The sequence below is a fragment of the Gossypium arboreum genome, chromosome 11 (genome assembly GCF_025698485.1).
Source record: "Gossypium arboreum isolate Shixiya-1 chromosome 11, ASM2569848v2, whole genome shotgun sequence".
Lineage (NCBI taxonomy): Eukaryota > Viridiplantae > Streptophyta > Magnoliopsida > Malvales > Malvaceae > Gossypium > Gossypium arboreum.
This window is the reverse complement of record NC_069080.1, coordinates 24362924-24435012: the sequence shown is the minus strand read 5'-3', so window position 1 is coordinate 24435012 and position 72089 is coordinate 24362924. Positions and strand designations below refer to the sequence as shown.

General features: G+C 31.9%; 3 protein-coding genes across 7 annotated transcripts; 2 read left to right on the top strand and 1 right to left on the bottom strand.

The window, feature by feature from the left end:
• The first annotated feature begins 35681 nt into the window (after positions 1-35681).
• LOC108472501 (bifunctional nuclease 2-like) lies at positions 35682-38525 on the top strand. Of its 2 annotated transcripts, none has more exons than XM_017774040.2 (9): positions 35682-36062; positions 36154-36333; positions 36454-36506; positions 36598-36654; positions 36970-37035; positions 37115-37186; positions 37525-37634; positions 37718-37809; positions 38010-38525. In XM_017774040.2, exons 1-9 carry the CDS (start codon positions 35795-35797, stop codon positions 38054-38056), a joined length of 945 nt encoding a protein of 314 aa, XP_017629529.1. In that variant the 5' UTR covers positions 35682-35794; the 3' UTR covers positions 38057-38525. The 2 variants fall into 2 exon arrangements, with proteins under 2 accessions (XP_017629529.1, XP_052877882.1); XM_053021922.1 differs by having other exon boundaries at positions 36148-36333.
• A 16624-nt stretch (positions 38526-55149) lies between these two features.
• Positions 55150-61599, top strand: LOC108470980 (serine/threonine-protein kinase STY17-like). Of its 4 annotated transcripts, none has more exons than XM_053021043.1 (16): positions 55150-55629; positions 55959-56073; positions 56206-56303; positions 56429-56548; positions 56775-56829; positions 57121-57231; positions 57314-57364; positions 57871-58046; positions 58138-58245; positions 59465-59538; positions 59922-60097; positions 60252-60308; positions 60675-60755; positions 60879-60932; positions 61011-61151; positions 61231-61599. In XM_053021043.1, the coding sequence occupies exons 1-16, from the start codon at positions 55430-55432 to the stop codon at positions 61309-61311; spliced, it is 1698 nt and encodes a 565-aa protein (XP_052877003.1). In that variant the 5' UTR covers positions 55150-55429; the 3' UTR covers positions 61312-61599. The 4 variants fall into 4 exon arrangements, with proteins under 4 accessions (XP_052877003.1, XP_017628016.1, XP_052877002.1 ...); XM_017772527.2 differs by having other exon boundaries at positions 60213-60308; positions 61011-61145; XM_053021042.1 differs by having other exon boundaries at positions 60213-60308.
• Positions 61600-63143: 1544 nt separating this feature from the next.
• Positions 63144-69124, bottom strand: LOC108470465 (ATP-dependent DNA helicase Q-like 3). The gene is made up of 19 exons (XM_053021044.1): positions 68695-69124; positions 68504-68611; positions 68352-68359; positions 68176-68259; positions 67839-67979; positions 67680-67714; positions 67264-67347; positions 67039-67127; positions 66695-66847; positions 66517-66613; positions 65961-65964; positions 65683-65832; positions 65499-65591; positions 65358-65423; positions 65125-65255; positions 64558-64652; positions 64300-64427; positions 63932-64038; positions 63144-63839 (listed from the first exon to the last, which is right to left on the bottom strand). The coding sequence occupies exons 1-19, from the start codon at positions 68846-68848 to the stop codon at positions 63365-63367; spliced, it is 2202 nt and encodes a 733-aa protein (XP_052877004.1). The 5' UTR covers positions 68849-69124; the 3' UTR covers positions 63144-63364.
• Between the last annotated feature and the right edge of the window lie 2965 nt (positions 69125-72089).

Sequence of the window (72089 nt, the reverse complement as noted above, 5' to 3'; positions counted from 1 at the left end):
CGGGTCTGCATTGGCTCATTCTGGTCAACAACTTCTTTTGACATCCCAACAGTGCCTTCGAACCAATAGCTATGATACCACTTGCCACGGGGCTAGACCTTCGTCTCGCAATTCGTGTGGCCTTAGGTAATTTGCTCGTCCAAACTCGCCCAAGTCAGCCTTTACACCCAAAAATGAGGATTCCTTAAGAACTCCTCCAAGGCACCAATTTGTATTGCGGAAGCGGTTATGCCAATAGAAGCTATAAGTAAGCAAAAGAAAGCCAAAGAAAGAATGCACACAAGGTGTTTAAGTAAATGCCCAAGAATTCTATTACTCTTAAGAATTCAACATACAATTGATGGTTTACAAATGAGGGGGAGGCTCTCTATTAATAGTTGAGCTCCCCCAGAACCGACGGTCAAGATACATTTACATCGACGGATGAGATTAACGATATCTCATGATTTAAGGGATTTATAAGATATGCCTTATCAAATCTAATCTAATCTTTACAAGATATGATTCTCTCTATCTTTTAAGATTAGTTGCCCAAAATTGCCTAAGTTGCCATATCTTCGCTATTGGGCCACCCAAGCTTCAATCTGACAGGCTTCTCCAACAATTCTTTGAATCGGGCCAGTTCTTGTGGGCTGAATGATCCCCATCTAATCGATCGACCTCTATGGGGTGCATCTTGTGCCATGGTCACGGGCTTGGAACTTTGGCCCGTGACACTAGAACATAGTACATGAATTATCGTTTTGTTTTTTATGATAACAATGTATTAATTCTTCTAGAGTCTTGAATTAATTTTGTACTATGAAAGGTTAACATGTTCCATTATTGCATTGAACATAGGCTAATAATATATTAACTCTTTTGGAGCCTTAAATCAATTTTGTATCTCCAAAAATTAATTAATTCTTATCTCTAAGGATAGTATACATTGTTGTATTTTCTACAAGACATATGTTTCTTTCCTTTAAGAAATAGTAATTGAATAATTTTTTTTTTAGGTGTATGACAGGTACATAACCAACATTTTTCGTAAATTATGTCTCTTCTTTGAAGGGTTATATTAAAAACTCTTGTTGTTCTCTTACTTATCTCTATATCTCCTCATTACTAATAAGAAATAAAATAATTAAGTAATTAGTGGCACAATCCATAAAAAAGGATGCAATTCATACTTAATATTTTGGCATACGATAGGTACACAACCAATGATCTTTCATACCACATCAATAAGATAAGTTATCTTTACTCCTTAAAAGGTCATCTTCGGAATTCTTATTCTTTTATTTGTCTTCATTTTTCCATTTCTAGTGGTGAGAAAAATTATTATGACCATCCCTTTTACAATTATTATGTAGCCACTTACTACATACACGTCAAAGATTACGTATTTATATATTGCTATATTCACTTCAGGAAATAAAGCAAATCTAATACGACGAGCTTTAGGGTTTTTCATTTAATAAATCATTATTTAATAGTACATTTGAAGCATGAAAAGTTGAAAGAGTTTACTCCAATAAAATCTCATTAGTAATATTCTCCCATATATTCACAATTTCAAAATCTTGCAACTCTAGGTGCATTTGATCATAAAAAGCTTTAGATAGAAGATCTTGCAACTTCAGGTGAATCTAATCATAATAAGCTTGAGATAAAATTATTGTTTTTTATGACCATATAGTGAGGATGAGTAAAACTTTATTCGATTCAAAAAATTCAAAAAAGAATTCGAATTTCAATTTACTCGATTCAAGTTTCGAGTTTGAGTCGAGTTGAATTTTACAATTCGAATAATTCGAGTGACAGATTGGTTAAATACTGTTTTGGTCTCTGTTAATTTTGAAAATAAGCAAACTGGTCTCTTTCAACAAAAATTACAAAAAATTTCAAAATTTAAAATAAAATTTAAAATTCAAAATATTTATAAAAATCTCAAAATTTATATTTTTAAAAATTATAAAATTATGAAAAATTCTAAAAATAAATAAAAGTTAAAATTTTAAAATTTTCTAAAATAATAAATTTGGGACCTAAGTAATGATTCCAATTTATTATTATTATTATTATTATTATTCTTTGAACTTTTTTAAAAATATATATGGTTTCAAATTTAAGTGCTTTAATATAGAATTAGTTATACTTGTAACAATATTTTTATTTGGCATGTTTAATTTTATAAATTTAATTCGAACAATTTCACTCGACTCAATTCGAAAAAAATTCAAATTGAATTAGGATGGTAAAATAGGACTCATGAACTGGATTAAATCAAAATTTTTTCACTCAAATCGATCGAACGCTCACCCCTACCATATAGTTCTTTTAAGTTATTCCACAATTCAAGTGGATACTACATGGTCAAATGTTCTGTTCTCAACCCTTCATGAGAATGATGATGAAAAAAGGTCATGGAGATGATCATAGCCAATTCAATTTTTCATATAAGACTTGACTTAATACAAATACCAAATAATCCACAAACTCATTGTAACATCCTAATTAATTTATTTTTGCTTCTATAAAATTTGACTTAAATAAGTATTTGTTTCAGTGGTTAAGTGTTTTGGGTGTGTGTGTGAGGTTTTGGGTTCAAGTCTCACCTTTGGCAATTTTGTGATTTTTGGAATCAAGCCTTATCTTTATTCAGTGAGCTTATATAAAATTTTCTGTTAAATTATATTAGAATAAACTTGTTGGTTTGAGTGGTAAAGGAGTAAATGTAGAGGGGGGTTTCATGTTCGAATCCCTATGAGAGTAAGGGTGTTTATTTATTTTTACTTGGTTGACTGTTAGTGTTTTAGTAAAGCTAAAATTCTGAAGTGGTTGAGATTGAGGTGTTAGTGGGAAGTTGGTTTTGAATTTATTTTCTTTTATTTTCCCTAAACTGACTTTTTTTTTCTCTGTTGCTCTCCCCCTTTGTGTTTTTCTTCTTTCCTTCGTCTTCCTTTCCATTCGTCGAATAGTATTTCCAATTAATTGGTGGGTTTTGTTGACTGATCGAAGTTGTGGTATTTGTGGCTCCTTTCTGTTCAATTCCGTTCACGATTTAATTCGGTGAGTTTGGGTAAGGTAGTTTTGTTTTTCTTTGTTAATTCGTTATTGATGGGTGTCGTTATGTCGTTTAGGGGAAAATTCAGGGCTCGGAATCGCTTGTCGGGGACTTAGTTCCATGGGAATTATCGTTGTTCGATTGAAGGTAAGGGTTGGTTACTCAATGGATGCATAACTCGTTTTTGGTTCGATTTTAAACGACTAGTGCAGTGCTTTCTTGGTCAATCTTAGGTGCTGTGAGGTTTGAAAGTGTTTCCGCATCGAAAACGTACTAAGTGTGTTTCCAAAACGTGAAAAATTGAGTTTCAATGAAAGTAAAAAATGGCCACTGTCGACGCCAAACGGGCGTGTGGCTGGCTGTGTGGATGGCTGTGTGTTCGTGTAACGCCCCAAACCCGAATCCATCACCGGAATAGAGTTACGGAGCATTATCGGAGTTACCGATTTATTTATCAGATATTTTATTTCATCTAACGTTCATATTTGGAACCAATTAAAATCAAACATATTGTCCCTTAAACGTACTTATTTTTCTCGACGTGTTTTACTTAAATTTATTACTCTTCTCAATATATTTAATTTCCTTGTATCAACGTACCAAAGATAATCACATATTTACATGTCATGATAAATATCATTCTCTTGCCATTTCTTCATAAACATAAATCAGATAATTCATTATATCGATATTTCATGCATTTAAAAATACAATTCAAGTTACACTAACTTACCTCGTTGCTTGTTCATTTTTATAATTTCATTAATCCTATATCTTTTCTTTTCCACGTTCAAGTCTCGTATTCAAGTCATCCGGATCTTTATAAATAAATTTGATCGTTGTTTTCATTTATTTCATGTTCTAATACATTCAATTAATGCTCTAAACAAAATTACCATTTTACCCCTAAACTTTTAATTAATAACGATTTCATCCTTAGGCTAAAAAAAATAAAATTCTTGCAATTTAATCCTTATTTTCAGCCATTATTCTCATACAAATTGATAAAAACCCATGAATTCTATAAAATATCAGAATTTTCCATAATTTCAACACTTTTCAATTAAATCCTTAAAACATGTTTTTCCCCGATCTTGAACTAAATTAATAATTTCATTCAATTTTGCAATTTTAAATAATAAAATAATCCATTTCATGCAAATTGGTCATTTCTAACATTTTTACAAAATTGCCCATAAAGTTTTGCTTTTATTCAATTTAGTCCCTGAGCCTAAAACATGCAAATTAGCCATGCTAGCTGAATATTCATACATATTTTCCTCCTCCTCCTCTCCATTCCACATCCTTAATTTATATGACATGCTACAAGTAACATTATCAATAATTTCACTATTTACTTATATGTATATTCAAAACTATCCATTTGCATTATAGTCACTAAATTATTTATATATTAGGCTAAAGAACTCCAAATTAAGATCTACTAATTTTCCATGAAACATGACTTACGTATATTCTTACCATAAAATTTTCAGAATTTTTGGTTTAGCCAATAAGTACATTTTATTCTTTAAAGTCACCCTTATTCTGCTGTCTGACAGTTCCGACCCTTCTTTACTAAAAATTAATTATCTCATTGTACAGGATTTGGATGATGTTATTGTTTATTTATATTTAAAATAGACTCATTCATTATTTTAAACATATAACTTTAAGAACTAATTATTTTTCTCCAATTTTTGATGATTTTCTAAAGTCAGAAGAGGGGAACCCGAAATCATTCTGACGTTGTCTCACTAAATTTATTATATCTCACAATTCAAAATTTCATTACTTACACTGTTTCTTCTATAAGAAACTGGACTCAATAAGTTTTAATTCCATATTTTTTTCATCCTCTAATTCGATTTTCACAATTTATGGTGATTTTTCAAATTTAGCCTACTGCTGCTGTCTAAAACTGTTTTAGTGCAAGATGTTTATTTACCATGTTTATAACACCCTTATTTTCTTCCTCTACACTATTTCTCATTACTTTCTCTTATTTTCTCTTCACTAACATATCAAGAACACAAGACCATATATAATAAAACTCTACATTAACATCAATTCCATGCTTTTTCAATAATATTAATCTTAAAAATATATTGAAATCTTGATATTCTTACCTCCTTCCATTGATTTCAATCTTTAACTTTATTTTCTCTCTCCTATAGCTTCTATTTCTTGAATCTAACTTAATATTGTAGCTCCCCATAGTCTCCTTGTGATCTTTCTCTCTTGATGGCTATGGAAATTCTTTTGATTTCTAGGTGAAAATGATGGATTTTTGGTGAAAGGACTAAATTGTAAAGAAAGGAAAGTTTCTTCTTCTCTTTTCTTTCTAACGTGGGATGCATGGAAATGGATGGTGTTGTTCCCTCTCTTTTTTTTTCTTTCCACACACACACACATATATACTAAATAAAATAATAAAATAATAATAAATATCTTATTAAATATTAATAAAAGAATATTTTTCTAATTAAATAATTATAAAATATCATCAATCATCATCATTACTTTCTAGATTTCTCTCTCTTCCAATTGACCATTTTTCCCTTTGTGATCTTTTAAAATTTCATTCTTGAGTCATCACTTAATTTGGTAAAATTACAATTTAGTCCCTCATAATTCTTCACTTATTCCATTTGGTCCTAATTCATCAATATTTCCTTGGTTTCTAGATCATTCCACCCTTAAAATATTTTCACTATTAGTCCTTTAAAATTTTCATATTTACACTTTAATCCTTCAAATTTTGGGTATTTACTCTTGGGCCACAAAACTTTTCTCACTTTTACAATTTAGTCCTTTCTTGAATCAATATGTCATAATATACTTCCCAGTGACATAACTCAATTTTCCTCTTCTTGTCACTTTATTTCCTTATTTTACTATATTAAGGATAATATCTTACTGTAAAAATTTTCAAGGTGTTACAGTTCGACAAAGGCATGACTGTGCGCAGCACATGGCCGTGTCGTGACGTGAGTGTGGCCATGTGGACCATAGGGGCTAGGCCAAGTTGGGCGTGTGGGTTTTGGGCCAACTCGTGTGGGCCACACGGGTAAGGCCAAATCTAGGCGTGTGGGCCCATTTTTATAAAATTTTCCCTAGGTCGCACGGGTAGCTCCGATTGACTATGGGCCTACCTTAGGGTTAGTAAGGGCTAACCAAACCCTAAAACTGTGGATCTGATAGTCTAATATTCTGTTCTGGGTATGATAATGCTATGCATGTTTGATTATTATGTTATCTGTATGTAAGCATGTTGAGCATGTTTAGTCTGTTATTCTGTATCTGATTTCTGTATCTGTTATTGGGGTGGGATTTATATGTATGGAGGAAGTATTATGTTCGGTGTTAATCGCCTAAATTCTGGCAAGTTGGCTGCATATATTCTGATATGTGTCTTAAGGGCACAATGTGGTGTGTAGGGATGAGTGTGTGTTTTAAACCCCACATGGTGTGATGGGATGGTCAGAGATGGTGTGTAAAGGATAGGAGTAGGATTTATACATATTTGAATCTGTAATTTGGATTTGGATCTGATTTTGAATTTGGAACTGCTTCTGTTTCTAATGTGTATATAATTCTATATGCTTGTATGCTTAATTCTGATGGGTTACACACTTAGTTTTCGTAAACTCACATCCGTTGTCTGTTTTGTCAGGTAATCCACAGGCTTAGGCGGATCGGTGCGGTACGGACTCAATGGTGACTACACAACCATAAATTATTTAAACTTAGCAACTTATGGATTTATTTATGTTTTTGGTATTCATTTTGAGAGTTTGTAATTTTTGAGATTTTCCGGACTTTATGGTGTTGGTTTTGGTTTTATATGTTTGATGGATTGCATGCTTCAACAAAACACTTTTCTTTAAAAATGACAATTTATACGCAAACAAAGGTTTTTCTAAAACACAACTGCATTTTCACAATATAACTGTTTTGAGGGTTGTTGAAGGTCCCTTCCCGTGGTTGTTTGGTTTTCTTTTCTTCTCTGATAAATATAAGATTTATAAATTTCTTAAAGCAAGATTTTAATAAAATATTCATAACTTTTTTTCTTTTTTATCTATACTACTATATATAAAAGGAAGGTTCTAATTGACACGTTCTCAACTTCTTTTTTTTTTTTACGAAAATTGGTCAAAATTAAAATTTAATATTTATACTTGAGTTTCAACAATAATTTTGGTCCTTTTTTTATAATGTTTAGTCAAAATAATTAATATTGATTACTCGATAAAATTTTTGACATGAATTTTTTAAACAAAATACTATTCTAACACAAAAATATATTTTGGCATGATATGTTGGAATAAGTCTTTTAAAAAATCCACATGAGCTACAAAAATTATTAATAAAGCTAATTATTTAGATTAACTAATAACATGATTTTTGCCCTTTTTAGTCATTATAAAATAATGATAAAATTACAGTTATGATTTCTTTACTATGCTCACATATGATATTCAATATTTATATTTTACATAATTTGGTCCTTTAATTTTACAATAGCATTAATTAGTCCAAATAATTTACATCAACATACTTATATGTGATAACTATCTTATTATTTTACCATCATATTCTTTGTATGTTGACAAGTGTCTTATAATAAAAAATTATTTGTAATTGAAAGAGTAAAGGTTTTTCAACTAATTATAAATGTCTTAGCAAAAAAAAAAAACTATTATTATCGTATGTGACATCACATTTTTCTATAAATTATATAATAATGGTCAAGTTTCAATCTTGGTCCCAACTCAAATTTAAGATTTAATTATTATACTTAAACTTCCTGATATCTCAACTTTTATAAGGTCATTGATTAGTTTGATATCTCAACTTTTATAAGGTCATTGATTAGTCCAAATGTTTTATTTTGATTAAAATGACATGAAATTTTTAAGAGTTGTTAACATCATTATATTTATCAATTAAATTTACATTCATCGCAAAGTTTTTTTACATTATTATCATGTGAGTAATTAAAAAAATTAAAATATCATTTTAATGAATTTAATAGAAAGAGTATATTAATGAAGTTGAATTTTTAAATTTAAGAAATAAATAGATTAAAATTTTAAAAATAAAATATGAAGAGTAGATTCTAAAACACCACAACAAAAACTTGAACTACAATTTAACTTGTATAATGTAATTTCATCATTTCATCTTTTAGCTCATTTTCATTAGCGCAACTTCGGTCAAACCTCCTGCTCTTCCTCTGCTAGAGCAACCCCACTTCCAAACCTTAATTCCACCTCGTTCCATCAGGCACAATCCCACCTTCGTTTCCATGGCCGAACCCTCCAAAATCCAAGCTTTTCTATCCAAATCCTTTGTAATCAATGCATCAAAAACAAAGAATGATGATTAAAAAGGAAATCTAAATAATTTTTGGATTTGTTAAAAAGGGTTTTAAAGCCATTAAGTTATTTTATTTATTTATTTTCTTTTATATAAGTGTAGCATTATGATTTTTGTTCTTTTAAGTTTTAATACAATACTTAGAACTATTTATAATTCCCTTTTCAACTCTTAAATAGGAGGATAATGAGCTTCAATGCACTTGAACCCACATCTTTCTACACTGATAACAATACCGATACTAATCAAGCTAAAATTCGATCAATAATTTCATTAAACTCTTACATTTACTTCAAATAGGAAGTTCACTGTTTTTGATTATTTGAGTTTTCCTCTCCATTTCACTAACTTGTGCAATTCAAAATAAAATTTTCTTAGACAATACAAACTTTTGTTATTTTCTAACACTTGTATCTAACATGTTTGTAGCTTCTTGTATTTGTGACAAATTATAATTCTAGTACATTTGTTGTTTAATTTGGAATCTTTAATGTTATTCTATAGTCCTCGATGAAAAACATTAATGATGTTGAAAGTAATTGATTTTGCCTCAAGCTTAATTTCACAATATTTCCTTGGACTAAAAATCGTGGTGGAGGATTTCTTCAGGCGAAAACATTAAAAATTAACCCCCAAGATTTGAGTGAAGTTTCATAGAAGATTTTAGAAGTTGAGAATGTGTGAGAGAGAGCATGGTGATGAAGTAATATGAGTATTGTATTCTATTTATTCTATTTTTACATCATTATTTTTACTACTTTTTTATTTTTGTTTTTTAATCTTTTCAACTTTTAAATTTTTATATACTTTTATGTACTTTTTAATATTTTTAACTTTTTTTAATCACCACCGAATTGAAAAAATATGTAAATATTAAAGGTTAAATTTATTATATGCAAATAAAAAAGATGAGTCAAGATCTTGTTAGGGAGTTAGCACGAGCAACTAAAATTTGAAAGGGTAAATTACATAGATAGTTAGTTAACTATATAAAAATTTCATCCTAAAATAAAAAATTTGAAATTTAACCACCAACGTTAGATGGTTCGATCATTTTGGTCATTCTTGTTAAAATTACAAACAACAAGTGACATGATAGTTATAAAAATTAGTAAAATAAAAATTTAGCTCTCAACTTTTACATTTTATATTGATTTACTCATAATTTTAAAAATTAGTCTTCAATATTTACAAATGTTCTTAATTTGATCCTAATTCTAAAAATTCAAAGAAATATATAAAATAAAAATTCAAAAAATTAAACAAAAATAAAAATTATATTAATATTAAATAAAATAAAATTCCTCCATCCCTCCCCTACCACCGTCCCTCTCCCTCTCTGTTCTGTTGCTGTTGCTGCAGGGACAAATCCATGATTTTACTCCAAAGGGGGTAGAACTTCAAAATCTGAATTTAATCAAAAATTTGTAGCACCCCAAACCCAAATTTCGAAGTTATGGCGGATCCGCATGCCACATCAAAAACGTTAAAAAAATTCCATTCTAAGTCCGAAAATCGTACTTAATGTTCAAAAATTAATTCATTAAGGGTTAAAGTGAATGGAAGTCATGCACCGTAGGAAATCGGAAAAGAGGTGGTGAGTCCATCGGATCGCTAATACCAAGCTCCTTCGGATCCAATCCTAGACATGCATACCGCCATTGCCACACCTTAACGTCATGGATATTTCTAGAAACCAATTCGATTAAGTCATTTTAGGAAAAGTGATTAATTTTGGAAAATACTTTCATTATGGAAGCTTTGCTTATTGCCGTGTTATTTTGAAATCAACTGTTGTTTTTGAAAACGCCCTAAAGCTATCCAATTTCAATAGTTAAAATAAGTATTACCTATCTTAGTAATACATATTAAAACCATCAAAATAAATAAGCGGCCTTATTACATTTAAAAGCCCAAAACCTCAAACGTAATTAAAAGGATGTCCAGTTCACCGAAGAAAATCAAACTTTCGAGCGGGTGGCCACTCCGAATTCCCTCACACTCCAAGCCCACTATGGTTGGGGATTTCTGCGTGGATGAAAATAAAAGGGATGAGTTTGGGGAAACTCAAGTGTGTAAGGAAAACCCATTCAAAGCCCAAGTCAACTCAAGCCTATTGGGCCTAAGCCCATTCAGGTAATAGTGATATCGGGCGAGCCCTTTTCAGATTACAATAAACCGGGCCTTAGCCCTTATTCAGATAACAAGATGGCCTATAGGCCCATTTCAAAATACATGCAACATCAAGAAACATATGCAAGTCCATTTGGGAGACTACTCAACCCACCAACCACTACACTCCACCCGTACCAGCCATACACTCCATGTGGGGAATAGCTCAACCCACCCAAATTTAACACTCCACAGCTTGCACTTTGCTGCTCGCTTATCAAAGAATTGAGGCAAAGCCTCCAAGACGTGGACAAGCCACTTTCAAGACTTCCTCCGTCAATATCCCATCCCATGCATCGATAATAACAACATGGCATGCAAGAAATAACAACAATCAAACATGCATTTAGGTCAATTTAACTCTGGGGTATTTCGGTAATTTATCTCCTAGGGTAAACGTAAATTTTCCACTTTTAAAGGTATTTCAGAATTTATCTATTTTAGGGTTTTTCATGCATATTCCTACCTTTCACGTACTAATGTAATCACTACCGAGGGTTCTTACCGAATTGGGCCCGCTGGTCCATCATTCCAATTTTGGCCCATTAAGCCCAAAATATCGAGGGCACGTAAATCATGCACTTTGCAGTCCAAATTTTGCAGCTTACCAAAAACATTAATCGATTTACCTCACGAGCATTCGCACACTCGCAAATCTACAAAATACCGGTTTTCGGCATTTCGCTTTTCGACTTTTGCCGATCCAGATTAAGAAAGAGGGTGTTAGTTACACACTGCTTTGCGACGATATCTTGTGAGATCCACACACGAACCGCCTACAATTGGATTACTAACACATTAATCTAACTATTCAAATACAAACTACGATTAACCCCTTACAATATTCGGTCAACCACACCTACAGATCATAGTAAGCTTATAAGAAATCAATAAGCAACTCATTAACAAATTTTTGTCAATGTTTACCACATAATCATAATTTCACTGCAATCTGTCTTCCTGAGCAACAGTCACTAAATTATTTATAACTGGAGCTATGAAACTCCAAATCAAGTTCCATTAATTTTCCCTAAAAATAGACTCATATATCTTCTATCCATAAAATTTTTAGAATTTTTGGTCTAGCCAATCAATACCAGATTTTTCTCAAAGTTTCCCATGTTTCACTGTTTGACTAATCTGACCACTCTTCATTACGAATCAAATTTCTCATTGTACAGAACTCAAAATATGTTGTCGTTTATTCCATTTGAAACTAGACTCATTAAGGTTTAATCACATAATTTATTCAGCTTCTAATTCATCTCCCACAATTTATGGTGATTTTCCAAAGTCACGTTACTGCTGCTGTCCCAAGCAGATTTATTACCAAATCACTCTTTCACACCTAACTTGCATGCTTGTTATTTAAACATGTATATCACCAATCAATCATCACATATCTATGATTTTACTTAAGTATAATCTCCATTTCATCATTTTAAAGCACAACATGTTAGCTGATTTTTCCCTTTAACATCTGAGGCACATGCATGCTCATTTGTTTGGCTCAACTTCACCTATCTTCCATTTTTTCATCAAAAGAACATGAAACAACAACCATTTCCTTCATTTTAATTCATGACTAAATGCTCACAACACAACTAAAACCAAAATATGCTTCAAGAGTTAAGGTAGAATCAAGAAGAACTCATGAACATCAAGATAGAAGCAAGGTACCAAGAACTTACCTTCAATTTTCCTCCTCCTAATGACCAAATACTCAAGAGCTTTCTCCTCTCCTTTCTCTTCTCTAACTTTCAGCTATGATGAACAAAGATAGACAAAACTTTGTTCTTTTCACCCCTTTTTCTTTTAATAAAACTTCATATTTCATCTATTTAATTCTTTAATACAAAAGACATGATATTCTTATCATGAAACATTTACCTAACCCATTATCATGAAACATTTACCTAACCCATTATCATGGAACATTTACCTAACCTATTATCATGAAACATTTACCTAACCCATTATCATTGAACATTTACCTAACCTATTATCAATTTGTATCAATTTGTACCATAAATTATGGATATCAAGTGTACATTTTGTCTACAACAACATGATGGTTGGCCACTTCATGTAAAATGGGAGGTTTGTCATGCAAATCCTCCTATTTTGCACTCCTATTTATTTGGCCACTTCAATTTAGCCTATAGCATTTTCAAACATTTTCACATAGGTCCTATTTCATAATTTCACTCACAAATGACAAAATCAAAGCATGAAATTTTGTCAACATTCACAGAATTCCCAAAAATTGGGGCGTTACAACTCTACCCTCCTTAAAGAAATTTCGTCCTCGAAATTTACCTAATCCAAACAGATGAGGGTATTGCTATTGCATCGTCTCTTCTGGCTCCCAAACTCAGAAGTTTCCCCTTCCTTAACTTGTTGAAAACGAGCGACCAAAGACTCATCGTTCAACTGTTTTTCCTTAATCTGATCCAACCAGGTTGGCCCCACTTGCAACTCAGCCAACAGACTTCTATCATCATACGGACTCAGACGAGCAAACATTGCTCTCAGATCAGATACAGCTCTACGACTTAGAGCATCGGCTACCATATTAGCCTTGCTTGGGTGGTACTCGATCGAACAGTCGTAATCCTTAAGCAACTCTACCCATCTTCGTTGCCTAAGGTTTAGCTCCTTCTGAGTTAACAAATACTTAAGACTCTTATGGTCAGTGTATATAATATACCTTTCTCCATACAAGTAATGTCTCCAAATCTTAAGTGCAAATATCATCGCGCCAACTCTAAATCATGAGTCAAATAGTTTCCTCATGAAGCTTAAGTCGTCGTGATGCATATGCAACCACCTTACCCTCTTGCATTAACACGTAGCCCAAACCCACGTGTGATGCGCCATCGACACAAGAAAATCATTCCCAAACTCCCATTGAATCAACACAGTGCTTTAGTCGAACTTTCTTCAACTTCTCAAAAGCTTCCTCGCCGCTTCTCGCCTATACAAACGGTACTCCTTTTCTTATGAGTTTTGTCGAGGTGCTGCCATCACGAAAAACCTTCCACAAACCTTCAGAGTATCCGCGCCAGTTCTAGGAAACTTCAGATTCGACACTAACCTAGGCGGCTTCCATTCCAAAATCGCTTCAATTTTTCGAGGGTTCACTTTAATCCCTCAAGAGAGACCACATGTCCTAAGAAAGTTACCTCCTCAACCAAAATTCACACTTGTTGAACTTCGCAAGGAGTTCCTTCTCCTTAATACTTACAAGACTATACGAGATGCTCATCATGTTTCGCTTCGCCGAATATATCGATATCGTCAATAAAGACGATCACTAACTGATCCAAAATGGTTGGAACACACGATTCATCGATCCATAAACATTGCAGAGCGCTCGTTAGTCCAAATGGCATAACCGAAACTCGTAATGACCATACCGAGTCCTCGAATGTCGCCTTTGGATATCTGCCTCCTTGACCCTTAACTGATGATATCCAGATTGAAGGTCGATCTTGGAAAATACAGAAGCTCCTCTAAGCTGGTCGAATAGATCGTCAATCCTTGGTAGTGGATACTTATTCTTAATCGTCAGTTTATTCAACTGGCGATAATCAATGCACATCCGCATTACCATCCTTCTTTTTCACGAATAGCACCGGTGCTCCCCATGGAGACACGCTTGGCCTAATGAAGCCCTTATCCAACAACTCTTGAATTTGAGCATTTAACTCTACTAATTCCTTCGGTGCCATCCTATACGGTGCGATAGACACAGACGCCATTCCAGGCAACAAGTCTATTCCAAACTCAACTTCTCGATTCGGAGGCAATCCTAGAAGCTCCTCCAGAAAAACATCTTGGAACTCCTTTACGGTCCTAACCTTATCCACTGTCAGTCCCTTCTCTTCCGACTGACTTACAAATACCAATTAGGCCTCACAACCTTTCCGAATCCATTTTTCGGCTCTTAATGCCGACATCACATTGGACAAATAATCCCTTCTCTCACCTAACACCATAACCTCCTCATCCTTTGTAGTTCTTAACACCATTCGCTTAGCAAAGACAATCCGAGTCACTTTATGCTTAACAAGCCACCCATTCCCAAAATGAGATCAAACTCTCCAAACATTAACTCCATCAGATCTCCAGGGAAAATCTTACCTTGAGTTTCTAAGGGTACATCCCTATACTGTTTGTCTACCTTAACCGAGTGACCCAAGGGACTTAGTACAGATACCCCACTCACAATCTCCTCAGAGCAGTCCAAGTCGTCCATAATCCGCTCAGAGCCTCCAACCAATATTCCGCCACATTCGGGCTATACCAGACACGCCTTAAAGTTCTCTCGTCTGTTAGTCCCAAGTCATTCGAAATAGATCCTGAATTTTGTTGCCCGAACTTGCTCCGGCAACCCTTTCTAGAACACGAAGCATTGCCTGTGACAGGGCATCATCCTCGGCGGCTCTATCTTACGGCCCATTCTCATCCACCGGTGGTGGTCGTGCTACTCCAGTGGGTATGTATTCAGAAGACGAAGATCCAGTTTGAGTACTACCTCGGCTTCATCCACGGCCTCTTGTACTCATATCGTATTATCTTGATTACTAATTTTTATGCATCAATTAATATTCTAGTGTTTATTACGTATGTTTTATGAATCGATAAAGAGTTCGAGTTTGTTTTCGCAGAATCAAGTCTAGCTACGCTTTCAATCTCTTATCGATTTTCCTATGGTTTCAGATCATCCTATCCGAGTATCCTAGCAGGATTTTAGTACGCATGATAATTCAGAAAATATTCGAAAAGTTCGAGTAATACTTACGTGCTTGGTAGGAGATTCGAATGTCACCTTCTAAACATCTAAATTTTGAAAACTGCGTTTTAAAATCTTTATAAAATTTTTGTTTTCAAGTTCTAAATTTTGTAAACCCATTCCACACCGAGTTGTTGTAATCGGCTCGATATTACTAAATGTAGCACCCCAAACCCAAATTTCGTTATGGCTTGGATCCGCATGCCACATCAAAACGTTAAAAAATTCCATTCTAAGTCCGTAAAATCGCATTTAATGTTCAAAAGATTAATTCATTAAGGGTTAAAGTGAATGGAAGCTATGCACCGTAGGAAATCGAAAAGAGGTGGTGAGTCCATCGGATCGCTAAGTACCAAGCTCCTTCGGATCCAATCCTAGACATGCATACCGCCATTGCCACACCTTAACGTCATGGATATTTCTAGGAAACCGATTCGATTAAGTCATTTTAGGAAAAGTGATTAATTTTGGAAAATACTTTCATTATGGAAGCTTTGCTTGTTGTCGTGTTATTTTGAAATCAATCTGTTGTTTTTGAAAACGCGCCTAAAGCTATCCAATTTCAATAGTTAAAATAAGTATTACCTATCTTAGTAATACATATTAAAAACCATCAAAATAAATAAGCGGCCTTATTACATTTAAAAGCCCAAAACCTCAAGCGTAATTAAAAGGATGTCCAGTTCACCGTAAGAAAATCAAACTTTCGAACGGGTGGCCACTCCAATTCCTCACACTCCAAGCCCACTATGGTTGGGGATTTCTGCGTGGATGAAAATAAAAGGGCCGAGTTTGGGGAAACTCAGTGTAAGGAAAACCCATTCAAAGCCCAAGTCAACTCAAGCCTATTGGGCCTAAGCCCATTCAGTAATAAAGTGATATCGGGCGAGCCCTTTTCAGATTATAATAAACGGGCCTTAGCCCTTATTCAGATAATGAGATGGCCTATAGGCCCATTTCAAAATACATGCAACATCAAGAACATATGCAAGTCCATTTGGGAGACTACTCAACCCACCAACCACTACACTCCACCCGCATTCAGCCATACACTCCATGTGGGGAATAGCTCAACCCACCCAAATTTAACACTCCACAGCTGCGGCCTTGCCGCTCGCTTATCAAAGAATTGAGGCAAAGCCTCCAAGACGTGGACAAGCCACTTTCAGATTTCCTCCGTCAATATCCCAATCCCATGCATCGATAATAACAACATGGCATGCAGAAATAACAACAATAAACATGCATTTAGGTCAATTTAACCCTGGGGTATTTTAATTTATCTCCTAGGGGTAAACCGTAAATTTTCCACTTTTAAAGGTATTTCAGAATTTATCTATTTTAGGGTTTTTCATGCATATTCCTACCTTTCACGTACTAATGAATCACTACTGAGGGTTCTTACGAATTGGGCTGCTGGCCTATCATTCCAATTTTGGCCCATTAAGCCCAAAAATATCGAGGGCACGTAAATCATGCACTTTGCAGTCCAAATTTTGCAGCTTACCAAAAACATTAATCGATTTACCTCACGAGCATTCGCACACACGCAAATCTACAAAATACCGGTTTTGGCATTTCGCTTTTCGACTTTTGCCGATCCGACTAAGAAAGAGGGTGTTAGTTACACACTGCTTATGATTTATATTTGAGATCCACACACGAACCGCCTACAATTGGATTACTAACACATTAATCTAACTATTCAAATACAAACTACGATTAACCCCTTACAATATTCGGTCAACCACACCTACAGATCATAGTAAGCTTATAAGAAATCAATAAGCAACTCATTAACAAATTTTTGTCAATGTTTACCACATAATCATAATTTCACTGCAATCTGTCGTCCTGAGCAACAGTCACTAAATTATTTATAACTGGAGCTACGAAACTCCAAATCAAGTTCCGTTAATTTTCCCTAAAAATAGACTCATATATCTTCTATCCATAAAATTTTTAGAATTTTTGGTCTAGCCAATCAATACCAGATTTTTCTCAAAGTTTCCCATGTTTCACTGTTTGACTAATCTGACCACTCTTCATTACAAATCAAATTTCTCATTGTACAGAACTCAAAATATGTTGTCGTTTATTCCATTTGAAACTAGACTCATTAAGGTTTAATTACATAATTTATTCAGCTTCTAATTCATCTCCCACAATTTATGGTGATTTTCCAAAGTCACGTTACTGCTGCTGTCCCAAGCAGATTTATTACCAAATCACTCTTTCACACCTAACTTGCATGCTTGTTATTTAAACATGTATATCACCAATCAATCATCACATATCTATGATTTTACTTAAGTATAATCTCCATTTCATCATTTTAAAGCACAACATGTTAGCTGATTTTTCCCTTTAACATCTGAGGCACATGCATGCTCATTTGTTTGGCTCAACTTCACCTATCTTCCATTTTTTCATCAAAAGAACATGAAACAACAACCATTTCCTTCATTTTAATTCATGACTAAATGCTCACAACACAACTAAAAACCAAAATATGCTTCAAGAGTTAAGGTAGAATCAAGAAGAACTCATGAACATCAAGATAGAAGCAAGGTACCAAGAACTTACCTTCAATTTTCCTCCTCCTAATGACCAAATACTCAAGAGCTTTCTCCTCTCCTTTCTCTTCTCTAACTTTCAGCTATGATGAACAAAGATAGACAAAACTTTGTTCTTTTCACCCCTTTTTCTTTTAATAAAACTTCATATTTCATCTATTTAATTCTTTAATACAAAAGACATGATATTCTTATCATGAAACATTTACCTAACCCATTATCATGAAACATTTACCTAACCCATTATCATGGAACATTTACCTAACCTATTATCATGAAACATTTACCTAACCCATTATCATTGAACATTTACCTAACCTATTATCAATTTGTATCAATTTGTACCATAAATTATGGATATCAAGTGTACATTTTGTCTACAACAACATGATGGTTGGCCACTTCATGTAAAATGGGAGGTTTGTCATGCAAATCCTCCTATTTTGCACTCCTATTTATTTGGCCACTTCAATTTAGCCTATAGCATTTTTAAACATTTTCACATAGGTCCTATTTCATAATTTCACTCACAAATGACAAAATTAAAGCATGAAATTTTGTCAACATTCACAGAATTCCCAAAAATTGGGGCGTTACAAAATTAAAAGAAAAAAAAACAAACTATATAAAATTAAATATTTCTTTCCAATATGCAAAAAAAAAAACTAATACTATACTAAAAATCTCATAAATATTATTATAATTCCAAAAATTTAATTAAAAAAAAACTTTATCTTAATCCTATTTCTCAATACTAGGCATCCTAACTTGCACCATCCACTTCATAAGATCGAACTCATCAATGATAGAATCTGTTGAAAATTCTCTAGCTATCTTTTTTTTTCCATGTATGCTACCAAGTAAGTTGAAAGAAAATCATCCTCCATTCTATTGCGAAGCCTTGTCTTCATAATTTTCATGGCTGAAAATATTTATTTTATTGTTGCAGTAGACATGGGAAGAGTTAGCACAAGACGAATAATTCTATCAAGAAAAGGATAAATACTTGACTTATTTGCGTTAGCTAGCACTTAACACAACTCGGCAACTGTAGAAGTTTTTCGTAACTTCGTGTTTTGATGAGCATCAAGATGAAAATGCTCCATTTGAATGTTCATCTGTAGCTTTTTTTGCTATTTAAAATTGTCCGGATAAAAATAATTCATAACCTTGCAGATATTTTCCACTCGAAAAGCTTTGTAATTGTCGCGTGGATCCAAAGCGAAGCTAAGAGCAAGTAACTTCACTACCTTATTAGTAAAGTGAGAATTTATTTCTGTTAGCAATGAATCGATGTTGAGGACTTCCATCTCATGATTTTTACAAAATAACTTCACTTTCTCAAACAAAGGATCCCACCCATGTTCTTTGAATTTCTGGAGAAGCATTTTGTAACGCCCCAAATTTTGAACATCTGTTTGATGAATTTCGTCAATAATTAAGTCTCTATATCTGTGGTTAAGTATTTTGTTTATGTGTTTGAGAGCAGAGGTTCGAGTCTCCCTTCTTGAATTTTTACTGTTTATTTTGGTTTAACATCTATCCTTGAACTCTCGACTTAAGTTTAATTCTGCGTTAACTTGTATTAAGAATGAACCTAGTGGTTTAATGGTTAAGCTTTTGTATATTATGTGGTCTTGTGTTTGAGTCTCTGCGTAAGTGGGAAGGGAACACATTGTCTTTACTAATTTATAAGAAAAATTAGTTATTTTAAATTATCGAATTGTTTCCCTTTTCCTCTATGGTTTTTCTTTTTGCTTAACTCTGTGGCTTGCAACGAGTATAACCGAAGAGTTTACGTTTGTCGTTATCGTTGTTTCCTCTGTTTTTACTAAATTTCTCCTACTTTCATTATTGTTGAATAATACTGCCAATTGTTCCGAGTTCTCCGTTAATCGTTCAATTGGTTTGTTATTTTAGGTGAGGATCTCGAGGGGAGCATTCCTCCAACGCATTAGTTTCGATTAGTTGCTGCTGTTTGTCGGTAAACAAATAATTTTCATTTTGAAATTTTTGCGTCAAAGTTTTCGACGTAATTTGAATTACTGGTTAATTTAGCATTTTGACTCGGTTAATTTCTTTGGATGGGACAATTGGTTGTCTTTTTTAGGTTTCGGGGTCTTCTCTGGTTCTTCTATGACAAAAACGTATCAGGTGTGTAACGAAAACCCGAAATCTTACGAACGAAAGAGGCTGAAAAGCATGGTTGTCGATGCCACACAGCCGTGTGGTAGGCCGTGTAACTCACTGTTTTGGAATTAGAGGCACACGAGATAGAGACATGGGCGTGTGTCCAGGCCGTGTAACTCACTGTTTTGGAACTAGGGACACATGGGCCAGAGACATGAGTGTGTGTCCAGACCGTGTAAATTTTGAAGCACACGAGCGTGTGCTAGGCAGTGTGAATCCACACGGACGTGTAAGCCAAAATTCAGGATTTTTTGTTAGGGCCGTAAACATCATTCTAGTCGAATGTAGGGCTACCGTAGGATTTGTATGATCTATTTTAGGTAATAAAATATGTTTTTTGATGATCTGTTATTGAATAATCTGTTGTTTACATACATATATTGACTTAAAATCTGACAAGTGCAACAACATTGTATGATTATGATATGGATTGGTATCACTATATACGTTTGTATGATGTCTGTTAAATCTGCATCTACATTGGGTTGAGATTGTGTAAAAGAAGAAGTAAGGGCAGTTTAATAATCTGCTGGTTTTAGTGGCTAAGCCACAAATCGCGATTTGATTTGGCAACTAGTCTGCAATCACTTTGAAATGTGTCAGACCGACACTAAATGGTGTGTAGGACTGGATAGATACTTGATACCCTATATGGTGTGTTGGACGGTTGGAGATGGCGTGTAGCAGATGGGGGTAGGAATCTACATATATATTTGATCTGTTCTGAATATGTATCTGATTCGGTCTGTAACTATACTGAATATCATCTATATTTGACTCTGTATTTGAATTTGACAACATTCTGACTAAAGAGGAATTGAACACTTAACTTATATATACATATATAAATAATTTTGGTTGATTTAATGTGTGAGTTACACACATTGAGTTAAACTCATCTTGTCTGTTTGACTAAATTTCAGGTAACCCACCGACTTAGGCGGCTTGGTGTAGTGGGATCTCGATCATCTTTGTTTGAACTTCTTTAATGGTTGTCTGAATTTATGTTATTATGTACTTGTTTTCTGGATTTCCGTTGTTTTTCAAATGATTGGTTTGGATGGGTGTTTATGATGTTTTAATGGCTTGGAATGTTTAAGTTTTATTTATTAAAGTTGGATTTGAGGTGTTACGCGTTTTAGTTGATGACACCAGCTACATCGCATTTAGTATATCCTGCGATTTATACTGTAATGCTTGGCAGAGATCGGTAGTGATTCCAAGCATCTCAATCATAAAATGCAAGATGAAAACAAATTCAGTGGATGTCATTGCATCATATATTCCAGTAGCTTCACTCTTTTGAGTAAGGTTGTCGGAATTGATGATATCTTGTAATACAACACAGGTGAAATCAAGCATATTCGTTAAGCTATTAAGAGAAGCTAAATAAGATCCCTAATGGGTATCGCCTGGACGTTGGAGAGTACCGTCTTAATTTTTCGTTTTGTTAGTTTCAAGCTCACCACTGTTAATCAACTTCACGATATGAAATGCCTCAATATCTCTTACTTATATGAATTACAATTTGACCAAGGGGTGCAAATGTTATACGATGTGAATACTAAATCTAAAATACATGATAATTTATATAGAATTTAAAAATCTTAAAACTTCAAGAGGGGCGCGGAGGATCCATCCCTGTGCTGCTGTATGATAACGCTAAAAGTTGGATCTATCGTATTTCTACTCAATAAATATTCAGATACCTGAAGGAAATATAAAGGAGAAAAATAATATCAAATTATGAGCCAAAAATGTCCTCCCTTTGGGTTTTCAGATGAGCCAAAATGTTCTCCCTTTGAGTTTTCAGACAAGTACTATGATGTCGAAGAAAGTATAGGGTGTGTAAGGCAAAGTAGTGCTGAATCAAGGCTTTGGCTATTCTGTTATTCTTGGGTTTGGTGCCTTTCTTCTTTTTCTTTTCTTTTTTTTTCTTTTTTCACTTCCTTTTTGGTAAAAATTCAATTTGATCCAACTGCCTTTCTTGAATGTTAATACTGGATGGTTCGTGTGTGCGTGTGTGTTTAGATGTTGAATTTGATTTTTTTATTATTTTATTTTGTAATCAGGTCTGGTTAGAGAAGCGATGTGCGGTGGTGGGGAAGGGAGGGGAGGGCAGAGGGACGGGGTGGGATGAGGGGGACCGGGACAGTGGTAGGGATTTTATTTTGTTTAATATAAATATAATTTTATTTTTTAATATAAATATAAATGTTAATATAAAATTTAAATTTATCATTATATTTTTAACATATTTTTTATATATATTTAAATTTTTAGAATTAAGATAAATTGCGAATATTTGTAAATTTTGAAGATTAGTTTTAAAAATTATGATTAAATTAATATTATATGTAAAAATTGAAGTAAATTTATTGATATACCGATTTTTTAACTGTCACGTTAATTTCTTGTTTTCGATTTTTAATAATAATAGTCAATTAAATTAGGAATTTTTATTTAAGTACCTAACATAAAAACCTTTTATAATTAAATAATTATCTATATAGTTTATCCAATATAAAATTCCTCCGCTTTTGATAGCTTCTGCTTCTCCCTCCTGCATTTTATTATTTTGGGCTCCTTTGTTTATAACCCCATTCCTTAAAAAAAAAATGCCACTTTCATTGCACTAAAAAAAAAAAAAAAGAATGCTATTTATTTGCTAAAAGAATATATTAAAAAACAAAAATTAGTAATATCCATTCTGCTAAGCATAAGATATTTTTGAAAAACATAACTTTATGGTCCTCACACGTTTTTCTATTTTTCTTTGGTCAACTTTCGGTCCTCACACGTACAAAGATAAGTTCAAAATTAAAATGCTCCTCACATTTTATTTAGTTGCTGTCCAAACAGATTTTTAGGGTCAACTTAATTCCACTTTTATAAATTTTTATTTTCAGCATCGAATATAGTTTGTATTTTAGACATTCCTTAAAAACTATTTTTAGTCGTTAATTTAATGTTGTTTTCTACTCATTTAATTTTAATAAATTTTATTTTGATGAATCAAATTTTTTAAAAAATTTACTTATAAAAATGAAAAGTCTGACTTTATATTAGGAATTAAGTTATTCACATTCACTTGAAAAACTAAAGTTTTTCCTTTTACTAAAAATACTAAATTTATTTTTAAAAAATAAAATTAGAAAGAAAAAAATTATTTGTAAAACTCCAAGATTTTCTTATAAAAATCCAAGTAATTCCTTAAAAGCTTAAGTTTTTCTATTTTATTGAAAAACTATAATTAATTCTAAAATGATAAATCTTAAAATTATACATGAACTTTGATTCAATGTGCAACATCATACATGAATTTTGATTTTGTACAATTTTATACAAGATTATTTTATTCGATTCAATTTTCACAAATTACTAACAATATTATCGAATTACCACCATTTTACGTTGATATATTGCATACACAAGCAATTATACTCATCCAATATGAAAATAAATATATGTATTCATTTCTTTAAATGTGTACAATTGAATCAAAATCAAAGCTTTATATATACATATGAATCACAATTCTAATTTCATGTGTATAATTGTACCAAATCAAAGTTTATGTATCAAATTACACATTGAAGCAAAGTTCTTGTATAAAATTTATATTTATCCCATTCTAAAAAGGAAAGAATGAAATTAAAAGATAAAATGATAAATGAAATTAAAAAGATAAAATGATTTTTCCTTATAAAACTCAAGTTTTTGTAATTCCTTGTAAAACCCCAAAATTTTCCTTCTATTAGAAAAATTAAAATTAATTCTAAAAAAAAGAAAAACTAAAAAACTATAAAGATAAAATGATTTTTTTTTTTGTAAAACTTAAGTTTATCCTATAAAACCTAGTAATGAAAAATAAATAAAATTGATTCCAAAAGAAGAAAAATATAGAAAATTAAAAAGATAAAATAAGTGACCAAAGTGAAAACTTACTAAAGTTTTTCTAACGCCCTTTACCTGACCCGGTCACCGGATTTGGATACCGAATGTCTCAATTATACCATATTACTTAACAACCTTCCTAACTTTATTTATTTAAAGACTTAAAGACGCCAAAGTTTAAACCTATACTTATCATGCAACTTTATTCTAATATCTTAGATAATAACATGTTTTAGAAATTAAACTTCAAATAAATTTTCTATTATACAAGTACTAAGGTTCTTACAATCATTTTGCCTTATTAGGCACGTATATAAATATTTACGAAGACTTAAAACTTAAATTTGGTATAAATATACCTATTCAACCCCTGAGTCATAGCTTCTAAGGGTGCCTCCCTATATGCATGAAACAATTGCAATGCTATTCGCGTGGACTTGACTGTGTCTGCCTTGGTACCTCTACACAATCCTCGAGTCATTCCTAGACCCTGCATTCAAAGCAAAATACCCATAAGTTCATGTGAACTTAATGAGAGTCTATACAACAGTTTTCATAAGTGACTTTCGAAGTCTCAAGAAATAAATAGGGCAATAAAGAGCTAATGCAAATAATTGAACTCATTGGGTTTTATAGGAGATTCCACAGTTTGACTGGCATAAACAACGCTAATTTTTTCTTCTTGAACGAATCATTTCTGGACATATCAGAGTGAACTTGGACATAATCATTCTCTTTTTGACACCCTTTTTTTAGGTATTGGCTTTGTCTAGCTTCATCTCAAACTTTCCTTTTACCTTGTTGGATTGACTCATTAGAATATAATCACGCCAGTGGAAATACAGTTTATCGATTACCTTCGGTGGACTTGCAGATTTCTCGTCACCGTGGTGGAAATCTTACACTAATCCCTTCATTCAACATCAAACTCAATACAGATTTACATTTCATCCCGACAATTTCCTTTCTTATAATTTGGCTTGCACACATACCTTTCCAGAGGAAAAACCTACTGTCTTACTTCTTCATATGTGGCCTTGAAATATAAGACTTGGTGGATAGTGTAATCGCTACTCCATTCTCATAAAATTATACTAATACGATAGTCCATTGAACTTTCCCTTATTTAATGATTTCAAATAGACACCTCCTTAATCAGTTAGTTTTAATGGACTTCCTCTTCCTTTGTTAGTCTCTGACGGCTTTACAGGACATATGGTCCTTACAAGCATTCCCGTATTCAAGACAACCCTTGATGGACATTCCTCTTAAGATAACCCTTAGCGAACTTCCCTTTTTTGGTGACCTCTTTGCCATTAAATACGCAGAATTAAAATCTGAAGAATCGTTTTACTTTCTCGGAACCAGTGTTGGTTTACTCGTTACCTCTAGTGGACTTTTAATGGCGAATACTTATTCGCAAATTCTTTGAAGGAAATACCCCTTCCCTCTACATATACTTGCATATAGAACGCTTCCACCAGTTCCTCTTGCCTTCGCATTTTTGGCGAGACCTCTTATTAGCACACTTGCCTACTTTCCCATACATGCCATAACCGTTATGTTAGCCTTTTCGCCATGTGAATCATACGGTGATTTCCCCTTATATGCCCCAACGACTTCCCTATGTACTGTCTCGGTGGACTTCAATTCGCCATAATGTGTACCTGTTCACCACTGGATCATGCTATCGCTTTCCATGGACTTTTGACTCTGAATAATTAGTGAACCTCTTTTCAGGTGTCGCTTTGTAGAGCCTGTAGACCATTTTCATGGTGTCGCTCCGTAAAGTCTGTACACTATTTACACGGTGTCACTCCGTAAAGACTGTAGATAATTTATTTTGTCAAACCTCCTCAAGTCCTCTTTAAACCCTTCCATTCCTCCACTACGCCAATTTTCCTATCTTCGACTAACCCACCAATACTTCCCTCCGTACTTCGCATTTTATAAACATACATTTCACACATAACATTACAATACTATAATAACATGGAATACACCATATATCAATTCTATCATGCATTTCAAGGACATACTTGCAAACATTCATGAAATTTCATAGCTTCATGCATGCCAAACTTTCTCATTCACTGCAGTCATAAACAACCATAGAATTCAAATTGAACTTGTAGAACATACAAGTAGCTTTATAACCAGAATAAAACACCACACATAATGGAGTACAAAAACTCACCTACTATCCTTCGTCCTCGTCAACTTAGCTTTTCCAAACGCCAGAGTCTCTTTCGTCCTGACAATTAAACATGACCTCCAGTATATCAGTTTAACCAAAAGTATTCGAACTTTAAAACTTAGAATCCAGTAACATGTAGAAGCTTTTCAAAGATTTCAGAAATCATTACTTTATATTTCTCAAATCCACAAATACTGAAAGATTGAGAAGCTTACCAGCTCATCAGATTTTCTACTTCCCGAACTCAAACCTTATGAACACTGCCCCATATAGGACTTTCCTTAACTTTCTCTTCTTTGAAGCAACCAAAGAAGACGATGCAAAAGAGAAGAAAATAAAATCGAATTAAGAAGAATTCTTCCTATAGAAGGATCCTCCTTATACATATATATAACTCCTTTTACACATGGCTACCAAAGCCCCAAATAGTCGTCCAATACTAATCATTTAGTCTCCCACTGAGGAACTAGTCGGTTCAAACTTAATTGAAACCCAACTATTTACCATTCAACCACTAAAGTGGGGTGACTAAAATAAGTGAACATTAACATTGAGTTAATAGCAGGTGACCAAAATAAAAATAGTTTTTAATAACCGTGCCTAAAATGCAAACTTTTTTATTGGTGTCCAAAAAGAAAACTTATAAGACTTAGGTGATGAATTCTATAGTTTACCATTTTATCTGAAAAGGAAAAAAGGAAACTCTCTCATGCCTCACACATATTTAAACACGTGTTGTATATATGGGGTGTAAGGTAGGCTTTTACCCAAGGCTTAATTCACAATTTGACCTTAGAAATATTTATATTTTTATTTTGGTACCTAAATTTTTTTGTCTCAATTTGGTGCTTAAAATATCAATTATTTCCAAATTTGGCACCTAAAGTATGCCTCCGTTATATTTTTAATCCATTTTTTAGAGATGTTAAAAAAAAATTATATCCAATCACAAAACGCCACGTGGTGTCTTACATAAAAAACATTTTCTTTTATTAAATGTATATATATTAAAAATATAAAATGGAAGTAAATATATAAAAAATTCAGAAAATGTATATAAAATCTAGAAAAACATATAAATTATAAAAATAAAATTTAGAAAAATAGGATAATTAAAATTAAATTAGTTGAAATTAATAATATTATTAAAATATATAAAATTGTAAAATTATAAAAAATTGTAATTTAAAAAGTTTTAAAATAAAATTCTAAAAGTTATTTAAATTTCAAGTTGTTTTTTTTTTGCAATTACTTGAAGTTTAATTTTTTAAAATAATTTATAACATTGTCCAATTTTATATATTATTTTGACTTTTAAAATTTTATAAAAATTATTTTAAACATTATAAAATTTGTTTATATATTATATATAATTTTTTACATTTTTAATCAATATGATATATATAGTATTAAAAAATAAAAAAAAAGGAGGCATGGTGTATTCTAATAGTGCCATATGATGATCAACACTAGTCAATGATCGGTCAAAGTAAAAGTGTTTTCGTTGATCGGAGTTGATCAATCATTGACCAACATTGACTAGTGTTGACCGATGTTGACTAGCCACGTGGCACTATTAGAATATACCACGCCTTCTTTTTTTTAATATTATATATCATTTTGATTAAAATGTAAAAAATCATATATAATATTAAAAAAGTTTAAAATAATATTCTAAAATATATAATTTTAAATTTTAAAATTCAAAAGGTATTTAAATTTCAAGTAATTGCAAAAAAAAAACAAACTTGAAACTTAAATACTATTTTTAAAAAATTATTATTATATGTTTTTGAATTTTTAAAAGTTTTAAACTTTAAAAAATATAATTTTAAAATATTTTTATATTTTTCTAATAATATTATTAATTTCAACTAATTTTCTTTCAATTATTATATTTTTCTCTAAATTTTATATTTATAATTTTGTTATGATTTATATTTTTTTAGATTATATATTTTTAATTTTTATTTATTTATTTTCATTTTTATATTTTTTAATGTGTATATAGATTTAAGGTTTTTTACTTGTATAATACAAAAAAACCAAAATGGTATCCCACTTCCATTATTTACGAAAATGGTGTGGTGTGTGCGGTGGAGAGGCGACACCACCTTTATTTTTTTTACCCCAATCATTAGTCTGTTATGCAAAAAAAAAAAAAAACAAAGTAGTTTTTTAATGGTGGAAGGGACCTGGCAGGCGGCACCAGTGGAGGCACCCTAATAGGTGGCATCGCTTTGCGCTGGAGAGGCGGCTTGAACTGAAAATGTTTTCTTTATAAGAGAGCCAAGGTCCCCTCAACTGAAAAAAAGAAAAAGAAAAAAGAAGAAGAAGCAACAACTAAGGAGAAGAAGGGGAAGAGGCAGTAGAGAAGAGAATAAGGGTTTTGAGAGGTTAAGTGTTATTTTTATAATTTTATTTTGGTTAGGTTAGGGTTTTAAAGGGAGGAGACAATATATTTTAATGTTTTTTTAATATTTATTATATGTTTGGTTTAGGGTGAAAGGAGGCAACAACAATTTATTTTTTTAAAGGTAATTTTTTTATAATTATAATTTATTTGCTTAATTTTTTAATATTTATTTTTTAATTTTATAAGCATAAAAATAAATTTATTTATCTGTGTTTTGAATAAGTTGTATCGACTTTATAATTACTCGAATATATATTTATAATTTGATTAATTTTACTAGAAATTATATCACATATATATGCATGTGAAAATTACAATTTAAAACATAGATGTATCTTTAAAAATAACATATAATAAATAATAAAATATAATTTAAAATTAATTAATAATATATAAAATATATACGATATTAAAATAAAAAATTAAATTAAATTATATATACGCTAAAAAGATCAAGAGAAAACTATTATCATCAATAACTTGTTTTAAAGGATTCTAGAAAATGGTATAACGATATATACTTGATAAACCTTCATATAACATCAACATAAAATTATTAGTTAATTAATTAAAATTAGTTTATAATTATAATTTTGTTTTGAATATCTTATTAAGTGGATGTTCATCATGATCAAAATAAAGTTTTTGATATACTTTAAATTCTAATAGTTATTAGAATTAGATCTCTACCTCTTTTATACTTTTTATGCCTATAAATAGAGGCTCGATAAAACATTGTAATCATCCCATTGATCAATAAAATATATTCTCTATTGCTTCCCATATTTTCTTTTTTTTTTAGTCTCTCTATCTCTCTTTATTTTATAATACGTTATCAACACGATCTTTCTCAATTTGATAGTTCCTTTTATCAACGATCAAATTTATCCTCCATAATTTCCAATATCTTTGACGGTAAGATGCAAAATTTTTACATGAAGTTTTTTTTTATTTAATGTTTCATATCTGATTATTATTTTTCATTCTTCTTTCATTATACGTTATCATTATTTTGATTAACTTATTTACCTTTTTGTTCTTAAGGATAGTGAAATATTTGATATCGTTATCTATATGAAATCGAGAAATAGGATCCACTCTCAAAGTTTGCTTTATGATATTTGCTTAGGGATGATCTCTTTCTCTTCATTACAAATGATGCTTATAATTACTACTTCTCATTCATGGTAACGTAAGTCAATCTAATCAACTTCTTTTAAAATCTGATTTGATTTCTATTAAAAAGTTCAATTTATATAATTCACTATTCGTATCTCTATGAATTTATAAAACCCTTCACGCATTTAGTTATTGAGATTTTTTTGTGGAGATAAATATTTTTTAATAGAATTGATTGATTTAATTTTGATTTTGATTAAGATGTATGAATATTACGGAATGCGAGCAAAAATACTTACTTGTCATGAATTTTGAGGTATTCACTCTGTCTGTGATAATTTCATATCATTGTAAAATTTGAAATGAAATTATGTCATAAGAGGTGGAGGTTAGAGAATGTTTATGTTTTAAACTTTTATAGTTGTAAAGTTATTTTAATTTGACATTATAATATTTTGTATTTTGTTGTGTTATGATATAAAAAATCTATTATCTAGCCACACTGATTTATTAGTAACATGAATTTATTATTTGTTACGTTTAATATATGTTTTATTTATACCTATTCATTTTATATGAATAAATAAAATTTTAGAAGATCAATTTTTTATCATTCATATTAAAAAGAATTGCAAAGCTGTATATTATTTAAAATAAATTAGGCATTCATTAAGGTTATATAATAAAATGATTATATGCTCCTCAAGAGCTAATATTACATCAAACTGTAAAAAAAAAAAAGCTCTTTAAGAGCTAATATTTTACCTCCTTGTGTTGTAAAATTTTGTAAACTATAATATTGTTTTTCATATCAAGAAGATATATGTTGAATAAAACCTTCATGTGTTTTACAAGAAACCATATATAAAAATAACATGAGATACTCATGTATTTGTATTATATATATTCCCAAGGAATACATTATACATTCTACATTATACATGATTGAAATATCTAATGTGCTCCTGCAGTAGCAATATTGTGAAAATGACTTTAAAGTATTTTCGAACAATATCATACATTCTAGTGGCTAAGCAAAATAATAAGTTACTAATGAAAAACTATGAAATTCTTGCCACTAGTTTTGCTTCATTTCCTTAAATGAATGTAGCAGTACATAACAATTATGAAAAATGAAAATATAGATATCATGATTGTTGTTGTAATTGAGGATGTGGTTAGAGACGTACTAATAACCATTATCAAGGTGGTTATAACAATGGTACTTCTAACCACTAGAAAAAGAATAATAATGAAAAATAAGAAAATTGTGGTCAAAATATTTGAAGATTTGGACATATTCCCTGAAGTGAATATTGCAAATAATTATTTGCAAATTATATTTCTTTTATTTAGTTAATAACATTATAGACACATTGATGTAGACATTTTCAAAAGTAAATGTCACAATATTGTTTATATGTGAATACAAAATAAAAAGAATGATGACAAAATTATTAATTGTCAAAATTTATATTTACATTATTAGTACAATTGAAAAACATGATTAAGTAAACCATAAATTTACTGATACAAATACATTTACTATTTGGTGTGACTAGTTAAACCATCTTGGATTATATATGATGCGAAAATTAATTAAGAATTCATATAGACATTTATTAAAAAACCAAAAGATTCTTTAATTTAAAGAATTCTCATGTATTCATTGTTCTTAATGATAAATGATTATTACAAACTCACTGGTTAAAGTTGAAATTTAATGTTTTGCATTTCTAAAATGAATATAGGCCTATTCATCCATCATGCGGACTATTTTAACATTATATGATTTTGGTAGATGCATCTACAAAATAATCACATGCGTTATTAACTCGCAACCTGTCGTTTGCGATATTTCTTGTTTAAATTATTAATTTCAGATTATGCAATTAAAATAATTCATCTTGCTTATGTTGGTGAGTTCATGTCCCAAGTTTTCAATAATTATTGTATGTCAATCAGGATAAAAGTTGAATATCCTATAGCTCATGTTCACACATAAAACGATATAGCTAAATCATTTATCAAATGCCTCCAACTAATAGCTAAACCATTACTTATGAGAACAAAACTTTCTATTTCAGTATGAGATTGTATTGATTTACATGTTGTATACATCCAACCAATTAATTATAAATATTCTCCATTACAATTGATTTTTGGTCAAGAGTAAAATATTTTCCATCTTAAAATTTTTGAATGTACGGTATATATTCCAATTGCTCCACCATAACGTACAAAGATAGGCCATCATAAGAGATTGAGAATGTATATTTATATGAGTCTCCTTATAATATTTTTAAGCTATTAATTCGAGATTTAGTTATGACATAAGTTGTCAGTTTTCCTAACATTAAGGGGAGAGAATAAAAAGTTGGGTTAATAAAGTACTCGAAATGAATTATCAACGTCTAAGATCCTCGTACAAAGCAATGTAAACCAGAAGTTCAACATATAATTCATTTTACAAATCAACTGTCATATTTATTAAATCTCACATACCAATTGAAAATGTTCCAATATGAATTGATGTCCTAATAGGGCGAACTATTAGTGCAAAATAAAGTAATTCATGCCTGAAGCGTGGAAGATCAGTCAGTTCTAAAGATAAAAATCATCATAAAAGAAAATGAGCAACCATTCGAGATGGTCATATAGTGGAGGCAGGGGTTCCTAAAGAGACCCATGACATAACTAGTTATAAAACTCAATAAGAGATTCAGATACCTAAAAGTGAAAATGAAAATGATGAAAATAAAGAGATCTTGATAAGTTATGTCAATACGAGAAAAAGATAGAACCGAAAAGAACGTAGTTGTCGACAACAATTTTGCTTATAATATTTCTATTAAAATGATAAAAGAAAATGAGGATCCTGAGCCTAAATCTATTGAGGAATGTAAAAATAGAAAAGATTAGCCATGGAAAGATGCAATTCAAGTGGAATTAATTCACTTTCTAAACGTGAGGTTTTTAGACCGGTAGTCCAAACACCTGAAGGTTAAAGTCTGTAGGATATAAATGAGTATTTGTGCAAAAATGAAATAAAAAAATGAAGTCGTAAGATATAAAGCACGACTTGAAGCACAAATTTTTTTGTAGAGGCCCAACATTGATTGTGAAGAGACATATTCTCCTGTGGTGGATGCAATCACATTTAGATATCTTATTAGTCTGGCAGTACGTGAAAAACTTGACATGCATCTAATGTATGTTGTTACAGCCTATTTATAAGGTACACTTGATAATGAAATTTATATGAAAATCCCTGAAGGATTTAAAATCCTAGAAGCATATAGAGTTTCTCGGGAAAATTACTCGATCAGATTAAAGAAAAGTTTATATGGATTAAAACAATCTGGACGTATGTGGTATAATCGTCTTAGTGAATACTTGTTAAAAGAAGGTTACAAAAACAATCCAATTTGTGCATGTGTCTTTATAAAAAGGTTTGGATCAAATTTTGTGATAATTCTTGTTTATATTGATCTAAATATTATTGGAACTCCTGAAAAGCTTCAAAATACAATAAATTGTTTAAAGAAAGAATTTGAGATGAAAGATCTTGGAAAAACAAAGTTTTTTCTTGGCTTACAAATCGAGCATTTAAGAGATGGAATTCATGTTCATCAATCAACTTATACAGAAAAGAAATTAAAGAAATTTTATATGGATAAAGTACAACCATTGAGTACTACAATGGTTGTACAATCATTAGATGTGAATAAAGATAAATTTTGTCGTTGCGAGAATGATGAAAAGTTTCTTGGTCCTAAAGTACCATATCTAAGTGTCATAGGGGCATTGATGTATCGTGCAAACAACACAAGACCTAATATAACTTTCACTATAAACTTGTTACCAAGATTTAGTTCTTCTCTAACACGTAGACATTGAAATGTAATTAGACATATATTTAAATATCTCAGAGGGACCATTGATATGGTGTTGTTTTATTCAAATAATTCGAAATCCCTATTAGTCGGCTATGCTAATGCTAGATACTTATCAGATCCACATAAATGTCGATCTCAAATAGGATATTTATTTACATGTGGGGGTGCCATATCATGGCGTTCAACAAAGCAAACATTACCTGCAACTTTTTCAAATCATGTAGAAATAACTGCAATGCATGAGGCAAGTCGAGAGTGTGTTTGGCTAAGGTTATTGACCCAACATATCTAGAAGATATGTAATTTGCCTTTACAGGAAAAGATGTCAACTATCTTATATGAAGATAATGCAGCATGTATAGCTCAATTGTAGGGTGGTTACATCAAAGGTGACAGAATGAAAAATATTTCACCAAAATTATTCTTCGCCCATGATCTTGAGAAAATAGGTGATATAAATGTTCAATAAATTCGTTCTAGTGATAATTTAGTAGATTTTTTTACTAAGGTATTGCCAACTTCAACATTTGAAAGACTACTACACAATATTGGAATGCGTCAATCAAAGATGTAATGTAATGTTTCCATTAGAGGGAGTTTAAAACAAGTTGTACTCTTTTCATTTAACCAAAGTTTTGCCCCATTGGGTTTTTTCTGGTAAATGTTTTTAATGAGGCAGCTTGTAATAGAAGATTGCTTACTCTTTTTCCTTCATTAGATTTTTATCGCACAAAGTTTTTCCTAATAATGTTTTAACGAGGCACATTATCTACCAATGAACATCCAATACGGAGTGTTATGAATATCTTATTAAGTGGATGTCTATCATGATCAAGATAAAGTTTTGACGTACTTTAAATTCTAATAGTTATTAGAATTAGATTTCTACTTCTTTTATACTTCTTATACCTATAAATAGAGACTCTTGAAGCATTGTAATCATTCCATTGATCAATAAAATACATTATCTATTGCTTCCTATATTTTCTTTGTTCTTTAATCTCTTTATCTCTCTTTATTTTATAGCAAATTTATTTTTTATTTGTTTATTTTTGGCACCCATGTTTTAGCCAAACAAATAAAATTATTGGTTATTTATTTTTATTACTTGATAAACGTTCATATAGCATCAACATAAAATTTTGGTTATTTGTTTGATTTTTAGTACCGTATTTGTTTATTTTTTGTAAATTTTTTATACTTATAAAATTGAACAAATAATAGGTATTAAAAATATTAAACAAATAAATTATAACTATAAAAATAAATTTACCTTTAAAAACTATAAAAATAAATTTACCTTTAAAAAATTGTTGGTGCGTCTTTTCAAAATCCTAACCTAACCAAAATAAAACTACAAAAATAACATTTAACTTTTTAAAACCCTTATTCCCTTCTCTTCTCTACGGCTTCTTCCCTTATTCTCCTTAAAATTTTTTTTTCAATTAAGGGGACCATGACTCTTTTATAAAGAAAATATTTTTAGTTCAGGTCGTCTCTCCGGTGCAAAGCGGTGCCACTTATTATGATGCCTCCACCGATGCTGCCTGTCAGGTCCCCTTCGCCCTTAAAAAAATTAATTTTCTTTTTGCATAATAGACTAATGACTGGGGTCAAAAAGCAAGGGTGGTGCCGCCTGTTCACCACCCACGCCATACCATTTTCGTAAATAATAGGATTAGGATACTATTTTCGTAATTTTTTATTATTTTTATATCATACAAGTAAAAGCCTAGATTTAATAAAAATATTTATTTTTATATAAAGATACCATGTGGAACTTTGTGATTGACTATAATATAATTTTTAACATTAGTCAAAAATGGACTAAAAATATAATGAAGACATTCTTTAGATACTAAATTGGAACAAAAAATATTTAAGTACTAAAGTAAAAAAATAGTTATACTTCAATGGCCAAATCTTAAATTAAACCTTTCTCCAGTAATGTAACACTTGACGCTATATGTTATAAATACCAACTTCCTTTATTTTCCCGTCAAACATAAAGGAAAAAGAAAAAGAACGAAAATCTCCTAATCGAAGAAATTTCTTTTCTCAGTATCCTATCGCTATCTCTCCACGTTTCCCACATAATGCTTGGTGCTCAGCTTTACGTCCGTACAATCGCCACTGTTTCGATTTCCTCCGACCGATACACTGCTGCTTCTCCTTATCCAACCGCTTCTTCCTCCTGCCTCCGCTCCTCCTCCTTGTGTTCGCATTTTACGACGAAACGCCGCCGTCCTTCTCCTAAATCCGTTGTTGTTTCTTGCCACTCCGCCCATGGTAGCTTCCGCCCCCAATCTAGTAATGATGACAATCGAGATCACCAGTTTCTCGAAGCTTCTCTTCTCGTCTCAGGTTTACGAGTGCCTCCCGTTTATCTTTCAATTTCCATTGATTTTTTTTTCTTGGAGATAATTTGGATTTTTGATTCGTTTTGGAGGTGCAGAAACTATTTTACACTACCGGATGTGGAGGCATGGATTTCAACAGGACGTAAAAGGAGTGTTTCCCATGTCCAGAGCTAAAATTACTTCAATAGGACAGGCCTTTCTCAGTCGCTTTCCCAGTCCAACTATTTTTCTTAAGATTCCTTGTGATGGGGAGTTCTTGCTACCCATTGTTGTAGGTATAATAATAATTATCATTAATAAATAAAAAATTCTACCCTATTCTTATTTACTACAATTAGTTATCATTGTTGGTTGGATCTATTTTCTTACTAATTCTAATTAATCTAATGTTGCAGGGGAGTTCTCTGTGGAAAAACTCATAGCTGCCTTTTGGGGAGATGATAAAGGGGTAACTTACTAATCTGTTACTTTTATTTTAAGATGTTATTGACGACTCATTGTATATAAACTTCTGGACATTTTGTTATTTTTTTTTTCAGGATACCCCTGATCAGTTTCAGCTTGTTAATAATGTTGTCGAGAAGCTCGGATATGAAGTATGGATTTCGTTTTTTTTCTCCTGTATCATTAAGACCTGTTGAAATCTTTGTAGCTTTTATCAGTCGCTTGCTGAGTTGCTTTAGTTGTTTCTTTACATCGCATGTCTATTGAAGAACACTCTCGAGTGTTGAACATGGAGGGAGATAAGTAACAAAAATTTGTAAAATAAGAAAGGGGATAACAAAGCCCAATATACCCTAAACCCTAACTTGTTTTTACTCTTACGGAGTTACTAGCTTTAACCTAGGAAAACTTGACACTTTGTTGTGTAAGCATCTCTTTGCATTGATTTTTACATGTCTTCATTTCAGGTTAAAATGGTGAGAATTACAGAAAGAGTCGTCAATACTTACTTTGCGAAATTGTATTTTAGCAAGGTGATTATCTTGTGTGTATATGTATATTTCCTTGGTGTGATACAGGAACCTGATTCATTTATTATTCTTATGTTTACAGCCAGGGGAAAATGATGTCATAATTGTGGATGCACGACCCTCAGATGCCATAAATGTGGCTAACAGATGCAAGGTGCGTATGGGAATATTATTCATAAAGCAATTACCATGAAATATGAGAGGGAATTGCTTGCTTTCTAGTCTTACACCGTTTCCCTGTCTTGACTTGCACCAGTATAAAGTCTCAACAAGACTGCCTTATTTAGTTTGAGTAGGTTGGTCAGTATTAAGTATGGCCTTTTACATATGTAAGTGGTTGCATTTGCATTTTTTGTACATATGCTGATAATTCCAGAACTGTGGTCAGATGGTCCAGTATTTCCAATTTGCAATCTGCCTCTCTCATTCCAATGACAAACGGCTCTTTCAAGGTTCAATCCAAAGCTTCTAATCTGTTTTTCCTGTATGCAGGCTCCAATATATGTGAACAAACAAATTGTCTTGGCAGATGCTATTAGAATTGGCTACGGGATGGGCCGAGTGCTTGACAAAAAGTCTACTTATGATGTATCTCTTGACAGGTATATTGCTTATTCTGGCTTTGTTGTCTTCTCTTCTAATTGTGTGGCACATAGTGACTCTAAGCATGGTTATATATTTTCAGTGCTGCAGATGGTCCTGATTTTCTATTAGAGGAGCTGGATCTGGTGAGGAATATGGATTTAGCTGTCAAAGAAGAAAGATACACTGATGCAGGTAATAATAATAAAATACCATCTTCTGACCAAAAAACACTCCAAAAGGCAAAAAAGAGAGAATATTCTGTTTCTATCAATTATAAATTTATTAAATGAAGTAGTCACAATGCTATTTTTTTTTTCATTCCTTTGTTTTGACATACTGAAGCTCTTGCTTACTAACAGTAGATAAAATTATATTTATTTAATTTCTTGCAGCAAAGTTAAGAGAGAAATTAATGAAGCTACGCGATTATGGCCAGTAACTGTTTACTGATGTATCCACGGTTGTGCACTCGTTGGTGGTGGTTGGCTTGCTTGTGATCGAATTCTTTTTGCGTTTTTATGTTGTTAGTTCTGGTGTTTCAGTTCATGCTCGAAATGCTGTAGTTTGTAGAGCTTCAGGAAGGTGCGAGGCCTGAGACTCATTACTCTGAGAGTGGAACCTTCACTGTTCTAGTTAAGCCTGAGGAGTCATTCCTGGAAGTGGAATGGATGCATAATCATGTTTTACAAACTGTAGTAAATAATGTACATATTCAATTTAGAAATGTTGCCTATAAGATTAGGGGTAACTAAGATAGTGCATGTCCATGATCACGAAGGTTATAAATATTCTAATTACACATGAAGCTGCCTACCATTGACTTTCTTTGTACTTTGTGATTATATGATGTATCGTAGAAAAGGATATTATGTTTTTCACCATATGTAAATATCCGCCTGTTTTGGCAATGGCGTCCTTTCACTGTCTATCTCCCCACAACGCATAGGCTTCCTCTCCGTGCATGGCGATAGCATATCTTCATCCCTTACCTCAAGGTCGTCATTATCCGTCCTTAAATTAACAAATGGAAAATGATGCTAATAACAGCAGTGATGAGAATTGCTTCTATAAAATGATAATCCATTTGGCTGGTGCCAGGCAACAATGGAACTCTCCGCTACTGTTGAGTAAGCCTGGACCATAACTGTCCAAATAATTATACATAATTGTCGAGAAGCTCGGGTTTGGACCCTAATGCACCATCAACTGCATGTTTTTCTGTGCAAAACCATCATTGTATACCCCGTGCAATGCGTGTATTTATTCATTCATTCAAACTTATTGCGAAAATACTTGATTGAATATTTTCTCCTTTATATTCACCATGTCTATAGGGAGCAATATGTAGTTTGCTACAAATACTTGTAATAAGTAGAAAATATATCCAAAATTTGCCAATTACCCCATATGCAGCTGCTGCTTCCCTATACCCGTGTAGTAAACACCCCAACGTCTAAAAAAGCGTCAACCACAAACCAAAAGAATATCATCATATCAATCATCCAAAAAGTTGGTATAAAAGAAAATCTTCCCATTTCGCTGCCCCGAAAATGAGAGCTCCCCTTGGCAACTGGCTGGACTGGCGGCAGGTAGCCATGGCCTCACCATCCTTTTCCCCCTTCTCCCTCCTCCTCTCTCATCTTCTCCGCCTTCCCCACCGTTGGTAGCCCACCCCTGCCTCTATAGAGTTTGTCAAATTAGTGAAATATCTTACACAAGTTTGAGAAACAAGTTTAAAAACAAAAAACAGATTTGGTGTATGACTAACTCAAATGCCCAAGTCAGCATGTTTCAGTAATAAGTCCCTTTAACTTTGGGGTTGACATGCAACTCCTAACGTGGAATGATTGAAATGAAAATTTGACTAGGGTGGCGCCTTGGTAATAACATCAACAATCCGATCAACAGTATGGACGTGAAGAACATCAAGCTCTTTTCGATTAACATGGTATCAAACAAAGTGTATTACGACTTTTAAGTTCCTCATTTTGCTGTGTAAAGCAGGATGTTGGCAGTGTATAGTAACACCCAAATTGTCACAGAAGGTGGAATGGGACGCATAAGAGGAACATGTAGTTCTTCGAGAAGATGCTTGACCCACAAAATTTCACATGCATTTACAACAACTCTAATACCATAATGAGTTTGTCAAATTAAATTACACAACTGGCACAAGTTTACTGATTATTCTTGTTCAATATATAGTAGTCATGACCTCAGAAAAAGTGAAGAGAAATTAAAAAAAAAAAAAAGAGTTAAGCCTGGAAAGTAGAATAAGCCTACAAAACAACTCAGAAAACTAACTAATTAGTTTGAGAAACAAATTTAAAAACAAAAACAGATTTGTATGACTAAATTATATTAAGCTCCTTACTTAAGCTCTGACTATCTCGTTATCTTAAGTTATATGTAAGGTACTTATACATAATTTAGGAATAGTATAATTCTTAGTATTAGACTTAATACTAGGATTAACCTATAAAATTGAATTAGCCTTTAAAACTAAAATTAAAACTAGCTTGTAGTATCAACTTTAGAATCAGGCTTACAACTTAATTTAAGGTTTAGAACTTCGGATTAAATTTAGTCTTATATTAAGCTTAGAAATTAGGATACCTTATTTAGTATCTTGATGTGAATTGTTATATTTTTAGATAAATTTATCATGACATATTTTATGCTTTTATTTAAAAATTGACTTAGGAAATATGTCATAATCTCCTCCCTCACATCACACTTATCTTGGTATTCATTGTTTGCTCACATTGCTATATTATTGATCGGCTGTCATTAACATGCCTCATACTTCATAATATCGTCATTAAGCATTGTGATAAGTTGTGACGATTAGTATACTTTTTTGAATGGAATGGACTATGTTGTTCACATGCATTACTCATTCAATGAAGTATGTTTTGCATATTTATTTCTCTTTCTTATACTCTTCATAATTGATACCATTGCAGCTTTAGTGAGCTTATGATATCCACATTTTGGTACATTTGTGCTTACTATGCCTTACTTTGGTTATTAACAATTGGTATATTGATAAAGGGAGAAATAGCTTACATTAAATTATCGTTTTATGCAATTTTAATTTGCATTCAAAAACTTGCAAAGTACTCAAAAGTATATTTCAAATGTGTTTTAACTTATTCAAATGTTTTTCTGTCAATACCAAAGTTCTAAGATGTTTAAATTCATTTTATACAAATATAGAATTAAGTTCTATGCATATTTTAAATATATGGGAACATAAAGAGTTAGTAAACTACTAAATTGAAGGGTATCAAAACATATAAGCCAAAGTTCTAGAACATAAATATGCATCAAAATATGGCACCATTATGCTCCTACACGTAGAGTCATGTTCCTAAACATTGAGAACATGGAGTTACGTTCTTGTAAGATAATTTTCTAACTACTATTTTTTTTTAGATGCATCGATACATTATATGTATTGAAACATGAGCTGGAAGAACACTTTTTGAGACCAAAATTAATGCTCCAAACAGCTTCAAATCATCTTAAACAGCTATAAACGACTACAAATCACTTTCTCAATAACATCCAAGCATTAAAGTCAAGAGAAAAACTTCAAATTCTTTATTCTTTCATTTTCTCTTGTACATATCTCTTAAGAGCTTATTGTTAGATTTTTTTTATCACTCTCAATTCATTTTCTTTAAGGTTAAATATAAAATTAGTACTCGAACTTGTCCACTTCTCCCAGATTGGTACCTATGATTTTTTTTTGTCCCAGATTAATACTCGAACTTTTTTTCGTCCACTAGTTTGGTACATGAGCCTAATAATGTTAAGTTTTTTTTGATGAGGTAGCACTGGCCACTTGCGTGCTGCCACATGTTGCACTCTTGAGACCTCTTTGACCCGTGTTGACTCAACTCCTTAAAAAAAGAAGAATTAAAAACATCATTCATTAAAATAACAAAAAAAAAACCAAATAAATGTTTTTCATCAATTAGTGGATTGATTAGAACATAAATCTTTTCGATTGCTTTTGGGTTATCCTTGAACATCAAAAGCCATATATGATTTTATTTTATTGACAATGAATCCTTTCACCAATCTTGTTTCCATCATTCAACATTTGTACGAGAAAGCCTTTCGATTCCATCATTCAGCCATCCGAGAAACCCTTTTGATTATCCACCTGTCTGAAAAATTCTTCACTATCTCATTGAAAATCTTGTTTCATCATCAATTAGTTAGCCCTTTCAATTACCCAGCCATTTGTGGTATACGAATCAAGATTGCCCTATTTTCATCATGTATGTACATTATAGTTTATATTATGTATGTGCAGTGTTTTATCATGTCTTAGGATAAATGTGTGGTGTATATGCATTTGGGTGGAACTTTTGTCACAAACCCTTGTGCAGCTTATGTAGGAGGGGAAGTGTTGCAATGGAATTTTGACCTATATTTATTGTGTTATTAATCTTTGTGTGAGATGGTAGTGGAAGTTGGGTATAGAGCTATGAAGAACTTTTTATACTGTAAGGGTGGGATAGATTTTAGTAAGGGACTGAGTGTTTGCTATGATGATTCATCATTCATAACAATGATTAATCATATAAGAAAAATAGGGTCCATACATGTATATGTTGAACATGAGGTAGACACACCTGATGTTGTTGATAATACCATGTTGCTACCTGCCACTAGGGAAAGGGAAGTAAATATCGAGGTTGGGGAACCAAATTATAATGAATAATTAAATTGTAATGAAAGAGTTAATGGTGGGGCTAGGGAACTATTTATCGAGTTAGGTGGGGAATCTAATGTGGGACCAGAGTTGGGTGAGAGTAGTGATGCACATGCTAAGAGGCGAAAGTTTTGAAAGTAATGAGACTGGTGATATAAACAGCTCATTGGGTAATGAAGGGATTTTAGGGGCAGGATCTGAGAATAAAGAGGTGAGAAATATCAAGGCTTGGTATAGAAAATATAAAGGTAAGAAAAAGAACCAAAGAGAAGGAGAAAATAAGGTTAACAATGAGGGTCCAAAGGTAGGTGAATGTAGTGAAAAATGAGAGAAAAATAGTGAGGTTTCAAATCCATCATGTGGGGGAACTGGTTAGGTTGATTCATCAGATTTGGGGTCTTATAGAAATGATTCAAATGGTTAGGTAGTTTGCAGGAGAACTCGACATGTATGTTTCGATCCTCATAACCCAATCCCATATTTAGAGCTTGGTATGGTGTTTAGGGGATCAGAAAAATTTAAGACTGCTTTAGCAAAGTATGAGGTAAAAAAGAGGTCTGATATTGTTTATCTTAGGAATGAAAGGGGAAGGAATAGGGCTAGGTGTAGGGAAGATGGGTGCCTTTTAGAATATATGCTACTGTAGATAATAGTGATGGGTTTTACAAGATAAAAACCTTTATAGAAACCCACGAGTGTTCAATAACTTTTAAGAATAAAAGGGAACCTTACAAGTTTGTTGGGAAGCATTTCTTAAGTAAAATTAGAGTGATTCCAAAGTTGAAGTTAACTGAGATGTAGAAACTAGCCAATGAAGGGTTGAAAGTTGATCTGTGTAGGGGTACATACAGCAGGGCTAGGAGATGGGCACTGTAGGAGATCAATGGAAGGGTAAGCTATGAGTTTAATAGACTATGAGACTATACAAATGCATTTAGAAAGGCATATCTGGATGGCAATATAGTGGTAATGGTAGAAAGACCAACCCCTACTAAGGTTCCCAGGTTTAGGAGATTTTATGTAGGGTTTACTACATTGAGAAAAGGGTTTTTGAAATGTTGTAGACCTTTTATTTGTTTGGATGGATACTTTTTGAAAGGAAGATTCAAAGGGGAACTTCTATCTGCTGTGAGGAGAGATGGCAATGACCAAATTTAATCTATTTCATGGGTAATTATGCAGTATGAAAGTAGAGAAACATGGTGTTAGTTTCTTAAAAATCTTATTTCAGATTTACAAATTGGTGATGATTCTAGATTCACATTCATGACTGATAAACAAAAGTTATGTTAGGGACATTACTTAAATAATTATGTCCTATCATGTTTAATTTATTAAACCATCCATCTAATTTCATTGTTTTTGTTTGCATTTAGGGATTGATGGTGGAGATATATGAGTTGTTGTTAAGGTTTGAGCATAAAGTCTGTGCAAGGCATTTATATGTCAATTAGAGGAAAGAAAATCTTTGAGGAGATATGCAACAAGTATTTTAAGGAGCATGCAAATCATACATAACTGCTAACTTTGAAGATCATATCGAAAAGATTGACCGTATCAAACATAATGCCAAGGTAAGTCTACTTAAGATTGATCCTAAGCAATGGTCAAAGCCTTTTTTTTCCTAGTAGGTCTATATGTGATGCAACTGAAAACAATTTTACCGAGTCCTTTAATGCAACAATTTTGGAGCTAGGTCAATGTATATCATTTCCATGTAAGAAGAAATTAGGCAGTATGTAATAAGGAAGATTGTACACAATTTGGCCAAATATAAAAATTGGAATGATCAATTCTATTCTAAGATATGTGAGAAGTTACACAAGAGTATCCAAATGAGTTCATACTGTCATGTTAAATGGAATGGAGTAGAAGGGTTTGAAGTGGCAAATTTTGGTGATGTTGTAGTTGTTGACTTATTTCAGTGGTCATGTAGTTGTTGGCATCCCATGTCCACATATTGTTACAGCCATTTTGTGGAAAAAAAAGTTGATATTTCTGATTTTGTCTATAAGGGGTTTAAAAAAGATGTGTTTGAAAATTTGTATGGCTTTGTATTGCATGCTATCCCAAGTGAGAAATTTTGGTTGAAAATCGACATGGGACCAATTGACCCCCCCAATTCCAAAGAAAATGCTTGGGAGACCAAAAAAGAATAAAGTAAGACCAGGGGGAGGGAAGAGTGGGAGTAAATTGTTTAGAAGAGGAAGGAAGATAAAGTGCCATAAGTGTTCTATGGTTTGACATAACTCCAAAAGTTGTCAAACTTCATATGCTGTAAGTGTTTTGATGACTAAGAATTTTAATGCAATTGTTGGCTAATTTGAGAACTCCTAACATGTTAAATTTGCAAAGTACACCTACCCCTACTCCACTAGCTCCTGCTCTTGCTCCATTAGCTCCACCAAATCTTTCTGATCCTGCTCCACTAGCTTCTTCTCAAACAGTTTGTAACACTCCCTACCCGTATCCGTCACCGGAACAGGGTACGAGGCATTACCGGAGTTACAAATTTATTTATCAAACATTTTATTTCATCTAGCATTCATATTTGGGACCAATCAAAATTAAACATATTGCCTCCTAAACATACTTATTTTCCTTGTATCAACGTATCAAAGATAATCACATATTTACATGTCAAGATAAATATCATTCTCTTACCGTTTCTTCATAAACATAAATCAGTTAATTCATTATATCAATATTTCATGTACCATCAAATCATATTTCCATATATCACATAATTAGGTTTTACGAACTTATCCGGCTAAATTGCAAAAATACCAAGATTCAGGGGCATTTCGGTAATTTTCTATTTTCGATTTTTCAACCAATCTTGATCTAAATTAATAATTTTATTCAATTTATTAATTTAGACAGTAAAATAATTCATTTCACTCAATTTGGTCATTTTTGATATTTTTACAAAATTACCCCTAAAGTTTTACTTTTATTCAATTTAGTCCCTGAGCCTAAAACATGCAAATTAACCACTTTAATGTAACTCATGCTAACTAAATATTCATATATATATATTCCTCCTCCTCCTCTCCATTCCATATCCGTAATGTATATATAATTCCACTATTTTCTCATATGTTCATATCAAGTTGTCCACTTGAGTATAGTCACTAAATTATTTATATCTTGAACTACAGAATTCTAAATTAAGAACCTCTTAATGTTTCTGAAACTAGACTCAAATATTTTTCTACCATAAAAATTTCAAAATTTATAATTTATCCAATAAGTACAGTAAAATCTTCAAACTTACCCCTATTCTGCTGTTTAACAGCTTTGACCTTTCCTTACTAAAAATTAATTATCTTTTAGTACAGAATTTGGATGATGTTTCCGTTTGTTTCTATTAAAAATAGACTCATTAAGGATTTAAAAATATAAATTTAATCCCATAATTATTTTTATCCAATTTTTTATGATTTTCCAAATTCAAAACAGAGGAACCCGAAATTATTCTGACCTTATCTCATAAAATTTATTATATCTCACAATTTACAATTCCATTGCTTACACCGTTTATTCTATGAAAAACTAGACTCAATAAAATTTAATTTCATATTTTATTCAACCTCTAATTCAATTTTCACAATTTTTGTGATTTTTCAAATTTTAACTACTGCTGTTGTCCAAAACTGTTTTAGTGCAACATATTGATTACCAAGTTTATAACACCCTTATTTCCATTCTCTACAATATTTCTCATCATTTTCTCTTATTTCCTTTCACTAATATATCAAGAACATAGAACCTTATATAAGAAAACTCTACCTTAACATCATTTTCATGCTTTTGATATTACCTTACATGAGAAACTCTACTTAAAATATATTGAAGTCTTAAAGTTCTTACCTTGTCATATTGATTTCAATCTTTAACTTGATTTTTCTCTCTCCTCTAGATTCTATTTCTTAAATCCAACTTGATATTCTAACTCCCCTTAGTCTCCTCAACATTTTTCTCTCTTGGTAGCTATGAAAATTCTTTTGATTTCTAGGTGAAAATGGTGAATTTTTGCTGGAAGGACTAAATTGTAAAGAAAGTAAAACTTTCTTTCTTCTCTTCTTTTCTAACGTGAAATGCACGGAAAGATGATAGATGGTGTGTGTGTGTTAGAGGTGTTCATGGGTCGGGCCAGGCTGGGCTCAACTAAAAAATTATGCCCATTTATTGGACTCGGGTCGGGCCGGGCCTAAAAATGGGCCTAAAATTTTGCCTAAGCCCGACCCGGATAAAAATACTAAAACCTAGGCCCGGCCCAGTCCGCCCGTATTAATTTTTATATTATTTTTAAATATATATAATACATAAAAAATACTAAAAAATCAAAATAAACATTTCTCAACAAATTGAAAATAAATTTTAAAAAATATATAGACTTAAATAACACTCAGATAAATGGCATTTGACTTAAATAACACTCAGATAAATGCAACTTAACAAGCAAATGCCTCTAAAATAATAATAATAAAAATTAACAAATGCCTTTAAAATAATAACAAAATGAATAATAAAATAAGTTTTATACAATATCCAAACAAAAACAACAAAATAGTAGCAACATAATATTAAAATAGTAGCAAAATAGAGAGAAAACAACAAGAAAATAACATTAAAAAAAATGAAGATTTTTTTTCCTTTAGTGAATTCGGGCCGGGCCAGGCCGGGCCACGGCTAGGGCTAAAAATACCTTACCCGAGGCCCGGCCCATTTTTAAAACGGGTCTTATTTTTGTCCAAACCCATTTTTTGGGTCTATATTTTTGCCCAAACCCTCCCACATTTCAAGCGAGCCTTCGGGCGGGGCTGAGTAGCCTGACCCATGAACACCTCTAATGTGTGTGTGTGTGTTTTTTTTCTACACACACATATATATACTAAATAAAATAATAAAATAATCATAAATATCTTATTAAAATATTATCTAATTAATTAATTTAAAATATCATCAACATAATCATTACATTCTAGAATTCTCTCTCTTACTAATTGACCATTTTGCACTTCATAATCTTTTAAAATTCCATCATTGAGTCATCACTTAATTTGAAAAAATTACGATTTAGTCCCTCATAATTCTTTACCTATTCAATTTAGTCCTAATTCATCCATTTTCCTTAGTTTGTAGATTATTCCACCCCTAAAATATTTGCACTATTGGTCCTTCAACTTTTTCATATTTACACTTTAACCTTTCAAATTTTGAGTATTTACTCTTGGGCAACAAAACTTTTTTCACTTTTACAATTTAGTCATTTCTTGAATTAATAATGTAATATATCATAATATACTTCCCAATGTTGACATAATAAAATTTCCCTTTTTGTCACTTTATTTCCTTACTTAATTGTATCAAGGATAATATCTTACTTTCTTACTGTAGTAATTTTCGAGGTATTACACAGTTGCATCTAAAGCATTTGCATCATCACCACTAGCTCATTCAACACAACCAACTCCTCCTACCATGTCAATCTCTTCAACACAATAAATACTTACAAGAGTAAGTAGCAGGGGAAAACAAGTTGTGCAAGGGATTGGATTATACACTAATGAGAAGGCAAGGTAGCAAAATTTGAATGTAAGTTACAAATTGTTAAATTGTTATGCTTATTGTATTTTGGGAGTGCGACACGTTTTTTAATTATACATTTTATACATTGCAACCTAGTATGAGAGGGGAAACCGTAATAACTGCTTCAACCAAGTGCAGTAACAAAAGGAAGGGAAGCAGCAACAATGAAACTGTTGGTGGGACTCTGGAAAGTAGGAACACAAAAAAGGTTAAGTCGAAAAATCCATCGAAGCATAATCGTAAGCCATGGAGATAGTTGATGCCAATCTGATTTCTTTAGTTAACATACGATGGATAATTTGATGGTTTAATTAGTTAACATATGATGGATAGTTTGATAGTTTTATTTTGTTAGATCAATTTGATGGTTGTATTTTGATGGACAATTTATGTTGATCTTTTATATATGATGATTGTAATGGATGGTTCTATTTTGTTGATGTCGATTTTGGTATTTGCATATGCTTTTACAACAACAACAAAAAAAGATTTTTCCATTCAATTCAATCCATTCATTCTTAACAACCAATACAACAAATACATGGACAACATTTTACCATCCACAAACAAGATAATTCAAAAACATCATCCATAATACAATTAACAACTTATAAGCAACTATTTCTTTGTTGTTCTTTGACATTTTAGCCTTGTACAATTTTATCTTCTCTTCTAAATGAGTTACCTTCAATTGCATTTTTTGCATTTTTTCAATATTCAGCTTATCGTTCTCAAGTCTTAATCTCATGTTCTCTATCAATAACATCTTATTTTGAAGCACTATTTCATTGGTTGTGCATCATTGTTCTTCTGCAGTTGAATACGTCCCGTCATTGTTACCTTCAACCCACCAAAAAAAATCAAAACCCTCAGTTTTTATTTCTCACACTCAACAAAAAAAATCGGGATATTAAAAATCTAAGAATATATATATTACATCCAAATTTCAACAAAATGTCAAAACACTTAAAACCCTTTGTTTTTCACAAACCTAACTATGGCAGACCAAAACACAAACCCTAATTTACCTATTTGAAGTTTGCACACCCAAAGAATTTTCTCCTTTTGTTCTTTGGAGTATTCGCATTGCAAACAGGAGCCCTTAACCCACAATGGCAGTCCAAAACACTTCCTGCGCACTTGATTTTCTGTTCGTAGAAGAAGACATGGTGGAGGAGTGAAGGAGATGAAAAATGAGAGAGATAGGAAACGAAGAAGTGAAAGGAAAAAACAAATAGATAAACAAAAGAGGGAAAAATGAAAGAGATGGTAGAGAAAACAAAAGAGAAAGAGACATGAATGAAAAATGTTAAAGACGACGCAGAGAGAATGAAAGAGAAAGTAGCATGGAAAATGTTGAAGACGATGATGAAGAATAAATTTAAAGGAAAAATATTTAAAACAATCCGGTCAAAACAAATTAAACACAAGTCAAAGTGGTCTTGGGAGTGCGACATGTGGTGACGCGCGAGTGACCAACACCACCACATCAGCAAAATCTTAACGCAGTTATGCTTAGGTACCAAACTAATGAACGGGAAAAAAAAGCTTGGGAACCAATCTAGGACCAAAAAGACCATAGGTACCAATTTCGGAGAAGTGGACAAGTTGGGGTACTAATTTTATATTTAACCCATTGGTTTAAGAGCTTAATTTTTACAAACACACCTTGGAGTCGCTTATTTGTTTACTTTCTTTTATATCATCAACCACAAATTGATAAGGTTTTAATCGAGTCACAAAAACTAACAACGGTTCTAGTTTAGCCTTTGTAAAGATATGGAGATTGTAAGGCTATATTTTAGATATATTTCACTTCAACTAAATTTAAATATTTTAAACTTATATTGAATTCAATTATTTATTAGTCTTGAGATAAATTTATTACATTATTTTTATTAGAAAATAATTAATTATCATTATTTAAAATATTTTAGTGGGGAAAATTGATTAAAAGATAAAAGAAAAATGATTTTATCACAAAGTTAATAATATAATTGAATTAAAATTAAGTTTAAAATATATAATATTTATTTGCATAAAAATTATTCAAAAATAATAATAAAAGAGAAAATAATTGTCATATGTGTTCTTTCTAGAAAATGCATATATTAATTCAACTATACATTATGTTAACATGTATTTATATAGGAAAAGTATAAACTAACAATTTGTGATTTCTTTTACAATCATAGACAAGTCTCATAATTAATTTTATTTTTTAGGATTTAGGAACAATCGTTTAAGATTTAAAGTTTAATTATATATAAATTAAGATTTATGGTTTGGTGTTGAAATTTTAGAATTTAGGATTTAAAATTTAAGTTCTCATACATTAAATTTAAAGACTTATATGGTTTAAACTTTTGGGTTTATGTTTTGTAAAGAATTAAGTATTTATTTTATTGTTTAAAGATAAAATTTTATTAAAATTATTAAAATTCATTTTTTGAATTATTATATTGATAAATATTGTTTTAGAGTTTCAAATTATATGTGAAAAATAAAATTATCATAAAATTTGTTTTGTAATTCTCATAAAAATTACTTTCAAGACAATATCATCCATGCTTATGTTAGTGTCGAAACCATTTTTAAAATCGTGTTTTAGAAAATGGGAATCGACTTTAAGAAAAACGAAAACGGGAGTCGCCACCAATCTTTTTAGGTGTGATTGGATCACCTTATAAAATGTTTTGCTTTAAAACATTAATTTTGGCCTACGAAAGTCAAGAAAACAGATTCGGGAGTCAGTTACGTACGAGGAAGGGTTAGCACCATCGTAATGCCCAAAAATTGGTACGTAATTGATTATCAAGTGTCTTTAATGTCGGAAATTTGAAAGTTTTAAGATGTAAACCTTTTTTAATTAAAATGTCTCAATTTTGAAAATTAAGGCTTACTTATTTCAAACGAGTCAAAACATCCCATCCAGTAAGTTAGGATGCAACATTTTAAAACCTTCGAAACTAAGCTCGTCTTTCGAAAATTTCTATCTCGAAACAACAAAATGCCATATCTAGTAAGTTAGGACACTATGTTTTGAAATCTTGAAATAATTGTTTAAGTTTTGAAAACTCAAAATCACTTAGAAGGGTGTTTGACTATTCGAATTCAACGAGAAAAGTCGCAACCCAGTAAGTTAGGGCACTACCTTTCTCGAAGTTTCCAAACATCATGCATTGCCTTTTATTTTTTTCTTTTTTGAATTAAGTGAAATATATCTTTTGGTTTTAAAAATAATGATGTGTTTTGTATATCACAAGGAATTAAATAAATCTAATTACAATATACATGTTTTATCATTTCATGCAAATATAGTGTAGAAAATAGTAATAATGGCATAAATTACACAATATACATTATCACTTTATGCATATGTCATCATAAAAATGTTCATGCATTATTGTTACATGCAAAAATACAACATAGAGTATAATGAATTTAATAATATAAATTACATAACACCTATATATAACAACATTTCATGCAAATGTACCTTAAATTAATATAAATAATTAACTTCCATGCAAATATGTAAAACCATAACAAATAATTTACTAAACAATAACGAAATATGAAAAAAATAAGCAAAGTATAAACTTATGAAATATAAATCAAATAAAGATATTCATAAATTTTAGATTAATATGAAAATAATAAAAGAAAACCTAAAAAATGATTAATATATATAAATCATACTATAGGTATAATACCTTAATGATGTACTAAATATTAATATTACACATATTTATTTAGTAATAAAATATATATATAACTAATGAGTGATAAAATAGTATATATTTTATAATGAAATAAAAGTAATGTAAATGATAATATATATATAGTAAATATTTAGTGTATAATATAATTTATAACCAAAATATATAATAATATAAACCATATAATAAGTAATATAAAATATATATATAATAAAATGTAATATGTAATAAAATGTAAATATAATGAAGGATAATATATATACTATTATTTAGTAAAATTAAAATTTACACAATTAATAATAATACATAAAATTTTTTAAAAAATAATATATATAAAATATATAAATAAATATAATTTATAAGTAAAAATAATATAATAAATAATATATAAAATAGTATATACTATTTTTTTAATTAATATTTATAGACATAAAGTATTTAATAGATTATAAAAAATATTTTAAAAGGACTATAATGAAATAAAATTAAAGTTTTAGGGTTAGTTTAAATAATAATAAAAAAATTGGGCCTTCTAGAATGCGTGTTAAAACCGAGGGATTCATTGGGCAAATTGCCCTAATCCCAAAACGACACCGTTTCCCCAAATTAAATTTTAAAGCACTGTGAGGACCAAATTGAAACAAAATGAAAACATTAGAGCTAAATTAAAAAATAAATAAAATGAAATTATAAATATTAAAATTGCGAGAGGACCAATTGGGCAATTAACCCATTTTACAAAAACACGCGGATCCTCCTCGGGTAATCGGGTCAACACGCGGATCCCCTGTTGAAACGGTGTCGTTTTAGTGCTTATTGAACTAAGCCAAAACGACACCATTTTGTACTGCTATATATATCAGAACTTAAGCCTAAAATTCATTTAGTTATTAGTTTTTAAAAAAAAACTTTGAAAAGCTCTCTGAAAAAGAGTTGAGAGCAGTCCTCCGGGCTCCGGCCTCCGTCGAGCCGAGCCCCGGTCATCGGACTCACGTGCCCACGCGCCGTCACCGACCCCTCCCCGTACGGCAGTCAGAAGCCCAAAGTCTCGATTTTTCGAAGCGATTTCAAAGGTAAATTCGCTTTTTATTTATTTTAATGGTATTTGCATGTATTTAGAGAAGAAAAAATGAAAAGGTAAAGGTATATCACCTTTAAGAAACTGTATGTATTTGGCTTTTGTATTCCTCGTTAAAAATCTCCCTCCGCTTACAGGTTACAAAGGAGGCTTTTATAGCCACTGTTTCTATTACATTTTGGGAAGAAATCTTTTATTTCTTTCCATATTTGTTTTGTTTGTTTGCTGCTGTTTCTTTCTTTCTTTTGCAGGTAATCGAGGAAAGTAGACCACCGGCGTTGATTCGGCCGTAGACCACGGCATGGTTTGAAGCCTGGGAATCACGGCACTGATTCGGGTCGCTGCGAAACGAACGGACACGAGTCGAAGGGGCGTGACTCTTGGTCTGATTGCGGTGCAAGTTCTTCTGTCGCTTGGTATGGCTTAGGAGTTGCGGTGCAAACCCTAGCTAGGGCTTCCCGAAACTGAAAATAAGTTGGGCCAATTGGGCCTACAAAGTCTTGGTTTACTGGACTAGTTCAGGGGTATTGGGTATTTGATTGTAAATGGGCTACTGGGTTAAGCGGGTTATTGGATGTAACGGGTCTGCTGGGTATTACATTGTAATTAGGCCTCGGGTAGACTAAAATTTTTTGGGCTCTGTATATGGACTATTTAAAATAGTAAACATTCGTTTATTTTTTTATTGTTTAAGACCCGGGCAAATTTAGGTTATTACAGCTAGAATATAATGCAATTATAATTTAATTTAGTAATAATTAGAATAATTTTAAAATTAATTATATTTTATTATTTTATTTATTTTGATGTTTTAAACTTTTGATATAACAATATTTAATATAAATTTTATATTTATTATATTTTCTAAGTCATTTTGTGAAAATATAGTTGAAAATTTTGTCAAAAATTTTCAAAAGCTTACAATATACTTAAAAACATGTTTTAAATGTGTTTTAACTTATCTAAATGCTTTTGAGTTAATACCAAAATGTTTTAAGGTGTTTAAAATATTTGTAAGGTATTTTGGTAGTAAAGTCTTTAGACATAAGACCATATGTCTCGAGATATGAAACTTTGAATACAAAATTCTGCTTCAGGAGTTGCATGTTTAGAGACATTGGCTTGTATGTCCTGAGACATGCCTTCCAATGATTATATAACAGTTATTTTTTAGTCATGTCTCAAGACATCTTACCAAGTCTCAAGACTTAGGATGCAGAGACAATTTTTAATCCCAAAATTAATGCTTCCAATAGTTAGAATTTTTCCCTAACGGCAATAAACATCCACAAACTTATTCCTTAATATTAATATAAGTCAAAGACACTTCAAGATACAAGATTGAGGTATCCATGTATCAAGCACAAGAGAAAAATCTTCAAATATTCATTTTTTTATTTATCTTGTAAATATTCTTTAAGAGCCTAGTGTCAAATCTTTTGCCATTTACGTATCTTTTTAGAGCTTATACTTGTAAACATTCACCTTTTTAGAGGTTACCATTTCTCATTATTCATCTTTATCACTAAATATAAATTGAGAGGGTTTTAGTTGAGCAATAAAAACTGCGAACGAATCTCGTTTAACCATAAAAGTTATGGGGGAAATGCATTATCTAAGCCTTGAGAAAAAAATAGAGTTGTAAAGGTTAGCTTGAATGTATCAATTATAGTAGTGAATTGAGAAATCTTTAATGTTGGAAAACTAAAGTAGTGGAGATAGGTGATTGAGGTGGAACCACTATAGTAACTTATGCAAGCTTTTCTCCTTCTCACATTTCATTTAAAAAATTTTATAGAAATTTTTAAATACTAATTCACTCCCTCTTAATATTTTTGAGCCTAATATCTTTAATTAAAAATTACTAAATAAAAATTTGAACCTAATGCAAACAAATAAAACAATTAATCTTTAATAAAATAAATTCATTTAATGTATTTTTATAAATTTTTATAAGTTTAAATACTTTTCCTTGAAAAAAACTTTTTTCAAAAAAAAAACTTTTCTCAATCTTTCTTCTTTTTAAGGTTATAAAATGGTTATATTTTAATTTGATCTTTAAATTTCGTTCAATTTGAGATTTAATCTATACTTTAATTTTGACATAATTTGATATATCAAATTTTATAATATTAGTTATTCTAAATATTTTATTTAAATTAAAATGATGATATGAATTTTAAAAATTGATATTATCATTTTATTAAATTTTGGTCCATCAAAATGTTATTCTATTATTATATGAATATCAAATAATTAACTCTAATCATTTATATGTTCATAATTATTTATCATATTATTTATTTATTAATGATGCACAACATTAATATTGCATTAAATATTATTTTCTAAAGTTTATCCAATGAAAAAAATAGAAATAGGACGTGACTATATAGTGACCCACCAGCTGCTGGTCCTAATGCTGACGTGGGGGACTCTGTGTCAGACTGAGCACTGAATACGGAATATATAACATCCATTCATCATCTGGCTGTCATCTGCCTTCTGTTTGTTGGTTCATTTTGTCCTGTCTTGTCTTCTAGTATCGTCTCATCTCATCTCTGCTTTTTTTTTTTTCTTTCGTGAATTAGATCAAAATATTAATAATAATAAGCTTTCTCCGGTTTCTTTCTTTTCTTCCATGAATCTTTGAGGGTTTTTTTTTTGTATGATATTTCTGAGACCCAAATGGCGATTGAAGATGACGCTGAGAGCTGCGGGAGTAGAGCTGTGGACTCGCTTGTCCATGTGAATCCTCGACATCACAGGCAAAAGCTTGACGTTTTCCACCAGGTGCTTAACCGTATCCGTCACTCTAATTATGCCGAAGCTAATCTGCCTGGCTTTGATAATCACCTCTGGCTTCATTTCAATCGACTTCCTGCTCGGTACTAACTTTAACCCTCTCTCTTTATATATGTATTATTTCTGCTTTTGTTCGATGCTGTACCTTTTTCTTTTTAAACTTTCTCAACTGATTGTTTGGTTGCTGATGATCGGAAGGATAAGTTTCAGATGAGATTCATGAATTTTTCAATTGGCGTAGATTTATAAATATCATCCTTTAGAAAGAAAAAAAAAAGCGTCGCTAGCAAACAAGGAAAATAGAACAATCGTGTGAATCTGGAAATTTCTTTTTGTCTTTTCTCATATTCCTCATCGTGCTTTTTAAGTTCCCCTCTCTCGACGTTGTTGAGATTTCATTTACTGTTGATAGATATGCATTAGACGTGAATGTGGAGCGGGCAGAAGATGTGCTCACACATAAAAGATTACTGCATTTGGCAGAAGACCCCGCTAATCGTCCTGTTTTTGAAGTTCGTATGGTTCAGGTATTCTTCCAATTCCTCGTTAGCATCATCATGAAATCCTAGAGATCTAATGAAGCTAGGCTTTGACATGATTACCATTGACTCTTGTATGTCAAATTGCAATCTTGTGTGATTTTGGCATGTCATGTATAGGTCTATCCTGTCTTCCCCGCACAATCTATTGACTCAGTTCATTCTGATTCTTCTATGCAAGAAGATGCACAAAGTGCTTATCATTCATATAGACAGGGGTAAGGCTCCTTGTAGCTAAAGTTATTTTGCATGGATTTGTTTTGTGCTCTTTTTCCTTTTAGATCCAAATTTAATGATGGCTCTTTCTATCGGATCCATGTATTTCCTTCCTGTCTTTCTTCAGCATCCACCCACCTCCTACATTTGGTTCGTCTTCTAATCTTGAAGCTCTTGCTCTTCAAGCAAGAATCTATCATGTTGAAGATGGAGGAAGTGCTGTCAATTCAACCTCAGGTCCTTTCCGGTAAGGATTTTGATGAGTTGATCACTATCTCTTCTTAGTCTTATGGTGCAAAGTGGCTTTCTCCTTTCTGATCTGGTTATTAGATAGTTTAAGAGCCCATGAACTGAATTGACATTATTTTGCTTGCTCTTTTCATTGAAGCACAGTCTAAAGCCACTGCCTTGCTCTTAATATCTGCCTAACTTGATTTGATATAAATACTATTCTGTAATGTTGAATCTTGTAGGCCCATGCACGAGATCACCTTTTCAACAGTTGACCGTCCAAAACTCCTTAGTCAGGTATTTGAATACTTTCTCTTCTCCTGTCTGACGAAGTGGGCCGTTGTGTGTTCTCATATATTTTAGATTGATATTGGCACCCTCGTTTTGTTTCTTAACATGAGATTGGTGCATTTTGGTTGATTATTTGAAACAACCGTCTGGTTATTTTTAATCACTGAATTTGATATTGATAAAGATAAATTTGTTCTGCTGGCACTTACTCTTGGGTATGTTATTGTTGTGGGAAGACCAAAATGTTGTATTTAAAGTTTCTCTTGCAATGATGAATATTGATGATTATTTTTGCAGCTTACTTCTTTACTTGCGGAGATTGGATTGAACATTCAAGAAGCTCATGCTTTTTCCACTACAGATGGGTACTCTTTGGATGTTTTTGTCGTTGATGGTTGGCCTTCTGAGGTATGCTCTTATATTTCTTCGTGTAAGTGGATAAAATGCTTGTCACTAAGGCTGTAACATGATTCACTCATTACTCTTTTAGGAAATTGAGGAGCTCAAAAATGCATTGGAGAAGGAAATTTCGAAGTCGAAGGTACCCTTTCCATCATGATTCACTCATTACACCCTTAGCAATGACATTACATAGATATATTCTTTAGCACTGAATCAAGCCTTATCAGTGCTGCACATGATGCCTGATATACAGGTAGTAAATTGGTAATCTTACTTGTTGGCACAAAAATGAATTCTTTTTTCTATATATTATTTCTGAATTTATGAACTGTGAGTTTTATAGAAAGTATTAATACTTAAATTTTGATGAAGCAAGAAACTAAATATCTGATTTAAGGTCTGGCTTTTCAAAAGGCTAAATCCTAAGTATGACTTATCAGAAGCTTAATTTTCCATTTTTCAAATATAAGTTTCTTAGCTTTTCAAGCAAATTTCCTCTAAACAGATGCATACTAAATGCTTTCCAGTAGATGAACCTAAGTTCTTTACTTGATGACTTGTAAACTTGAGTATTATTATATCTATATATTATGGATTGCTGGAGCTAACCTATTTATCTACTTCCCTTTTGTGTTTTATTATCAGCTGCAGGAACAATCTTATTCTAGAAAGAGTTCAGTTATGACTGAGCATGTCAAAGAAAGGGTTGTCTCCTTACCTAGTTGTGTTGAAATCCCTACTGATGGAACTGATTTATGGGAAATTGATGCCAGGCAGCTCAAAATAGAAAACAGGATTGCATCTGGGTCATATGCTGATCTGTAAGTATTCTCATTTTCAAACCAGCTTCTTTCTTTTTTTGTTGTGGGGAGAGTACAAGTTCTAACTCATTATCTGATTTAACATCTTCAGGTATAGAGGCACGTATTGTAGTCAAGAAGTGGCTATTAAAGTCCTCAAGCCTGAGCAGATCACAAGAGAAATGCTGAGAGAGTTTAGTCAGGAAGTTTATATTATGAGGTTTGTTGGAGTACTTGTAAATGCTTATTGTTGTGCAGGGAACCTATCATTCTCTGATAAGCATTCTATATGTGATCAGATTTTAGTGATTTTCCTATTAAATAGATCTTTCTTCTTAAGTTTATATGATCTAGGCCTGTATTTGCATTAGGATGTAGATTTCATCTGATGGATCTTTTAGTTTATAGTACAAATATAACATAGACCCTTGTGCACACAGAGAAGTTCATTGTTATAACATAGACCTTAGCAATTTTAAGTTATGATAAGGGAATAAGGAAATACTCATCTTGAATTCTTCTTGAATCATAGGAGCTATTATTTGAATTTGAATTTGAATTCTTTACAATCGACTTTATCATGAGCTCTTGATATTTATCTAGGAGGATTTTTTTTATTTATCCACTTTCCATTGTTACATCAAAGGATTTTGGGGCGATGTTTGGCTTCCTGGAGGGTATAGTCTTCTCTCCTATAAGATGAGATCATTAAAAGGTCATGTTATTTCCATGGCCATCCAATTTATCTGGCACAATTTGCTTAATGTTTTCCTCCCTTCTTCACACGTGTCTCTCCAAAGAACATGTTCCTCCCTTTCTCTTCCTATCCTTCTGTAGTCCCTAGCTGGTCTGAATTATTAGTTACTACAGATTTTAATAATTATGGTGAATTTTCAAAAGAAGAAATTCTTTGGAAGATTGGTGTTAGGTACTAAATAACCCAAAGGGGATTTCTGTTGTTGCTGCTTTATTCTTAAAAGTGGATGGTTAGACCTAGGAGTGTTGGGATGGTACAGAGGGACAAAGCTATGAAAGAGGCTACTTTTAGCTTGCTGTCTGCATAACATCTATGCTCCGTGTACCATGCCTTTTCAGTTCACTTAAAAATTAATTGCTATTTACGCTACCTTTGATTTTTTGGTAGTTCAAAAGAAGTCTGAATTTGAGCATTTCCAAGAGTAGTCTCCTGTAGAACCAAAAATGATTCCATTTATCAGTCTGTATGTATTGGGTGTGAATACTACCAGAAAACTGTGGAAGAATCATCCATATATAACATGGTTTCTCACATATTATAGTTGAATTTAAGACCCTCCCAAGTTTTTGAATGTACTATAATGTGCTAATCTTAAAGTTGGTTGTAGGAGGGTGAGACTGATTGGTACTTATCTTCAAGGCCAATTCACATGCTGCATTTTGTTTTTTGATCCTGTTTGCAGGAAAATTCGGCATAAGAATGTTGTTCAATTAATTGGCGCATGTACAAGATCTCCAAATCTGTGCATTGTGACTGGTATAATCTAATTAACTTTTCCTGCCATGTTTTACTATGCTCTATACTTTCTTCCTCAGCGCGTAAAATTTAAAAATTTTGCTTCAACAATGTTGCCGTTAAGAGTTGCTGTTTTTCATCTTTACCAGATTAATCTATAATTATGTTGCTAGAAGGGAACAATTCTGGCTTTGGAGTACAAACTGAGAGAATGACAAAACCTACCATTACGAATTTAATGTCTGTGAATTCCATCTCTATACCAAAATTTAATTTGTCAGATTTGTATGCCTTTTCCCCCTTCTAATTTTTTCGATGATAAACTCTATGAACTTCATTTAAAAAAAAAAGATTTTCATTTTATAAATAATCAGTTTTTGATAGTGGTATTTGTGCATCATCAGAGTTCATGGCCAGAGGTAGCATATATGACTATCTGCATAAGCAAAGGGGAGTGTTTAAATTGCCATCTTTACTCAAAGTAGCCCTTGATGTTTCCAAGGGAATGAACTATTTGCATCAAAACAACATCATCCACAGGGACTTGAAAACTGCCAATCTTCTGATGGATGAAAATCAAGTAAGACCATTTTGTTTTTCCTTATATCTTGTTTCGGATAAATATTGTATTGCAAAACAGCATATTTGATTAACATATGATATTTTTCCTGAAACCACTTATCTGTCCTAGATAGGTTGTTAAAGTTGCTGATTTTGGAGTTGCTAGAGTGCAGTCTCAATCAGGAGTGATGACAGCTGAAACTGGAACATACCGCTGGATGGCCCCTGAGGTATGTATTTTTCTTGGACATTTATGTTTCTCCTTAATATTCTTTACATCATGGTAATTAGCTGCACGGCTGATCTTTGTAGTATGCGTTGCATTTCCTTTTTTCCTTTTAATATGTCTTTTTGATAATCAAAACTTGTGCTATGCTCTCTAATTTCCATGTCTGAACTATAAGAATCATTCTGCATTATATAATCAACTTCTACGAAAAAAAAAAACCTTCTACATGGCTACTTTTTGTTTGGTCATTTGATCGATGTAGTGCACTACACTAAATACTTCCAGCAAATGAGAGTCAAGCATGATTTGAATTGTAGAACCTGGTTTTATAATCTAATATTTCTTTCACCAATCTTATTTAATGTAGGTTATTGAGCACAAACCATACGATCACAAGGCAGATGTTTTTAGCTTTGGAATATCACTCTGGGAGATACTGACAGGAGAAGTAAGACTTTTTAATTGTGCATTATTTTCTGTGTGCAAACTTGATTTCATCAACAAAGCATTGATAGTCAGTTTGAGATTATAAATATTTCTTTTTGACGTATGGATACGTTCAAAATGTCAGCTCCCATATGGTCTCCTAACTCCATTACAGGCAGCCGTTGCAGTGGTGCAAAAGGTATATATAAATCTGAAACACTCTCTTATTGTGCTAATAATGAGGAGTATCATTTGTTTGATAAGGATCATTTTACAGAATCTACGCCCGACAATCCCCAAGCATACTCACCCAAGACTAAGGGAACTGCTTGAGAGATGCTGGCTGCAGGACCCAAGCCAAAGACCTAACTTTTCTGAAATTATAGATATCCTTAAACAAATAGCTAAAGAGGTAAAGGTATTAATGGGAAACTAGGAACTGTAATTAGTGGAGTCAAAGAAAACAATTCTAAGCGTGGTAGTTACCTTTGAAATAGGTTGCAGATGAGGGGGAAGATGGGCGCAACATCAAGTCTTCTGATGCTTTCTTCTCCGCCGTGAAGAGGAGGATGCTGTGAACTACACGTGTTGTCTCACAGCATGCATACATGCATTGTTTTTTTTATTTCTTTCTTTTGTTTTTTTTTTTTTTTTTTGGGTTGGGGGATGTACAGCATTATGCATGATGAGAGGGATTATCCAGTTCTTGTAACTCTTGTTACCGTTTCCTTCAAATCCGTTTTTAAGTGTTACAATTGCTATCTCCCCCCTTGTTTCCTCTCTCTCTCTCTTATAGAAGGTTTTCTTATAAGGGAAATGGATAAGGATGATTCAAGAATTAATCCGAAAACCGAATTTGATATTAAGTTTCTTGTCACTCATGATTCAAGTTTTTTTCACATGCAATGAGATAAAGAAAAAGTTATATTGAAAAAAAGTTACATTTATACTATTATTTCACTTATGATTGATGTATTTTTGAGCACTTCCATCCTACTTTATGCTGAAGTTCATCAAGCGACGGATGTTTTCCACTTGCAAATGTTTACTCCCTTTTTTTGAGTATAAATTCCTGAGCCTCTCTTCTCGAGAATGATTTGTGGAGATTTTTTTGAAAAGTTAGAATCTTTCTAAGTTGAATTTTTTTTGTGGAAACGTAGTCTTAAGGCTACCCTCACTAAAGCTTTCCTTTGATTGAGGAAATGTAGAGGATCTTTGCTCTTTTTGCTTTAGTGAAGGAAGAGATCTCTTACCTTTTTGGGGATTGCCCCATCAGAAAGCGCTTCCGAGAATATCTCTACACTATTGCCCAATCTAGCACCTTGGTTCCACCTAGCTAGGAGGATTGCCTCTCCACTAATCTCTCCTAAGATATGGATGAACAGGTTGAGACTACCATAGAATGCCTTGTTTGCTTTTTCAGTCTAGGAGATACGGTTGGTAAGAAATGCTCGTGTTTTTGGTGATTCCCATCCAATAAAGACTTTTGAGGAAAGAATCTTTTCAACGACGGGGCAATTTGTTGTCATCTACTCAACAGTTTAAAGAGTTCCCCTCCCTTTACCTTAGTGACCTGGAACCCACCCTCCCTCAAAAGGGATTGGTACAAACTCAATATGAATGGGTCATCGCCGAGAAACCCAGGGAAGCCAGGGCAGGAGCCCTTATACAAGACCGTAATGGGAATTGGGTTACGGGATCTTATAGACATATCCCAAGATCTACCAGTGTGGAAGCAGAGTTGCGAGCCCTCAAAAACGGCCTTTAGTTGGCAATAATTTAAAATTAGATAATATTGAAACTGAAGCAAATGCCACCACCATTATCCATTTTATGACTAATGAACTAACTTCTAATCTCTTGTTATGCAGACGCACTAGCTGAGCTAGGGAGCAATTTTCAAATTACCTCTCCCTTGAATGTTTTAAATTTTCAGAATTTGCTAGTAGCTGATATGTAAGGAGGTGTTATGTATCAAATAATATTTTAATTTCGCATTTTATGAAATCTAGTATCCGACCAAAAAAAAAAAAAAACTTTAATTAAGTATCACCCATCATTTGAGTCTCAATTTTTAAGAAAATACATATTCATAATACATTTGAACCGAAGATACCAAAATTTCCATTGTTTTTACTTTACCATTTCTATCAAAAATTCCAAACCATATATAATTTTTATAGATACATAAATTTTTCACCATATAATCTAGTTGTTTTTATTTTATTTTATTTTATTTTATTGGTGGTGGTGGCTTGCTCTCGTTAGTTTATGCCGTGCTTAATTCCCCATGGAATTCCAATGCTCAAGCGGGAGGCCGGGCGCTTTTGCCTATTCAAATTAAAACTGTTCTCGATCCTTTCCGTTGCCGTGATAAAAGATGATCCAGCAGAACTAAATGAGATCAATATTATATACCAGGCCATACGATGCCAAAACCTCGATTAATTTTTCTATAATGAAAGTTTCAATTGCCCTAAACCCTAAGAAAACAAAAAAAAGATGCATTCTGAGACAGGGAAAAGTCAAAAGCACATATTATAAGCAAACTGGAACTATTGGGATTTTGCAGTCCTATATACACCTAACCAAATGAACTGAAAATAACACACAAGGCTTGGGACACTCACCCTACTGCAACCTCATTCTCTTCTTCGTATGTTTATTGGGTGAATGGTGATGCTCCTTTTCCTCTGATGCCTTCGGTTGCTGCATCTCTTTTGACTTTCTGCTGTTTACAAACTGAGAGAAAGATGGAATTGCAGGCAGCTTAGTTTGCATTTGCGGGGTTGAAGCCTTTACTGAAGTCTTCGATTCAATGTCGCCACAATGTTGTTCACCAATAACTTTATTTACTTCGTTTTTTCTCTCATCATGTAAAATAGTTGACACTGTTTGAGGAGAGGGTTCTTCCTTCCTTGTGATATTCTCCAAAGGAGACTTGATACCAGTACCGATTTGATTTGTTATCTCAGCTGCAGAGCTTGTTGTAGATAGCCACCTCACCTTACTCGCCACTTGCGAGTAATAAAAAGATTTCCCACTCTTCCCATATTTCTTAAAGCACTCATTTTCAAGGATGGTAGATGATGCTTCAAAATCAACCCTGCATTGCAAGTATGACGATGATACATCATTTTACATGTTTGTTTTCTCAACCCATTAAAGGAAAAATGCGCGTGAAAAAAGTACACATACTTCAAGTCACCAAGTCGCTGATGTGCATGCTTCAGGGCATCTAACAATCTTTGCTTGCTTGATTCTCTCAGCGCTCCAGATATGGCATTTTTGTCAGGTCTATTGGCCTGTTCAGTACAAATAATGTTGTTGCTAATTTCAAAAACTACCATACACCAGAAATGGTCAAACATCTGGAAGAATCAAATTACTAATAGATCATGCTTTCTATGTCAAAGCAATTCAGCCTCATTCCGATTTGCAAGGACAAGCCTCAATTGAAGACAATGAATACTTAAGAGTTTCATATTTCATGATCGATGAAGCAGCATTTAAGTTTCTATGCGAAACCATTATTGTCTATATGACTGGAGAATATGGGTACTAACTTGTTTATCATGAGCTTTGTTCCGATAATAGTTTTCTTCTGCACGCTGCAAGAGCTCGATCTTCTCATTTATCCCTGTTTTTTTCGAAAATTTGGATCTGGATATGCCCTTTGCAACCTCAAACCCATCTGGAAATTTAAAAGATTAAACAAGTAAATTAATAAAAAAGTTCAATATTGCCTTTTGTTTCTTTACCCCTTCATTGGAGGAAACCCAAACCCCTAAATGAATGCTGACATTTAATACAAATTCACTTACCCTCCGAATCAGATATATCTTCCTCAGAGCCACTTGCCTCATCATTACGGTTCCAGAATTCTGAGAAATTTTCATTTTCAAAGGCATCTGTGGAGCTGAATAAAGACAAGCATGGATAAACTCATAAGCACTGTACTACTGACAGTTTACACATTTACTTGGGAGCTAGGTCATCAAAAAAGTCTTTATTCTCCATACATTATGCCACTTTCAATCACCAAAGCTACTAACATTAGTAGCTCATATCACAAGCATTAAAAATTAGTTATATTAGAAAACACTGATGCATTGCACTCACTTAACTAAAACTACAAAGAATGAATTCTGGGATGATTGTTTAAATATGCTCAAGGAAAAAAAAATCATGAGTAATTCAGTGTCCTTAAGATGGAGCAAAACTGCCTACAGATTGCTTGTACAGCCTTGGTTGGTCATGTTTAAAGACTCTATGACTGCCAAATTTAAGGTGATGTAGAAAAAGTTTTCAATAATTGATTGCAAGCATACTTAATATAATAAGGGAGAAAACATGTCATCCCTTTCACTAAAACAAGGTTAAAACCATACCTGCTCAAGATTTTTGAGAAACCATTTCTCTGGCGGACAGCAATAGCAGTTGTTAGCTCTTCCAGATACTTGGCCACAAGGCTTGGATGTTTGCAGGCATCGCATGATTTTTTACACAGTGATGCAGAAACCTTTTTAGCCAGGATACATAAGTAGTTTTGGATCAATGATGATCAGGTAAAAGCAGCCAACTACTGCATAAACAGATCATGCTTTACCACAAATTCCATTACCTCTTCTCCAAAGCTCTCAAGAATCTTTTTCCTACGGCATCCAAAACCCTCGCAATATTCAACCATCTGCATGTTTTATGCACTTCATGAAAAAAGAGTAGCAAGGAGAGTTCACATTGTACCAACAGGACTTCTACTGACCAGATTAAAATCAGACGTGGACTTCTTTGACAATCCATGTTCTGAATCTGATGATTGCAATTTCTTGCTCTCAGCAATGCTAAGAATAAATTCCTGCCAAGTAGTCCAATAAACAGATCAATTCAAGATAAAAGCATGCAAAGCGAGAGCTATCATGATTACACGGTTTGAAATGGTGACCAACCATCCTTTTTCGATCATCCACTCCATAGTACAACAAGCTTCTAGAAGGCAACTGGTCACGACCAGCTCTACCCGACTCTTGATAGAAGGCTTCCATTGACTTCGGGATATTAAAATGGCAAACTATTCTAACATCCTTTCTGTCTATACCCTAGAAATATCGACCCCAAGATATTAGAGGCAAATGATATTCATCAGTTCCCACAATAGTGCAACAGTCAAAATTTTAAAGAGATGTCTTCATTGTTCAATGAAAAAATTAGTAATATATTAGCTTACCATTCTGAAAGAAAACGAACCATGTGAATAACCATGCGCATATAAGATCAGCCCCGAGCATAAACCAAAAAGAAAAGAAGGAATTCATCACAATCTCAGGTAAGTTGCAGTGCAGGTAATTAGAAGTGAAAAAGAAAGGTACACTATCTTTAAGAATGCTTTCCTCTGAATATCTATTGCCAGTTTCTTGACATAGGATTTCTTGGTTACTACCTAAGTTCATTATTATAGCTTAAACTATAAAATAAAAAGAAATGAAGGACTTCATTACAATCTCAAGTAAGTTGCAGTGCAGGTAATTAGAAGTGAAATAGAAAGGCATTCTAAATTTAAGAATGCCTCCCTCTGAGTATCCATTGCCAGTTTCTTGACATGAGTGTTCTTATTTACAACCTAAATTCACTATTATTATTTAAACTATACTATTCACATTGTTTCGTAGATAAACAGACTAGTACATCAAAGACAAAATATGTGATAGTTCACTTTTAATATAATCCAGTAGGAGAAGATCAGAACAAGTTCAATGTTAAGTAAACTTTTTGGTTAATCATACCCAAAAGCTACCGTGGCCACAACAACCTGTATCTTGGAACAAATCCAATCATCTAAGACAGAGCTCCGCAGTTTATTATTTAACCCTGCATGATAGGCTGAAAAAGAAATGTAAAAGTAAAACCTACCATATGATATAGGTCTACAATGAAGGTTGGGAATAAAGAAGCATCAGTTACCAGCACAGGAAATCCCATTTTTGGAAAGATGAGTGGACAAGTCATCACAAGTTGTTCGTTCAAGGCAGTAAACAATTGCACAGACATCTCCAGCAGATTTGAGCACATCACACAAGTCAGCATAAGCATCATCCATAAGATCTTTATATCGAACTGCACTTTTGGGTAATCATCTTAGATGCACAATAATTAATTATGGTTCTCTATGTGGAGCAATAACAAGAAAACTCAAATATCAACATATACAACAAAAAAAAAAAAAAAATTTGCAAGGAAAAATGTGAACTATATGCCTATTGCTTAGTACTTGTCACTAGCATCATCAGTACAAGCTTACTACTTACCTTCATAATATATATTTGGACGGTTGAAAGATGATTTAAGGACTAAAGGATTTTGCAAATTTAAGGAATCTATGACATCCTTCTGTACTCTGCAAAATGAAAAAGAAAAAGACCAAATTATTTTGTAAATTGGTTCTGGCAATGTACCTCATGAGAAAAATCTCCTAGACTATTGGAACATGATATTCTCCCTTATGAAAGCAAAAAGTATATTACCACACTCACTTAGGAACAGCAGTGGCAGTCAAAGCCAATATTGGTACATCTTGTAGTTGGTTCCTCAAAGATGAAAGCTTCCGATAGCTAGGCCTACAATAATACACCAGCAAGAAAAGAGAAAAAAAAAAGAAAAAAGATCAGAAACCTTCATGTAAGAGTTTTAGCAATAAAATAGTCCTCAAATGGGTGTATATGCAGAAAAAACATATGCATAGGTTATTACATATGAAAAGAACAAGAGTTGGATACACCTCAGCAAATAAAATTACGTTCAAACATGAACACGTCAGACATAGGCTACATATGAAAAGTGAAAGCCTAAATTCAGGCTGAATACTAATTGTTGTCTTTTACAGTAATTTGGCATAGAACTAAAAGAACATACTCAAATTTCTTTCCTTCTGGTGGGAGTGATCACAAACCTGAAATCATGACCCCATGATGAGATGCAATGTGCCTGCAATTTTCACAAAAGAAGCAAAATTTTAGGCAGAGACTTAATGTCTTAAAACTTCTCGTCAAAAAAGCTGCAAATTTCCAGACTAAAGTCATTGGTCAATACTAGTTCATACAAATCACACCTCATCTACTGCAATGAGATTTAACAATCCTCTACCATGAATCTTTTTAAGCTTTGACATAAATCCTGAAGTGGCAATCAGCTCCGGTGTCACATAAAGCAAGCAAATAGATGGTTGTCCACGATCAAGATCTTCATGAATCTGATAATTAAAACAGAAACATCAAAAAGAATACAATAACATGTTCATTTCAACTGATCTCATCCATTACAACGAATAAAACCAAAATTTGCTATTAAGGGCAAATAATAATAGCCCAAGGGCCACGATGGGACATATGGTTTCCTAGTAACAAACGAAGCTCAAGCTTAACAGTCAGTGCCATAACTTAGATTACCTTATTCCTCAGCTGCGACGTTTGAGTTGAAGAGAGAAACTCAGCCGCAATTCCTTTCTCCTTCAATGCCATTACTTGGTTTTCCTAAATAGTAAATAAATTCCAAAAAAAAATTTTAAAAATGTGGGAGAAAAAAATTATTATACTAGAAGGAAGCTGCCATGCGATATACTTACCATCAAGGCTGCGGATTAAATTGGAGGAACAAATGTACCAGTTAAGTGCAATGTCCTTCCGGTTTAAAACCAGTGAATAGTTAAAAAAAAGGTTAAGAAACCTTTCAATAAGTAAAAGTTAAAAAAAAAAAAAATGGAAGAGATACATCCACCTATTAACGGAGAAATGACGAGCACAATTCCCGTTTTAGCCAAAGCAGGGATTTGATAACACATTGATTTTCCTCCCCCAGTCGGCATTAGACAAAAACAATCTCTCCCTGAAATAAAAAGGAATGGGCTAAATTCAACAAAATTTTGAAAAAAAAAACGATCTTGATGAAAATTTACGTTCAAAATATACCTGATAAAATGGCCTCAATGGCTTCCAACTGATTCCCTCTGAAATCAGGATGACCGAAATTCCATCTCAGGAGCTTAACCAAAGCTTCTCTTCCACATTTGCGCCGCTTGTCTTTGGCGCCAAGGTTTTGCAATGGCAACGGCGACTTCTTCATTGAATCCAATGTTGTTCTGAATTCAAGCTTTGTTACAACCGGTAATCGACGATGAATACTATTATTGAAGAAAAATAAAATCGAAGGAATGGTGAAGTAGTTCTTCACCTGGAGTGGAAATCGGAGGCCTGCCCTCACTTTCTTTCTTTCGAAGAATCGAATATCAAAAGAAGTTTTGAGCTTTGAAACCCAACAATTTTAAGAGTTCAGAGCTTAACGGCAATCATAACCTGAATACTACTGGGTAGGAAGCCCATATCGCAGACTTGAAGGCCCAGGTCAGCTTCTTTTTCAATGGAAAAGGACGGCGAGACGGTGACGGTGAAATTATTAAGGTAGCCTAAGATTTGATATTAAAATAAAATTATGGATTATTACGATTATTCAGTTTTAACTCAATTGATATAAGTATTATTAATATATGAGTGTGTGTTCGATTACGTTAAAATCTCTTATTTCTATTTATGTGTTGAGAGAGATTAAGGGTAATTCTAGATATAATCAAAATAAATTGCTTAAAAAACAAAAATATGAGTTAATTTCAAATGCAAAGATAAGAGTGAGTGAGTGAGTGAAAAAACAAAACAGAGTTATTAAATTAAATTTATATAAATAAATTTTAATATATTTAAAATATTTATTTAAAATGATTTATTAAATTATAAAATTTATTTTAAAGTTTTAAATAATAAGGTGGTATTTAGAAAATTACCTAGTAATTGAATTTAGATGTAATTGTTTATAATTACACATTGGTGGTATGTTTGGTAACTATTGTAATTGACGAGTCTCACGAATTGGGTGTAATTGAAACACTCAAATACACTTTCTAATTTTTAGAGTAGGGTGAGAATTTGAATAATTACACATGTATTTACACCCAAGCCTAATTTAAAAAAGTATTTCTATACAAATTATAAAATTATATTATAAACGTAACATGTATGAGTGTTTTGGGATAGTTATGACAAAGAATTTCTTATATTATAAATCGTAAAAATTATATTATAAAAATAATTTATGCATTTTATAAGTTATAACAAAATATATATTATTAAAAAAAGTTATAACAGGTTATAAATGTTTTATAATATATTTATTTATAAAAATTTATGATCAATTATGGACATAACTTATTTATACGTGGATGTTATATATTATAAAAATAATAGACTATTTATAAAAAAAATTATAGTTTTTTATTATAACTTATTTGTAAAAGTAACTTTTAAAGTAACGGTAAAAGTTATATTATTTATAAAAAGTATTATGAAAGTTTTGGATAATTTATTTTATAAATTATAAAGGTTAAGTATTATAAATTTTATATTATGTTGACTTAATTTACATATTATGAAAAAATCTTTCCGTACTAACATCATTTTAGTATAGCATTAAAAAAAGATATTGTATTAGTATATTACATATTTTATAACTTCAATCATAAGTAGAATTGAGATGATCCATATACTTCCAAGAGTTAGGGATAGCCAAAAATAAAAAATCAAAATCCGAGAGGTTCTGACTCAAACCAATTCATTAGGGGATTTTTTTTGAAAAATCGGGTTGAAATTAGAAAAATAGTTGGGTCAAGTTTGAGGTAAATCCATCCCCCGCACCGCTTCGAGATATTTACAAAAATATCTTTGATATATATATATATATATATATTTATATATCAAGTTTTGCTTTCAATAAATATATATTAAGTTTTAAGTCTAAACTCAAAAAAATTATTTGCTTCAAAACAAAAATAATAATAAAACAATTAAAAATGTAATCTTATTTGCTTGAAAATTAAAAATAAAACAATTCCATTAAATTCAGGTCGGGTTGGAGCGGAATCTCCTATTAAATTTCAAGTTCGGGCAAATTTATCAAGGTTCAGAGCAAGGTCGAGTTCGGGGCAAGTATGCACTAGAACAATTAGATAAAATTAAATATGATGTTTATTGTTCTTGTTATTATATTTGTAATCATATTATTATCTACTTTGTTATACTAACATAATACATACGATGATTTAGTTTTAATTTTTCTCCTTATTTAGAAATTATTTTTTATACTAATAATTTTTATAGTAATTAATATTTATTTAAAATATAAAGTATGTAATCATGTAATTACAATTTGTACTGCCAAACATGATATAAGAAATTACGATGTAATTACACTTTGTCAATCAAACACGTCTAGTGAATTCCAATTCTTTCATTCAATTACGTTGTGCTGTCCAAACAAACTTTAAGTGAAATTATCTATATATAAGCTCTTTATATTAAATAAAATCATATAAAAACACGAGTTGGGACTAAATTTTAACTAACCAATATAGTACTTGTTGTTCATTATATTACTGATTTTTTATTTAAATATTTTTATTTTTTACAAGATTTATCAAACTTATAAATAAGAATTTTAATTTAATTAAAATATTTTGTTAAATAAATTTACTAAAATTTACCATACTTGTCTATGAGAATTTTGTTTCTATTAAAAGATTTTTATTAAATGAATTTATATAATGAAAATAAAAATTTTAAATTTTATATTAAATTAATTTATTTAAGTGTTTTTGTGTGTGATTTAGATAGGTGGAGCTGTATATTTATATGACATGATTATTGTTTATAGATGTGATACCGTAGGTAGGTTCCATGCATATTGACACGTACCCTACTCTAGGTTTAACACGTGTTTATACGATGTGGGTTCGCTTGTGTGATGGTGTGCGAACCCACATTATGCGGTTTTATAGAAGGGTGCGAGTGTTTTATATGCGAACTCATAGTGTCACGTGAACTTAAAGTGCAAACTGTGTAGAACCTGATCGGATCCAACCGGATTACGGATTGATAATAGTGAGTCTTATAACAAATTTATATTTATATTATTATGTTTCCATTAACAAAAATACAAAGAAAATTATATTTCTTTTGTTTTAAATAATAAAATTTAATTATTTATATAAGAATTAACTTTATATTTCATACATAAAATTTTATAAATAATATATTTATATAGTTTTTTTTCAAATATATTTATATAGTTTAATCTAATATATTATAAGTTTATTAATAATATAATATTTATGAGCTATTGTGATAAATTTATTGATTATTAAAATAAAAGAAAAACAGTGAAAAGGTTTCTATAGTTTGTACAAATGTTTAAAAAGCTTTATTAACATATATTTGTGTTGTATTAAATATATGAAGTGTTTTACATTAAATATTGTAAA

Excerpts from the sequence above, each read along its gene's own strand:
- LOC108472501 (XM_053021922.1), top strand. The coding sequence starts at position 35,795 with ATGCTTGGTGCTCAGCTTTACGTCCGTACAATCGCCACTGTTTCGATT. Across the intron at positions 36,655-36,969 it reads TCGAGAAGCTCGGATATGAA|GTTAAAATGGTGAGAATTAC; the intron begins GTATGGATTTCG and ends TCTTCATTTCAG. Across the intron at positions 37,187-37,524 it reads ATGTGGCTAACAGATGCAAG|GCTCCAATATATGTGAACAA; the intron begins GTGCGTATGGGA and ends TCCTGTATGCAG.
- LOC108470980 (XM_053021042.1), top strand. The coding sequence starts at position 55,430 with ATGGCGATTGAAGATGACGCTGAGAGCTGCGGGAGTAGAGCTGTGGAC. Across the intron at positions 58,047-58,137 it reads TCTGGGTCATATGCTGATCT|GTATAGAGGCACGTATTGTA; the intron begins GTAAGTATTCTC and ends TAACATCTTCAG. Across the intron at positions 60,933-61,010 it reads CCGTTGCAGTGGTGCAAAAG|AATCTACGCCCGACAATCCC; the intron begins GTATATATAAAT and ends ATCATTTTACAG.
- LOC108470465 (XM_053021044.1), bottom strand. The coding sequence starts at position 68,848 with ATGAAGAAGTCGCCGTTGCCATTGCAAAACCTTGGCGCCAAAGACAAG. Across the intron at positions 68,612-68,694 it reads CATTGAGGCCATTTTATCAG|GGAGAGATTGTTTTTGTCTA; the intron begins GTATATTTTGAA and ends TTTTTATTTCAG. Across the intron at positions 67,128-67,263 it reads ACTGCCACTGCTGTTCCTAA|AGTACAGAAGGATGTCATAG; the intron begins GTGAGTGTGGTA and ends TTCATTTTGCAG.